General features: G+C 34.9%; 5 protein-coding genes across 8 annotated transcripts in view; 3 read left to right on the forward strand and 2 right to left on the reverse strand.

Moving 5' to 3' along the window:
- Positions 1-1,670: 1,670 nt before the first annotated feature.
- Positions 1,671-41,616, reverse strand: LOC140877239 (uncharacterized). The gene is made up of 5 exons (XM_073280768.1): positions 41,487-41,616; positions 3,982-4,303; positions 2,792-3,788; positions 1,943-2,714; positions 1,671-1,762 (listed from the first exon to the last, which is right to left on the reverse strand). Exons 1-5 carry the CDS (start codon positions 41,614-41,616, stop codon positions 1,671-1,673), a joined length of 2,313 nt encoding a protein of 770 aa, XP_073136869.1.
- Positions 41,617-44,522: 2,906 nt separating this feature from the next.
- On the forward strand, positions 44,523-52,981 carry LOC140881883 (F-box protein At3g54460). The gene is made up of 8 exons (XM_073287523.1): positions 44,523-45,023; positions 47,506-50,085; positions 50,169-50,382; positions 51,114-51,398; positions 51,480-51,539; positions 51,626-51,756; positions 51,842-51,956; positions 52,655-52,981. The coding sequence occupies exons 1-8, from the start codon at positions 44,551-44,553 to the stop codon at positions 52,802-52,804; spliced, it is 4,008 nt and encodes a 1,335-aa protein (XP_073143624.1). The 5' UTR covers positions 44,523-44,550; the 3' UTR covers positions 52,805-52,981.
- Positions 52,982-54,688: 1,707 nt separating this feature from the next.
- Positions 54,689-59,525, forward strand: LOC140882270 (uridine 5'-monophosphate synthase). Its single transcript, XM_073288180.1, has 7 exons — positions 54,689-55,203; positions 56,101-56,440; positions 57,123-57,206; positions 57,408-57,490; positions 57,577-57,664; positions 57,747-58,001; positions 58,647-59,525. Exons 1-7 carry the CDS (start codon positions 54,749-54,751, stop codon positions 58,773-58,775), a joined length of 1,434 nt encoding a protein of 477 aa, XP_073144281.1. The 5' UTR covers positions 54,689-54,748; the 3' UTR covers positions 58,776-59,525.
- A 1,692-nt stretch (positions 59,526-61,217) lies between these two features.
- On the forward strand, positions 61,218-62,678 carry LOC140883187 (aspartyl protease AED3). Its single transcript, XM_073289554.1, has one exon. The coding sequence runs from the start codon at positions 61,281-61,283 to the stop codon at positions 62,601-62,603; it is 1,323 nt and encodes a 440-aa protein (XP_073145655.1). The 5' UTR covers positions 61,218-61,280; the 3' UTR covers positions 62,604-62,678.
- Positions 62,679-63,833: 1,155 nt separating this feature from the next.
- LOC140880916 (protein LNK2) overlaps positions 63,834-72,089 on the reverse strand; it is an 11,767-nt gene continuing 3,511 nt past the window's right edge. Inside the window, exons 2-9 of one of the 4 annotated variants that reach the window (XM_073285783.1) lie at positions 71,717-72,065; positions 71,469-71,598; positions 66,650-66,827; positions 66,382-66,468; positions 65,403-66,086; positions 65,172-65,314; positions 64,382-64,739; positions 63,834-64,268 (exon numbers count right to left, since the gene is read on the reverse strand). In XM_073285783.1, the coding sequence (XP_073141884.1) occupies positions 64,394-64,739; positions 65,172-65,314; positions 65,403-66,086; positions 66,382-66,468; positions 66,650-66,827; positions 71,469-71,598; positions 71,717-72,065 (1,917 nt within the window). In that variant the 3' untranslated portion in view covers positions 63,834-64,268; positions 64,382-64,393. Of the gene's footprint in view, positions 64,269-64,381; positions 64,740-65,171; positions 65,315-65,402; positions 66,087-66,381; positions 66,478-66,649; positions 66,828-71,468; positions 71,599-71,716; positions 72,066-72,089 lie in introns of all 4 variants that reach the window. The other 3 variants (XM_073285782.1, XM_073285785.1, XM_073285784.1) reach the window with 3 other exon arrangements.

A 72,089-nucleotide genomic window follows, 5' to 3' on the forward strand; every position in this document is an offset into this window, starting at 1 on the left:
ATTAAACATGACAAAGGCAAACCTACTATGAATCAAGTATTTTATGTTTGTAATCGAAGTTTATTATATGTAAATCAATACTGATTTAAACGTAATGGAGTACCAACATCATATCAACCATAATGTCTTATTTAATTGAAAATTGAGTGTCTTCGTAATGTGAATGAAGATTTAACACAAAGAAGGTGAACTTTAGTTCAACTACTTCATTTTATGTTATTTGATGTTAAAGATAATGAAATTAAAAGTAAAATATCATATTAGAAATAAAACAAGGGACAAACGATGAGTAGAGAACATATGTTACAATCACAATTCTGTAATTCAATGAGGTTACAAAGAAATATGGAGTTTAAAGGTTTGTTACACCCATAATCTCAAATACGTGTGCTTGGAACTAGTCTATATCACACAAGAGACTTGAACACTTTTAAGACACAAATTGTATTTGAAGACGCGAAATAGATTGTCGTTGTTAATTTGCCTAAAATGAGTATTCATAGTGTGTAATTGAGTACTATGCCCGTTTTTATTTTCATTAAATTAAAATTATAATAAAAAGCGAGAAGGACCCACTCGCTTTAAATGGCTATTAAATACAGGGGAAACATCATCTTCATTTTCGTTTACATAAGGGAAAGCGTTCATCACTATCAATATTACCCATCTTCTTCCTTGTGACCACAAGGCCATAAAAGTAAGTGAATACCATGAAATTGGATAGATCTGTGATTTTTATTTATCACTTAGCTGTTTTTGTTTTCAGATCTGGAATATTTTTCTCTTCTACCCTATTTTTCTTTTTTCGTATTGTTGCAGATTTGCAATGGAGGTAAAGGAGCCACCGGAATGCCAATGCGGTGGAGGAAAGATGACTCATCGAAAAGCAGGTCTACGGTCAACAAGACCAGGAGCGGCATACTACATACCCAAATCGTTTTGTCTGGGGCGATGAATATGACGGAAATCCACACAAAACACAGTCACAATTCCACGGTGGTAGTCAAACCGATATTAATCGCGAGTCAATGATATATGAGCAATCCTCCGCTTCTTTTGCTCATCCCTGTGATGAACCGAAACATGAAAATCGACCTCACCAATCCGATGCTCAAAATAAATTATTATCAGACATATCAGTTGCTTGTTGCTGTTTTGGCTGTGGATGTTTTATCTTCGCAATTGTACTTCTCATTACGCTGTTGCTTGTATTAATTGCGCGTTGATGAAATCTGATGTGTATTTGTTATCAATTTGAATCCTTGAACTTTGGTTGAAATCTGGGTATGTATGTATGTGTTATCGGCACATGTGTACTTAGATTTGTATTATAATTGGCTTCAAATGAGATATGAGTTGAACTCAAAGGAAGCATACGAGTTGGATTCCAAATACGACAGTAAATAAGCATATGATAATAGTAAAAGATCCCACCAAAAATCACCAAGTCTAAATTGAAAAGGCCACAACAGACCCAAAATCCTTAAGCAACAATATCCAAACAACATATGTTCAAGATCACAATACAATGATCTAGCATCTTAACAAAGTTTACACATAAATAACCTGCTAAAACACCAACATAAATCCAACACCAAACAGTACGATACAAAGGACAAAACACATAATGAAATGAGTTGTTCGACAGCAAACAACTCAACATCACAACTTCAAAAAACTTCAATCGACACTGCGACCACGTTTATGCCTCTTGGTCGACAAATCCACTCTTGTGTGTCTTTCGGCATCTGTCGTTTCCTTACTGCAAAACACAACAGAATCAGTACATACTAAGTAAAAAAAATATTGCAACCATAAATTAATGAGTCTAATTACAAAGAAATAATGACACAACTGCTAAGTATTTTCTATGGTAAGATATTACACTAGTTAATTGATTCTTTGCATGTCCTTCTGTTGTGTCCTTGTCTATGGCACCGACCACAGTTCAATGTGCGTAATTCAGTTTGAGATGGAAATCTTTTTGTCCTTCTACGTCCGGGTTGACTTCGAGAATCTGGTGCATATATCACATTATCTTCATCCAGTTGAGATTCATACATGTCAAACGTGGGTATCGGATTTATGGTCGCTCTGTATGTCTCACGATACATTCTCGTAGTATAACACTTATCAAAAAAGTCATAAAAGGATAATGATTTAGACTCAATCGCTGCACAAGCATGCTTGCAAGGAAGTTTAAGTACTTGCCAAGCACGGCACGAGCACGTATGATGTCTCAAATCAACAGCATATGTCTTGTCACCCTCAACAACCTCAAAACTCGCATTGCTGGATCTATCAACTCTCAAGCTTCTAAAACTAATGCAGGTAGAAACTAATATTTTCTCCTTCTTTAGAGTAAGTTCTTTGTTCAATTCCGATGATGCCTCACGACGTTGATGCATCATTTTCATTATTTGTTTGCGAATATGATCAACCATAGGGACAATAGGGAGAAACCTTGCAGCCTTCACCCAGCTATTCCAGCATTCTGCTATATTATTGTTGATCACTCCCCATCGATTACCAGGAAATAAAGAATTGGCCCAACATTGTGGCTGTGAGTTAATAATGAAATCTCTTGCATTTGGCATTGATTCAATGATGTTATTAATGTGCTCACTGTAATCCTGTCTGGAATAGGCATACGCAGCTTTTTTGAAAACGGAACTCCAATGTTTTTTGTTGTGCATAGGATATCTACGCATAACCTGAAATCAAATATAAACAAAAATTACAACAAATAAAAATATTTTGGATTAAAAAAGGTCTGAGACAGTAGGCATACCTGTTTTACAAAATTATCAACCAAATGTCTGAGACAGTAGGCATGATGGCTATTGGGAAATACACTTTCAATTGCCTTAATTATCCCAGGATGCCGATCCGAGAAAAATATGTAATCATTGAAAATCATCACGTTATTGTACAAGAGTACTTGTCTCAACTTAAGACAAAACCACATCCAGTTCTTATCATTCTCTGCGTCAACAACAGCATAAGCCAGCGTGAATAAGTCATCATTGCCATCTTTTGTAACTGCTGCCAATATGCATCCTTGATGCTTGTTTTTTATGTGAGTTCCATCCACAAAAATTAATGGCCTGCACCCATTAACAAAACCAACAACACACGCATTCAAGCAAATAAACAGCCTTTGGAACTTCCGACTTTCTTCATCTATCTCATATTCTGCAAAGCTCCCCGGATTAGTATCTTTCACATCATTACAATACCAGTGTAATCTTCCATACACCCCTTTATCAGTGCCATGTATATCATGCATAGCTAATTCTTTCCCCATCCAAGCTCTATGATACTCTAATTCAACACCATAGTCTCGATGAATGTCCTTTATCATTTCACATGGACGGTACAACGGTTCAGCTCGTAACTTATCCTTTACCACATTTGCAACCCAAGATGAATCAGCCCTAGGATGCCCATGACTGTGCAGATGGTCCTCGCCACAGCTATGTTTAAGATTGCATTTACGGATGCCAAATATATTATCAGATTTATGTTTTGATGCATATATCCTCCAGTTACAATTACCATCACTACAAACTACAATCACCTTCACATTATCATTTTTCTTGTACAAAAAAGATCTTCTACTTGCGATAGCAAAAATCTTAAGATAAATCCTAAACTCTGCCGCATCTTTGAATGTCTGACCCTCACCACGTATGCAATGACTCCACGAATCCAAAGAATTTCTAAGAGTAAGCATTGTCATCTGTGGCTCACTCGTCGAACCGGTGTTCTCTTCAATAATGTCAATCCTTCTCAATTTAAAACAATCACATTACAACCATCTCTTCTCGGAGACTCATATAATATGTTGTACTAACTTATTACAATGTATTATCATATTCAAAAAATTTATTCCTAATTCAAATAAAATGTAGTACTATAAATAAATTTGTAGAACATTTACTTGAGATAAAAAGTACCATATTTTTAAGATCAATTTACCTTTGAAGATGTCTATCGCCCATAGATGGATCATTTCTTCTCACCGCCCTCATATCAATGATTGTTAGCTTCAAACATGTGTGGAGATTAAGCATAGTAAACACGTCATCGTCCTCTTTCAGTGTAACAAAAATTTTCTCATGAGGAGCTTGGTATTGCAGGGAAATTAGATCAGACCTCATATCCACACATTTTCTCGACAGAGTGAAGAAAAGCTCCATCAGATTAGTTGGATTGCTGATTGAAATCATATAGAGTTCACCATTGTAGTGACAACTACCAATAAAACCAGTATTTGAACTTCCAGCCCCTAAATTCATTGCTGTAATAAAAATAAATCAACAAAAATTACACTGATGTGAATAAGGTGTCTCAAGCTTATAATTTCATCGTTGTGAAGCCAAATAAATAACAAATTAATATACATTAGAATTTTTTTACGGGAAATTTTTTAACTAATAAGATATCATAAAAAACGAATGAATTTTTCTTCTTCAAAATTTTTATCATATATTAACGTAAATTTAGGAGCGAATTGAAGAACATGAGTTCATAAAAAAATTAAACCTGGATTATAATCTATAGCCACGATAAGAAAATAATTGCACCACAGTTCTAGGGCAAAAATTTACGAACACACTTACTGTTTTACGATTCAAACTTTCAAGAAATTGCTCCAAAAAACGTAGACAAAATCAAACGAACACACTTACTGTTTTACGATTCAAACTTTCAAAATGTGGATCACAGAATTTCGGCCCAAGAGTGGAAGCTACAATTATTCAAGCTTTCGAAAATTTTGGAATTCCCATCTTCAGTCACGGCTTACATGCCCTGTGTAGGGAAAAAGGAAATCTGAGAAAAAAATCAAGTCATCGATAAAAGAGAAAGTGAGCTACGTGTATTCAAACATAAGGACATTTAGGACTTTTCGTTATATTAATGAGCTAAGACTATTTTTATTTGCCAGTGGGGACCCCTTACTTTTAAACACTGACAAGGGGACTGGATCACAATTCAATACTATCCTTGGGGATTTATTGATGGATTCCCCTTAATTCATTTCTCCCATTTAATTTAAAGTATCCCTTCAAAAACAATGGTTCAGTTTGATACGGGTGATGAGATAAATAATATATAGATAAATAATATAATGTAATAAAAAATAAATAAGAAAGGATAGTAAATGTAACGCCCAGAAATTCGTCACATAAATCCGCATGCATAATTAGAGGATTTTAATAATTTTAAAATAAGTAAAAATGTGTTAAATTGTTTTATGAGTTATTATGTGAATTATGTGATTTATTGACATGTTTTAAATATTGTTTCGGCATTTAAATCGGTATGATGTGATTTATGAATTTATTTGAGAAAATTTATTTTATGATCGCGTAGGCGGGACCGTGGACGGACGAGATGTTTGTTTTCACCCAAAATATTTTATGAGATTTTTAGGAGCCTTAAAATATTATTTTAAGGTATAATTTGAAGAAAATTATAGTATTTAGATACATATTTATTTATGTGCTAGTTTTTACCAAAAATAAGTTATTTTAATAACTTTTATTAAGCTTTAAAAATCCCATTAATTATAATTTCGGGATTTAAGGTTAAATATCAGATTTATATTGTATTTAAGAGTTTTAAAATTCTATATGTTTAGAGTATATATTTATCCTAATTAATTATTAGTTATATTATGTTAAATTATCTCCTAAAACCCTACTCTATTCACGTTTCTTCCTACCTAGCCGCCTCCACCTTCTTCCTTCTCCTCTCCCACTTTTTTTACAGCAGAATCACTAGCCTCCATAGCCGATTCTTCAAGGTTTTTAAATTAGTTTGAAGATTCGTTCGTCCAGGAAAGCCGTACGCGCGATTTAGATGTCGTTTCTTGCAAAAATTCATCAAGGCACGTCTCGAATCCATTCTTGAACACCATTTAAATCATATTACACAGTTCTTTTTAAACATGAATGATCAGATTATGTATGCGTTTGTGGTTTTGAATGAAATTCTTCACATGATCATGCATGGTTCACGTTTTTAGGTGCATAACCCATGTTTCTTCATATATTCTGATCTAAGGCTGTTTGAGGTGCTGAACACATTGGTTGAGGGCTGAGGGTTGTGATTGTATGGTGGTTCATGTGGCTTAATCGCTGGTTTAGGCTGGGTGCACTATAGAAGACAGATTTGGCGCAGGTTGAGCAGTTTCAGAAAAATGGCTCGTTCTTGGTCCATAGGGTGAGTTAGGGTCTGGTTCTGGTGGGGTTAGAACCGCCAGACCTTGGGGAAGGTATTCCAGGTGGTGCTCCGGCAGGTGGTGGCCGGATCTGGGCGGCCAAACGGCCTGAAGTGTCGAGTCACGTTCTGCGCGTACAGCAGCAGAGGGGTTCTGTTGTTTTGGTTCGTTCTCCTTCTACAAAGCTCGGTTTTAAGTCAAATTTGTTGCGTTAGAACTGCCTGGATGTTAGATAAATATGGAAAGTGGTTTCACGGCCAAAGGTGGCCTGAGCAGGCGGCACGATCAGTTTTTCTGAAGCCGCTCAGGGCTGCCGTGAGTTGGGCTTTGGGAGAGGAAGGCTAGGGTTGCGTCTTGTGTTTTGGCAGGCCGGGCTTGGTTTTTCGGGTCCGGGTTGGGTCTAAAATATAATGGGTCAAGTTAGTTTGGTCCGGGTTTGGGTTATATTAGTTGGACTCGGGTATTTTTATTTTAAATTAAATAAGAGATTAAGTTAATAATAAATGAGTTTGGGCTCGAGTTAATTAATTAATTAGACTAGTTTAATTTTAATTATGGGCTTAATTAATTAATGAAGTGAGACCACTAACTTGTCATGGGTCGTGTGATCCATGAGAATTATTGGGTCAAGATGTGTCGGATTTAGTAATTTAATGGTCTAATTTATAGGTTAATGAACTAGTTAATAATTTATTTGATTAATTCTAAGTAATTTAATGGATTTAATTAATGTTTTAGTGAGCTTATTAGTTTTACATGGATCTAGGGGTCCATGACTTATTGTGTCAGTTTAGGAATTTATAGGTTTAAGTTAAGTGGTCAGCAGCTCAAACAAGCTCTTGGAAAATTAAAAGGTCCGTAAATATATATTTAATTCATGCATGCATTTTTATTAGATATATAAGTATGATTTTTAAGAAAATAAATAAAATATATATTTACGGGCGAATTTTCATGAAATAAAGAAATAAATGAGATTTTTTTTTTAGTTCATGCATAATGTAAGAATTTTTATGATAAGTTTAAATGTATGTTAAGAAAAATATATTTTTATGGAAGTTGAAGTGAAGGTGGAAAGCGATGTGGTTGGAGGCCGGGATACCTGGGCCCGGTGACCTTCCTAATGATGTATAAGTATGATGAGCTTATGGATCTAGCTGAGAGGGCTGGTGAAGTGGCAGCACAGAGGTGGAAACTCCACCGCCGCGTACGTTGGTTTATAGATTGATCAATCGCTTAGTATGATGTCACCGACATGGATATGACCTGTTGAGAACTAAGAAATCATGATAAGTTATTTTATGAGATTTATTAAGTATGATGATATATGTTTAGCATTATGATAAATCAGTATAATTACTTTATTTCATGTTTATATGCATATAATTTTAAGATCATGCACGTATATTTATATTTACGTATTTTATATGATGTGTGCTTGTGTGTGGTTTCATTTTGTTATGTAAGGATAGAACGTGCCGAGTCTCTAGGCTCAATAGATTTAAATGGTGCAGGTGAGCAAAATGTCAATATGGATAATGTGTTCCCGACTGGCGGCGAGGGCGTATGAGTATCCAGGCGGCTAGAACCCGTGACCATCGCTCAATTATGATACTTATGTTGAGATTTAAAATACTTATTTCCGCACACGTTTCATTATTTTTAGATTTTTGAGAGTATGCTTGGATTTTAGATTTAATTATTTATTTATTTTTAGTTTGCATGGATTTTTGTGTAGGAAGTATTAATTAGGAATTTTATTATGAAATTTTTATGAAATATTATTTAGTAATTAATTTTAAGTATTTAATTGAATGTGTGTACTTTTATTGTATTTACTGTGTTTATGTATTTTAAATTAAGTAAAGTTATTTTTAAGTATGATATATATATGTACGGGCATATATATATTTATATTCATTATTTTATTATCAGAGAGTTTAAAAAAAAAATTCAGTAGTAGTTTTAGGACGTTTCAGTAAATATTTTATTTGATTTGATTGATAGATTATAGTTTATTTAATTTGACTGATTAAATTTTAAATAAAAATAGTAAATTACCATATTATCCTTTTAATAATAAAAATATATAAATAATATTATTTATAATGGGTATTATAGTAATTTTAATTCAATGATTTGATTGATGTAAGATAAATAATTAATGATTTGATTGATGTAAAATTATAATTAATTGATGGATAAATAATATGATGAAAAGAACTTGTGATTAGACAAGATAATTTTATACATAGATTATTAATAACGGTACCAAACGGAGCCTTAATATATGTTATAAATAATGAGAGAAATAGTGATGTGATTAGTGAGAATTCATATGATATGAGAGATAATTATATATACTAGTATACCGCTGCACGCGTTGCGTACTCGTACATTTCGTTTTTTTTTTAAAAGACAATAAATAATAAATTTCAAAATTAAAAAATAATAAAATAATAAATAATAAATTGTAAAATTAAAAAATAATAAAAATATAACATTTTTCTAAACAAATGTTCACAAAAAATATATATATCTTATAAAGTGAGTGTCATATTTGTAAATAAAATATTATCAAAGGGCACAAAGTGAGCTTTTAATGGCTATAAAAGAGGAAACTGTATAAAATGACTATTTTGCCCAATAATTTTGGTTTTATTGAAATTGTTACGCCTTAAACGCATACAAATCTCGTGTTATGAGATTAATGTTTTTAATGCATTAACAAATCTCATATTATTATGTTTTGATGATTACAAAACTCGGTTAATTGTTACTAACCATTTAAAGTGAGACTTTGCAGATTAGATCATATTAACAATCAAATTCTTGGAAGTTACTTTGAAGTTGTAAAAGAAATGGACAAGGACAAGCCAATATTATAAAGCAGAAACTTGCAAAATTCACCGGGCACTTTCCGGTCATCCAAATCAGATCTCCAACAATGAAAATCAAGATCAGGATGTTCTCAAGCTTCTCTCCAAATTTCATAGCAATCCAACGGCTGGATATGGAGATATGAGTTTTTTTAACAAAGCTGCACAGTACTTACTTCTGCAAGGAATGAACTATGAAGACTCAACTTCAGAAAATAACTGGGAATGCTTCGGTTATTAAAATCCGATCTCCACCAATCACATGGATTTCTATGATGTTTTAAAGTTTGTATCCAAATTTCAAATCAATCCAACGGCTGGATATGGAGTTATGATTTTTTCAAATATGTTGAACAGTAGCTATTTCTGCAAGGAGCTAACTGCTGAAGTATCGGATTCAGAAGCCTACTGGAATCGATGGAGGCATCCAAATCCAATCTCCACCAATAACGATCAATATCAGGATGTTAAAAAGATTGTGTGTTAATTTCAGGCCAATCCAACGGATGGATTGTGAGATTCGAATTTTTGAAAAGTAATGCTCAGAACCAAAGCGAGAACGTGATTTTGCAACTTCCGAGATTTACTGGAAATGTTTGACTAGTTAGAATCAAATCTCCACCGTTCAGATTGAAGATCCAGATGTTTTAAAGCTTCAGTTTAAATTTCAGACCAATCCAACGGTTAGATTGGAAGATATGATTTTTCCACAAAAGATGCTCAGTGCTGGAAAAAGAAGGCAGCGGCGCCTACACTTTGTCTCTACTCCTTGGCTTCCCAATAAACGCTCCAAGCACACAAATTCAAATTCAAATCTTTGCCAACTATAAATAGAGGCTTGTCAAGACCATTTAGAGACATCCCAACTCATCTCTTCTCTCATTTGCAAGCAATTTCTCACTATCAAAGTGTTTGTGTGATATATTTGAGAGTGTTTGTAAAAATAGTTTGTGAGTTGGTTGTGCTATTGTTGTAAACACTTGAGTGTGAAGCCAAGTGTGTTGTGCTATCGTTGTAAGCACTTGAGTGTGAAGCCAAGTGTTGTGTTGAGGCTATCCTTGGAGCCCTTAAGGCCAAGAGTGTTGAGTTGTATCGGCGCGGTGATCGTGTCAAGTTGTAAGGCTATCCTTGGAGCCATCAAGGCCAAGACGTTCGAAGTGCTAGTGGATCCTTGGTTAATCGACTTAACCAAGAAGGGGAGACGTAGACGATTTATCGTCGAACTTCCATAAACATCTCTTATCCCTTTTACTGCTTTATTTACATTACGTATTTATTTACCGCACTTATTTATTTGATTGCTTAAGTCTTCCGCTTGCGTACTTGCATAATCATTTTAAATTGCTAAAGTTGCCAATAGAACCTAAATCCCCCCCCCCATTAGGTTCTAACAAGTGGTATCAAAGCCATTTGAAAATACTTTTCAAATCCTTTTTATGGCAAACCTAGCGAGTGATTATGCTCAAGGGCAATCTACTAATCGTCCTCCTCTTTTTAATGGCATAAACTACGGGTATTGGAAAAATCGTATGTCCCTATATATCCAATCCGTAGACTATGACCTATGAAAAGTGACGGTGAAAGGTCCCTATACACCTATGAAAATAGTTGATGGGGTTGAAATTCCTAAGGGAATGGATGACTTTTCAAAAGAGGACATGAAATTAATTTCGCAAAATGCTAAAGCTATGAATATCTTGCATTGTTCCTTAGATATGAACGAGTACAACCGGATATCGATGTGCTCATCTTCTAAAGAGATATGGGACAAGCTAGAAATATGTCACGAAGGCACCAACCAAGTGAAAGAAACAAAGATCGACTTACTCCAACTCAAATACGAAACATTTGAGATGGAATCCAACGAAGATGTTGACACCATGTTCCGAAGGCTTACTCAAATCATCAATGAGTTAGCACAATTGGGAGAACAATATCCTACCAAGCAAGTTTGGAGGAGAGCTCTTCGTGCCCTACCAAAAGAATGGGATGCAAAGAGAACCGCCATCATCGAATCCAACAAAGGGGACACTGCCGCCTATGATCTTGATCAACTACATGGGACCCTAAAAACCCATGAGTTAGAAGTGTCCACAAGAAAAGAATCAAAGAAAGAAGATGTCAAGCACAAAGGGATAGCCTTGACTACACAAGTCGAAGAAGATGACGATGATGACATGGCTCTCTTCGCAAGAAAATTCAAGAAATTCATGCGAGGAAACAAATTCAAAAAAGGAGAAGAAACCTGAGAAAGAAGTGACCTGCTACAACTGTCAACAACAAGGTCACTACGCCAATGAATGCCCACTCAAGAAGAAAGTGGACAAAGGAAAGAAGAAAGCCCTACTAGCTACCTGGAGTGATAGCGACGACGACGACGAGGAAGCAAACTTCTGCTTAATGGCTAAAAGTGATGACATCGTCTCTGACGACGATGACGAGGTACCTACTTACGATGAACTCTTACATGCTTATAAAGATATGTTTGATATGGTTAAGGTTCTTAGAAAAGAGAATAGAAATCTTAAAAAGGAATTAGAAACTAAGGAGCATGATAACCTTAGACTTAAGGATGACTTAGATCACTTAGAAAAATCTTTCGATAAATTCAATGTGAGTAGCAATAAATTGAACAACCTACTTAGCATGCAGAAATGTAGCTTTGATAAGGGAGGAATAGGCTATGGTAAAAAGTCTATAGACTTTGCTAGTCTAATAGCTAAAGCTAAAATGAGATCAACCCCTACTTGTTCTTATTGTTGCAAATCTGGTCATGTTAGACATAAATGCAGATCATTGAAATATCAATATGTTCAAAAGAGCTATATGAAATGGAGGCCTAAGAGTACTTAACAACTCATTAGTCGGCATTATGAGATCAAAATCTAAGGGAGTTCAATATAGACCGGCTTAAAAATGCCTTGACTTGCGGCTGGTCTCCCTGTTGAACGTTGCTCTGTCCAAGGAAATAGGTTTTTAAAGTGGCCATATGCCCTACCTACTACTGGGAGCACTCTTGGAAAGTGGCGATGATGTTGCTATGAGAGACTGAACTCTTAGAAGTCTATTTTGTATCTCTCTTTTCTAACATTGTGGACCCAAAAGAACTAAAGGGTACCAAAATCAATTATTTTCAGGGAAAAAAATGCTCTCCCTAGCATATGGTATCTAGACAGTGGATGTTCTAGACATATGACGGGAAACAAGGATCTTCTTCAATCAATCAAACCAAAGGAGAAGGGGACTGTCACCTTTGGAGACAACAGCAAATGAGTAATTGAAGGCATCGGCTCAATAGGTATATCTAATTCTTGTCTAATTGATGATGTACTCCTAGTGAAAGGACTTAAGCATAATCTACTAAGCATAAGTCAATTGTGCGATAGAGGTTATGAAGTCAAATTCACTCCCCAACACTGCACTGTATCATTTATTAGTGACAAATCCATAAATTTCAAAGGATATAGAAGTGAGAACGTTTACAAGGTCTCTTTAAATAATTTATCTTTATCAAATATAAAAAGCCTTGTATCCGTGAATGTTGATGACAACATTCTTTGGCATAGACGATTGGGTCATGTTGGTCCTAGTACCATCGAAAAACTTTTAAAACTTGACTTAGTCGTTGGTATGCCAAAACTTGATTTGAAACTTGATTCTATTTGTGATGCGTGTCAATTTGGCAAACATACAAGGGAATCTTTTAAAAGCAAAAATTTTGTATCCACTTCTATGCCCCTTGAACTTCTCCACCTAGATCTATGTGGTCCCTCGAGGAACGCTAGTTTAGGAGGAAAGCTTTATGCGTTTGTCATTGTAGATGATTTTTCACGTTACACGTGGACATTGTTTTTAGCTCACAAAAATGATGCCTTTGAGTATTTTAAAACTTTTGCTAAACGAGTTGAGAATGAGAAAAATCTTTCAATAAAACAGATCCGTAGTGACCACGGAACTGAATTTCAAAATGAGAATTTTTCAAACTTTTGTATAGAAAAAGGCATCGGTCACAATTTTTCTTGTCCTAGGACTCCTCAACAAAACGGGGTCGTTGAGAGGAAAAATAGGACACTAGTAGAGATTGCAAGGACCATGTTATGTGAGCATTCTCTACCAAAATATTTTTGGGCTGAAGCAATGAACACTGCCTGTTACATCATCAATCGCGTATCAATAAGGCCAATTCTCAAGAAAACTCCATACGAGTTATGGAGGGAGAGAAAGCCTAACATTTCATTCTTTCGGGCTTTTGGTTCTAAGTGCTTCATTCACAACAATGGTAAGGACAACCTTGGCAAATTTGATGCCAAATCCAATAAAGGTATTTTTCTTGGGTATTCTACTACAAGTAAGGCTTATAGAGTATTCAATAAGCGCACCTTACTTGTTGAAGAATCAATGCATGTTATATTTGATGAATCTTTGTTAAATATTTCTCGCACTAACAATGATGATATAGAAATACTTGAAGAAGAGATGGTTTCCTCAAGCTTAAATGATATAGATGCTACAGTTGAGGAAACACCACTTCCTAAGGAATGGACACATCACAAAGATCATCCTAAAGATCTGATAATTGGAAGTCCTTCAAAGGGAGTATCTACTCGCTCTTCTCTCAATAATATTTGTAATCATCTTGCTTTTGTTTCTCATGTTGAGCCAAAATGTGTTGATGATGCTTTACTTGATGATTCCTGGATTATTGCTATGCAAGATGAGTTAAATGAATTTAAACGCAATAATGTTTGGGATCTTGTTTCTAGGCCGCATGATAGACCTGTGATAGGTACTAAATGGGTGTTTAGAAATAAACTTGATGAGCATGGCACCATCACTAGAAACAAGGCTAGGCTCGTAGCTAAAGGATATAGTCAAGAAGAAGGCATTGATTATGATGAGACTTATGCTCCTGTTGCCCGTCTTGAATCCATTCGTATGTTACTTGCTTTTGCATGCTCTAGAAATTTTAAATTATTTCAGATGGATGTTAAAAGTGCTTTCTTGAATGGTGATTTGAAAGAAGAGGTCTATATTGAACAACCTGATGGCTTTGTTGATAATTTGTTATCTGATCACGTATATAGACTCAACAAAGCTTTGTATGGATTGAAACAAGCTCCTCGAGCTTGGTATGAAAAACTCTCTTCTTTCCTTATTACCAATGGCTTTACTAGAGGAATTGTTGATATTACTTTGTTTACCAAACATGACAAAGATGATTTATTAATTGTGCAAATTTATGTTGATGACATAATTTTTGGTTCTACTAATGAAACTCTTTGTCAAGAATTCTCTAAGTTGATGCAGGAACACTTCGAGATGAGTATGATGGGGGAACTTAACTATTTCCTCGGATTACAAATCAAACAGTGCAAGGATGGGTTCTTTGTGAACCAAAGCAAATACATCAAGGAGATTCTAAAGAAGTTTGGAATGGAGAACACAAAATCATCATCCACACCGATGAGCACAGCAATCAGACTCGACAAGGATGAAAATGGTAAAACTGTAGATCAATCTTCCTTTCGTAGTATGATTGGCTCCTTATTATATGCTACTGCTAGTAGACCGGACATTATGTTTAGTGTTTGCTTGTGTGCACGATTTCAATCATGTCCAAAGGAATCACATTTGTTCGCCTTAAAACGCATTTTCAAATATCTTTCAAATACTCCAAATCTCGGCTTGTGGTATTCGAAAAATTCTTTCTTTGATTTAAAATCTTATTGCGATGCCGACTTTGGTGGATATAAGGTGGACCGGAAAAGCACTAGTGGAACCTGTTTCTTTTTAGGAAACTGTTTGGTTTCTTGGTTTTTCAAAAAGCAAAACTGTGTTGCGTTATCAACGACCGAAGCCAAATATATGGCTGCCGGTAGTTGTTGTGCGCAAATTCTTTGGATGAAGCATCAATTGCTCGACTATGGCGTCTCTTTTTCAAAAATCCCTATTTTCTGTGACAACACTAGCGCCATATGTCTTACAAAGAATCCGATTCAACATTCGCGCACCAAACATATTGACATTCGTCATCATTTTATTCGTGACCACATCGAACGAAATGAAGTTGAACTTCAATATGTTGACACTAAAAATCAAATTGCCGATATTTTTACAAAACCACTAGATGAAAATACTTTTATTCGTTTGCGTGGTGAACTTGGCATGATTGAGTTGTAATCACTTGTGGACATAAATAAATTTAATGTCATATTAAGGGGGAGCTTAATATAAAATTTGAGCAACTTAATTTTGGATAATACAAATTAATTGTATTTATTCAAAGTTATAAAGCTCACATTTTATGTGAAATTTATGTGTTGCTTTTTAGAAATCATATTTAATTATCATGTTTTGTATTTATTTTTCCAGTCTTTTTGATTATCACAAAAAGGGGGAGAATTAGTTTGGTTAAATACTTTAACTAAGGGGGAGAGTTAGTTTGCTTAAATGCATAGAGAATAAAAAAATTGGTTATTTGATAAACAAACTCTTCTTAACTAATTGTTTAATTTAGGAGGAGTTTTATTCATGCAATTATATTGTGCAAATTTAAATTATTTATTTAATATTGTACATTTATTTCTCCTATTTAACCAAGTTTTGTGATCATCAAAAAGGGGGAGATTGTTACGCCTTAAACGCATACAAATCTCGTGTTATGAGATTAATGTTTTTAATGCATTAACAAATCTCATATTATTATGTTTTGATGATTACAAAACTCGGTTAATTGTTACTAACCATTTAAAGTGAGACTTTGCAGATTAGATCATATTAACAATCAAATTCTTGGAAGTTACTTTGAAGTTGTAAAAGAAATGGACAAGGACAAGCCAATATTATAAAGCAGAAACTTGCAAAATTCACCGGGCACTTTCCGGTCATCCAAATCAGATCTCCAACAATGAAAATCAAGATCAGGATGTTCTCAAGCTTCTCTCCAAATTTCATAGCAATCCAACGGCTGGATATGGAGATATGAGTTTTTTTAACAAAGCTGCACAGTACTTACTTCTGCAAGGAATGAACTATGAAGACTCAACTTCAGAAAATAACTGGGAATGCTTCGGTTATTAAAATCCGATCTCCACCAATCACATGGATTTCTATGATGTTTTAAAGTTTGTATCCAAATTTCAAATCAATCCAACGGCTGGATATGGAGTTATGATTTTTTCAAATATGTTGAACAGTAGCTATTTCTGCAAGGAGCTAACTGCTGAAGTATCGGATTCAGAAGCCTACTGGAATCGATGGAGGCATCCAAATCCAATCTCCACCAATCACGATCAATATCAGGATGTTACAAAGATTGTGTGTTAATTTCAGGCCAATCCAACGGATGGATTGTGAGATTCGAATTTTTGAAAAGTAATGCTCAGAACAAAAGTGAGAACGTGATTTTGCGACTTCCGAGATTTACTGGAAATGTTTGACTAGTTAGAATCAAATCTCCACCGTTCAGATTGAAGATCCAGATGTTTTAAAGCTTCAGTTTAAATTTCAGACCAATCCAACGGTTAGATTGGAATATATGATTTTTTCACAAAAGCTGCTCAGTGCTGGAAAAAGAAGGCAGCGGCGCCTACACTTTGTCTCTACTCCTTGGCTTCCCAATAAACGCTCCAAGCACACAAATTCAAATTCAAATCTTTGTCAACTATAAATAGAGGCTTGTCAAGACCATTTAGAGACATCCCAACTCATCTCTTCTCTCATTTGCAAGCAATTTCTCACTATCAAAGTGTTTGTGTGATATATTTGAGAGTGTTTGTAAAAATAGTTTGTGAGTTGGTTGTGCTATTGTTGTAAACACTTGAGTGTGAAGCCAAGTGTGTTGTGCTATCGTTGTAAACACTTGAGTGTGAAGCCAAGTGTTGTGTTGAGGCTATCCTTGGAGCCCTTAAGGCCAAGAGTGTTGAGTTGTATCGGCGCGGTGATCGTGTCAAGTTGTAAGGCTATCCTTGGAGCCATCGAGGCCAAGACGTTCGAAGTGCTAGTGGATCCTTGGTTAATCGACTTAACCAAGAAGGGGAGACGTAGACGATTTATCGTCGAACTTCCATAAACATCTCTTATCCCTTTTACTACTTTATTTACATTACGTATTTATTTACCGCACTTATTTATTTGATTGCTTAAGTCTTCCGCTTGCGTACTTGCATAATCATTTTAAATTGCTAAAGTTGCCAATAGAACCTAAATCCCCCCCCCCCCCCCATTAGGTTCTAACAGAAATTAAGTTAGGAGATAATGGTAATTTCAAATCAAGCTTCACCAATTAATTGAAAGTTTGTTAATTAGAGGGTCTCTACACTAATAATATAGTAAGATGAGTCAATATTCATGTGAAATTTTTATTGAACTCAATTGTTGGGTTTTTGGAACACAAGCAATCTTGATTTTGATGATAACAAAACTTGTTATTGTGTTTCTAACATATTTTTACTCTAGTGTGAAGTTGTCAACTCAAGATGGAAGCCAAAACTCGAAATTAGCTAAACTGAATTTCTGGCGAGCTCCAGTATTTCAATGATATCTTACATCTCAGTGATTCAAATGATTATCCTCCAAAACAAATGCAAAGAAAACTCAATTTGGAACATATTGTATTTCACGTCAGTTGAGCAAAAACGGATGTTATACCAAAGTGAACTGCATCAGTTTAGCAGCAAATACACCATCAATTTACCTCAAACAGTTCTGGTATATTGGTCATATCTTGCATCTCAATTATCCGAATGGAACTATTCACCATGCGTTGGAAAGATAAGAGAATGATCTACAAATTATTTTCACAAGTTGAAGACTGAATCGGATCCTAAGTAGATTCTAAATGGAGTTGAAGTTACTCGTGCGGAAGTGAAATTCTGCAGAGCATAATTTCTGCAACAGTCTGCTTATTAAGCATAACTTTCGCATATGAACACCGAATGGAGGGATTTATGATTCCATGGAAAGCTAAGTAAAAGAGCTACAACTTTCATGTTGATCACTTAACCAAAAAATCAACCAATCAAGAGATATAACACTAAACTGATCGTATGCACTCAACTGATTTTGTGCTAAACCGATTTTGAGCAGCTCTGGTATTTCAAGCATTTGCATATGAACTCCGAATTGATTGATTCTGGTGGTGTTGGAAAGCTAAGATCAAGGGATACAACTTTTGTATTCATCACTTTGCCCAGAAATCAACGAATCAAGATATACAGAGCTAGACTGATCACATGTCTCGGAAGTTGCTAAATAACTACCTAAACTGAAGTTGACCAAGAGTAGTTTGCCCACCCAAACTGAAGATCGCTCAACTGCTACAGTGCCGAAACTGCTACAGTACCAGTTTCGCACCAAATTCAGTTTACCAAGATCAGTTTAGTGAAATTCAGTTTAGCTCTAGAAAAGGTACAGAAACAGTACAAAAGTATTTTAACGGCTCTATTTTGGTGTCTAACGGCTATATCACTCTTGGAGCCTATAAATACAACATCTTGGAGTTCAAACACAAGCTTTGCAAGGAGATTCAAAGCATGGGCAGCCTACTTGAAGAAATCAACTAGTTGAGAGCAAAGCCCAAGGTGTGAAGAACACATCAAAATTCTTGAGCGTGAAATGCCAAGTTCTTCACACCCAACTCACTCACATATTCGAGAGATGTACTTTGATGATTAGTTGAGTGAGAGTCTTTACACAAAGACGTTAAAGATTGTGTTTGTAGTCTTGGCATAAAGACGTATAATATTATGCGGATTGTGAGGTTGCGGCCTACAATCAAGTGGTGGCTAGGAGTTCTTGTTTAGGCAATGGGTAAGCCCTAAACCGGATTGGCTTTGTACAAATTGCTTGTATAAATCAAAGTCTTCTAGTGATATCCTTCCGAGATGGAAGAAGGGGTGACGTAGGAGTTGTTGAAATCTCCGAACATCCATAAACAAATCTTTGCCTCTTTATTTCTTGCATTTCTTCATTGGTACTGTTTTGGAGTGCATTGTTGAAGCATTTTATGTGTTTGATAAAATACCTAAATGTTGCATTCAAAGTATTTGATAAAATGCTTCAACTAAACTGTTTTCATCTATCAACTTGCATCCTTTTAAAATGATTTACAAAATGTTAAATTAGTTTCTACGAATGATTATTTCGAGTGTATTCCGCTTGGTTTGAAAACCAAACTCGATTTAATTCATCGGTGCTCAATATTTCAAGAACCGAGCTACTGTAGCTCAAAATGTTTTAAAAGTATGTATTCACCCCTCTCTACACACCATATTCGATCCTATCAATTGGTATCAGAGAGGTTGTTCTTGAAATAGCATTTGAAACTGATTTTGATCTTAAAAATTCGTTTTTCATGATTTTTCTAACATATATATGCATAGTTTAGTTTTCTGGCAGCTTGCAGCGACTTTGCGAAAAATGGCATAACTCTCTGCTCAAGTGTCCAAACGACAAATCGCTTTTTGCATTGCAAACTAGACACATAGAGGATCGCAGCGGTATAAAATTTTCAGCCTGGTGATGCCCGAGCAAAAGCAGTTTATTCTATAAAATTGAACCAGTGTGCTGCCGCAGAAAACAGAGCATAGGACATGAGTTGGTGTTTTTGTCCAGAAGCTCAAGGATGTTGCACCCATCAATTTAAGGGACTTATTACCTTGAATCACAGCCATAAATCGTCAAGAAAACTCGGTACATTCATTTTTTAAATTAGATTTGAGAAGAGCACTTGAGTTCACTGTCAATATGATGTTCTATTTGTGCTAGCATGTTGTTGATATCAAGCATGTCTAGTCAATTTCCATACATCAATAGTTGTGCTTAAATATATAAAAGGAACGCTTAAATGATTTATGAATATTTCAGTTGGTATGTCAATCTTGACTTTGTGTTGCTTGGCGGTTCGAGTTAATTTTGTCAATTTTTTATGAAGCTTGCTAATTGCTCAACTTGATTATTTGTGTTAGATATTTTTGTGCATTTAATATTTTTGTAATTTTAAAATTTATGAAATGTCATATGCTACAACACTTTTTGTTTGCTCTTTAAATTTCTTTTATGATCATATTATAAAGATAGGGAGAGTAATGATTTTTGACTTGCAATTGTATCTTCCATGTACTTGCGCTTTATAATTTCAAATATCAAATCCGTTTTTTTGTTTAAAAAAAATGATTTGAGTTCCAATGTATTTTCTCTACTTGCATAAGTAATCACTTGTGTTTGTGGAAAACGGGAGAAGTAATATCATTGTTAGATCATTATTTTTCTATGTGAATACCCTCTACGCGCTTAAATATTTTTAGAATCATTCATTGAAGGGACACATCATAAGCTTACTTGTTTTGGGATCACAATGATATTTTACAACTTCTTGATCTATTTATACTTGTTGATTATATATGGTGACAAAAGTAGAGGAATATGGAAGATGATTTGGTCAAGTCAATCTTTAGTTATCTCTTGATCTTTGTGAGTGACTAAAATTCATAGCATGTGATATTTTCAAACACTTCCCTCGCTTATTTTTGTTTCGGCATTGTTGTACGGAAATGCGATCTCTTTTACCAAAATAGTCAAGTGAGGATGAAAATTTATTTTTTGCATGCATATTTAATTGAAGTTGTTTTCATGAGTTAGTCACCCCTTTACCTTTATAAAATATAGGGGGAGAGCTAATTATAATTTTAAGGGGGATAATTTTTTTTAATCTTTTTGATTCACACAAAAAAGGGGAGAAATATGTTAGATAAAAATATGATTTTTGCATTACTTGAGTTTAAATGTTCATATTTTTATCCAAGTTTTGTGATCATCAAAAAGGGGGAGATTGTTGGGTTTTTGGAACACAAAAAATCTTGATTTTGATGATAACAAAACTTGTTATTGTGTTTCTAACATATTTACTCTAGTGTGAAGTTGTCAACTCAAGATGGAAGCCAAAACTCAAAATTAGCTAAACTGAATTTCTGGCGAGCTCCAGTATTTCAATGATATCTTACATCTCAGTGATTCAAATGATTATCCGCCAAAACAATTGCAAATAAAACTCAATTTGGAACATATTGTATTTCACGTTAGTTGAGCAACAACGGATGTTATCTTGGCCAAACTGACGTCGCAATACCAAAGTGAACTGCATCAGTTTAGCAAAAAATACACCATCAGTTTACCTCAAGCAGTTCTGGTATATTGGTCATATCTTGCTGCTCAATTATCCGAATGGAACAATTCACCATGAGTTGGAAATTTAAAAGAATTATCTACAAATCATGTTCACAAGTTGAAGACTGAATCGGATCCTAAGTAGATGCTAAACAGAGTTGAATTTACTGGTGTGGAAGTGAAATTCGGCAGAGCAGAATTTCTGCAACAGTCTGGTTTATTAAGCATAACTTTCGCATATGAACACCGAATGGAGTGATTTTTGATTCCATGGAAATTTAAGAGAAATAACTACAACTTTCATGTTTATCACTTTACCCAAAAATCAACAAATCAAGAGATATAGCACTAAACTTATCGTATGCACTCAACTTATTTTGTGTTAAACCGATTTTGAGCAGCTCTGGTATTTCGAGCATAACTTTTGCATATGAACTCAGAATTGATTGATTCTGGCGGTGTTGGAAAGCTAAGATCAAGGGCTACAATTTTGTATTCATCACTTTTCCCGAAAATCAACGAATCAAGAGATACAGAGCTAGACTGATCACATGTCTTGGAAGTTGCTAAATAACTACCTAAACTGAAGTTGACCAAGAGTAGTTTGCCCACCCAAACTGAAGATCGCTCAACTGCTACAGTGCCGAAACTGCTACAGTACCAGTTTTGCACCAAATTCAGTTTACCAAGATCAGTTTAGTGAAATTCAGTTTAGCTCCAGAAAAGGTACAAAAATAGTACAAAAGTATTTTAACGGCTTTATTTTTGTGTCTAACGGCTATATATATCACTCTTGGAGCCTATAAATACAACATCTTGGAGTTCAAACACAAGCTTTGCAAGGAGATTCAAAGCATGGGCAGCCTACTTGAAGAAATCAACTAGTTGAGAGCAAAGCCCAAGGTGTGAAGAACACATCAAAATTCTTGAGCGTAAAATGTCAAGTTCTTTACACCCAACTCACTCACATATTCGAGAGATGTACTTTGATGATTAGTTGAGTGAGAGTCTTTACACAAAGACGTTAAAGATTGTGTTTGTAGTATTGACATAAAGACGTAAAACATTATGTGGATTGTGAGGTTGCGGCCTACAATCGAGTGGTGGCTAGGAGTTCTTGTTTATGCAATGGGTAAGCCCTAAACCGGATTGGATTTGTACAAATTGCTTGTATAAATCAAAGTTTTCTAGTGACATCCTTTTGAGATGAAAGAATGGGTAACGTAGGAGTTGTTGAAATCTCCGAACATCCATAAACAAATCCTTGCCTCTTTATTTCTTGCATTTATTCATTGCTACTTTTTTGGATTGCATTGTTGAAGCATTTTATGTGTTTGATAAAATACCTAAATATTGCATTCAAAGTATTTGATAAAATGTTTCAACTAAACTGTTTTCATCTATCAACTTGCATCCTTTTAAAATGATTTACAAAATGTTAAATTAGTTTCTACGAAGGATTATTTCGAGTGTATTCCACTTGGTTTGAAAACCAAACTCGATTTAATTCATCGGTGCTCAATAAATCAAGAACCGAGCTATTGTAGCTCAAAATATTTTAAAAGTGTGTATTCACCCCTCTCTACACACCATATTCGATCCTATCAATCAATCATTCGAGAAAATAATAGAATACAAATCTTTACAGATATTATCTTGACATATTTATCTTGATCACAAATTTTTCAAATCTAATTATAAGATAATCATCTACAATAATAATTTATTTATAACACCTCAGATGATTATTTGCACAAGCAACCAATTCTTCAAAATCTTCATTTGGCGATATGAAATTTGGGAACATCATCGGGACTCAAGTGCTACCTTGTTAAAACTTTGACAGTAAAATCTCGTGGGAAAAATCTGAACGAAAGAAAAAGAGTACAACAACATATACTTTCTTTGGTGTCTTCCCGATGATAGATGCGCCTCGTTAAAACCTTATCAGAAAAAACCCAGTGGAACAAAATCCTAATGATGGAAAAAGAGTACGACATCTCTTGATACTTGTTAATTGCCTCGTTAAAAATATTGTTATGAAAAACCACAATGAAAAATTATAGACAAGGAAAAAAAGTCCAACTTTGATTGTTCCCCCTCTTGCAAGCATCACTTGCAATTAAGATTTCAATCTTATGAACTGATTTTCCAAAAATTGATTCAGATGTTGATTTTGCCATAGAAATGGTATTTCAAAACCAAATATATTTTCTTCTTCTTCAAGTTGGCAAAAACTAAATTTTGAGCATCAAATCCTTCGAGAATGTTTCTATATTTATCACCGTCAAATCAGTACATCCATTATAAGTGCAAATATTATCTCATAATCTGCTTGAAATATTTTAAGAAACTTTGCTAGAATGTTATCACATGTCATTTGTCAATCATTTTTTATTGACAATCTCTACAAATTGTAGTTCATGATAATCATCATTTTGCATAACAACAAAAATACATTAATGATTATATCATTTCGATCCCAAATAATTTATGAAATCTCCTCTTTTATATCTTGTTATTCTTCCGGAATAACATAATTCAAATTGGATTCATTGAAATAATTGGTCGTTCACGCTTCTAGCGTTTTTTCATTTACTTGCAAGTAATATAAGATATGGTCATGCAGGACATCGATTTCTTTCATAACGACGAGTTTTCATTATTTTTTTTACATTGAGACATTCATTCATTTTCTTTAAATGGATTCTTCTTCACTAAAGACAATTTATATACATTGTTCAACTTGAACATAAATGAAGCTAAATAGTATAAATGATCTTATACACAAGATCAATTAATATATTTTGAGATTTAAACTTTGAACATCATGTTCACTTTATATTTAATTGAGATCGATCTCAAAAATATTCTTGTAGCTTCTAATTCCTCCCCCTCAATGTTGGAAACATTGTTTTACAAGAATAAAAAATGAGAAATTCGCGTCATAAAGTCTCATTGCTCAAGATACTTGATCATATAATATTTTCAACATATTTACAATCTCTTCCAGAGATTTATTATAGTGCATTTGCCTCACATAACACATAATTAGTTGGCATAATATTTACATATTATGTTGTATATATCCCCAAAATATGACGTAGTTATTCTTAAAATCAATTGTCTTAATAGTTGATTGGAGGCAAATAAATCAACTAAGACAATATATTTATAACTGATATGCATATCATCTCTTTTGATCGAGCTTGTCTTGATTATATATTTTCGAAGTTTTTCTCAATACGAATTTTCGCAAAACATCATGTTGCGCTTCGTGGGTCCACATTATTTATTCATTCCAATCTTCGAGATAATATGAGGATTTCTACCAATTTGAGCCTTATGACAGTGATATCAATTTCGATAAGCCAATAAGAATTCATAAAATCTTCTAGATCTTTGATTCAAAAACATCCATATTTATCGATCCAAGAACTTTTGGCTTATTCATTAACATCTTTGTGCACTATTAATAGTTTTTCAACTATTCATATAATTTGAATGTTCAATTCAATCCATTATGTCAAACTCTGAAAGTATTTGTATCAATGATACTTTTGGAGTTTTTAGCTCTTCTAGAAATATTGATTTGTAATATACTATTTAAACCAAATCAATCTACTAGATTCAAAAATCCATATATGTAAATGTTTATCACTATTTTATAATATCAAATACGTCATCTTTTTCATCATCACTCAAACGATCTTCTAGGTTTTTCAGACATTGATGAAACTTAAAATTTGTAATTATTTATATGTTAAAAAGTGTGTTTTAAAATTAAAGTTTCATTAAAATTATGAAGTTGTATTATTTTAGTGTTATGTGTTTATATTTAAATATTTTACTAAAAATGTTGTATTTTATGTTTTGCGCAGGTTTGGTAAAAATAAAATTACTCAAGCTACAAAGGTCATATTGGAGTAATCTTAAATCCTGTAGAATCACAAAAGAGGCATCTTAAACTTTGTAGAAGACAAGAAATTCCAAAAAAACCTTAGATGATCAAAAAAATCAAACATCAAAATGGAGACAGATTTACTTTTACTATGACCAGCTTGGAGTAAAAATATCATAAGTATTTCATCTTTTATCCAAAAGGGGTTAATGATTTGTCAAAACACATCTACAGACAAAGGACTACGTGTTATATGTTTTGTGCAGAAGTCAAATAGGAAGTCTAAGGCATCAAACATGCAAATTAAAGTTGGATCAAGGTATTGACATTCAAGGAGACAAGCACCCACTAACTTTACTATTACACATTTAATGAGTCTTGGACTCTTTCTCTCATTTGGCCTATAAATAGATGTGTTGTATAAGCTTTGTAGTATGCAAAAGTGTAGAGAAATTCCTCACTTGTAAAATAAATATTGTGTGTGTAAGAATAAGAGTTTGAGTGTGCATATTTCTCCAAGTTTAAGTATGAAATTTCTTTTATCTTTACTCTTGAGTCTTATGTTCATGGCAAGCTAAATCCTTTTATGTCAAGGTGAAAAAGTTTCATTGTTGGTCAAGTAAGATTGTTTATATTTTGTATATTCTTTCCTTTTCCATTTTTATTTTTACTAATTGATCTTTATTTGTAGGTATAATTTGGATGATTTATTGTTATCTATTTACATCAAATACTTGGTACCCTGAATGTGGTTACCTTGATTTGTTGTCTAATATGATACAATAAATACTACAATAATTATATACTATAAATATATTTATCAATTTATAATAAAGTCATATATATTATTTAGACAATAGCGTGGCTCTGTCGGTTGTTCTAAATAATATATTGTGATTTGATCTAACATTTACTTTTTCGCAACTAACATTTACTTTCTCGCAACTAACATTTACTTTCTCGCAACTAACATTTACTTTTCCGCAACTAACATTTACTTCCTCGCATCTAACATTTACTTTCTCGCAACTAACATTTACTTTCTCGCATCTAACATAAAAAAGTCATATATTTTATTTAGACAATAGCGTGGCTCTGCCGGTTGTTCTAAATAAAATATTGTGATTTGATATAACATTTACTTTTATGTCAATTTATATTTATGCATATATATATATATATATATATATATATATATATATATATATATATATATATATATATATATATATATATTATAGGTACCATGTATTAAATATCGGTTAATCTGATATTAATATAGTGGGAACTATATTATATGATATATTTGTTTAAATATTTAATTGTTCTTTTATGTTTATATTTATGCATCTATATATATATATTATGGGTAACATGTATTAAATATCGGTTAATCCGATATTAATATAGTGGGAACTATATTATATGATATATTTATTTAAATATTTCATTGTTCTTTTATGTTTATTCTTATTTTAGTTTTTTTTATTTATTTTTGTTAAGCAATCTTAAATAAACCAACAATGAACCTTTGAAGCCTTGACAATTTTATAATTTGTGTATTTGAAGTTTTATAATAATATTTCCATCTATAATATATCATTGCTAAAATTAAACTTACAGCATCCTCTCCGTGGATCGAGCTCGTACTCACGAGTATATTACTTGCAGACAACCTACAATTGGGTGAATTACAATTTAAGTTGTAGCAGACATTCAATCAACAACAGCGATCGTGGCACACGTGTTGCGTGTGTGAAAATTTAAATTAATCAACTAATGACTACATGGTTTGGCGGTTATTTAAATTTTAAATTTTTAATCAATCCACTAATCACTACAATTGGATGATTATTTAAATTTGAGATTTTAAAGTAATCCACTAATCACTACATAATTGGGCGGTTATTTAAAGTTTACATTTTAAATCAACCCACTAATCACTACACAGTTGAGTGCTTTTGCATTTTTAGATACAAATTAAGTAACCAAATTAAAGTTAATTTATCACTACCCACAAACTTATTTTTTCGTAATAGAAGGTTTAGGGTGAAATTGGAAAAACATATTTTGGCATGTGATTAACACACCAAAATTAGTTTCTATCATGACCTCAACTTTTATAAAATAGTAACGATACGATGAAATATATGATTTGGGTAGACATCAACGGTCTCCACAAACTTTTATATATTTCTTGACAGATATCAATAAATCTTTTACGTACTTCAGGTATAATAGTGATACGAGATACCGATGTACGTTTAGTATAATACTTGATTATGACGTATATCTCAATAATTTGTGTCATTCATAATTAATATCTCTTTTCATATGAGATAACATATTATTCTTTGAATAAATAATCAACAACAGTGTATCAATTGTGTCCATTGTCACTATCACATTCACTTAAAAGAATGGACCACATTAATTAAACAACTTTAATAATTGTCTTTCCTTGAACAAAATACTATAAATAAGATATTATATTAAAAGAATTGAAATTGAGAAATAGGGTGTGGGGATCTCGGGTGTTAATCTCATCTTAAGAGGCAAATTAACATTTAATCATAAAGGAATTACACTTGAACGAATAAAATTAAAGACTGACAAAAATTTTTATTTTTTTTTTAAATTCAGCTCACACACGGACCTTGGTCCGGACCCTTGCACGGACCAGGGCACGGGGTCCGTGCCTGTTCTGGATATGGGTCCGTGCTCATGCAGAAATTGAAATCAAAGGAGTTTCGGAACAGAGGACACACGGACCCTTACACGGAGGCTTACACGGGGTCCGTGCCTTCTTTTCTCAAAATAGTTTTGGGACAGTGTCCATCCGGACCTAGGCACATGGCATGCACGGGGTCCGTGCCCTGCGTATAAAAATCAGTCTTCTTAAGTTATCAAGTCTGAAAAATGATATAATCTATCATATAAGCTATTCAATATGATTCTACATAATTGACATGCATTTAAACATCAATCTACATATCTGTAGTACATGAAATCTCAAGTATAAATCAATACTCAACAACAACATATACAAAAGTGTTTGTTGTTCTAACATGATTACCAAATTTATAAACTACATGTCATCTGCTTAAAAACCCGAGTCTCCACTTCTAATCTTTCAATCTCGTGATATCCAAGCCAAATATGACTTGCTTATGCCCCAACCTGATGCAATACACACATACAAACAAAGCAACAGCCGGATAACTCCGGTGAGAATAAATCTCAGTATGAACAACATGCATATACATCATTAAAGCATATTGAATCTATATGCCATAATAATCTTTAATCATAAAACATGTAATAACATGTAAATCATAGAATCGTAGTCGACCCTTAAATTCTTAAAGCATAACTATTAATCTAAGGTAATCTCATACCAAGCATATAAACACAGTCACATCTTGAATGAAATATAATAACATGCTAGCATTTATAAACGCATATTCTAAAACATAGAAATCTCTAGGTTAATGCATAAATGCAATGCATGTGTCAAGGAATAGGATATCAAATCTGATATCAATAAATCGTAGTTCTCGGATCCCGGGGAAATAAAATCTTTAACCGACCACCGACTCTCCCAATCGAGGTGGTGTTAAATATCTCAATTCCCCTGACTTTGGTGCAACTATAGTGAGTCATCTAGATCTGGAAATAAATCTATATTTTGTGTCATGAGTCATCTGACTCTGGAAGTAAATCTACATTCCATGCCACTCAACTACAGTTCTCCAAACATCATCTGCACTCTAGGCCTTTCAACCCTCTGTGCTTTTCAGGCTGGAGTTCAAGATGAATGCAACATAATCTGGATGCATCAAATCATACATAAGCTAAAACAACATCTTGAACACATCAATCATATAATCATATGATCATATAATCACTCAAGGATACCGAAAAATCTGTAAGCATCACATGGAATACGTAAAACATGTTCAATACAGAAAATAATATAAATCAAAGAAGACAAGTAAACATTTACATAAATATTTTGGGAATTCAAGAAGATATCTATCTTGAATAATCTATCCCATTTATGTAAACGTAAACAATAACATATATTAAACATGCATGTATGTGATTTTAGTCAACTCGATAATCAAAAACAATCTCGAGTTATTCTGCTCATCTTATTAATGTCTATTCATACCTTTCGATCTCGAGTTTAGATGATCCAAGTCTGGACAACTGGCATCAAAGAACTTCTATCAAAATCTGCTCAAATCATTACAATCATTCAAGGCAAACTAGCTTCAAACCTTCTTCCATCTTTCTTGGTTCAAAGGCTAGCTTCTCGAGCTCGTCGACTCGAACTCGATCTCTTGCAATTCAAATCTGAAATGCATTGATATATACTTCAAGATGAGCTTTCAATATCATTTCATTCTTATTTAGGATCAAACAATCTAATAACTTGATCCCGTGACTGGAATTCAAACCGACGGCGTAACGGATCAAAACCGGAAATTCTAAACACATGAACATCATCAATACTATGATCTCAACATGATAGCATCACCAAATTAGCAGCACAATCTCGAAATCATCAGCCCTAAAAATTCAGAATTTCAAAAATTCTTTCAAAAATCGAAATCATGTTCAAACGACGATCTTTTCTCGATCCGTCTTAGATATGCTATCGTCGTATATGCTAGAACATGTGTATACAATCAAAGCTTAATTCGAACAACATCATAAAATTCAAACATGGTAGAACTTCATAAAACTTACGTCAAAACGTAGCACTCGAAGCCGTGATCGCAAATATATGATCAATCGGAAATTCTACCGGGCGGATCAATTTTTATCGGAGTTGAAAGAATCGAAAATGGCTTTGGAATTTTTTCAGAACTCTCGGCCACTTTCTGAAGAGGTTTGGGCTGAAACAATCTGATTCCCACGTGTAAAAGGAGATATATATAGATTTATTTGCATTTTAGTCCCTTAACTTTGGCATATTCGCAAATTAGTCCTCGAACAAGCGATTTAATTCAATTTCAATCCTAAATAATTTAAAAATATTAGAATTTAATTCTAAACTCTAAATATTCTCAGATTAAAATTAAATACTTTCGGACCTTATCGCATTTTAGTCCTTGAATTTCTCAATATTTGCAAATTGGCCCTTGCTCGGATTTCATCCTCAAATTAAATCCTTGATATTTATAATCTTGAAATGTACATCTTAAATTCCATAAATATCAATTCAAATATTTTTAATCTTTTAATTTAAGTATTCTGGATATTAAAATCTTAAAATCCAAAAATCGTCAAATTAAATATTTTTTACCCGAAATTAAAATCTCTAATTTCCATAAATTCTTAAATTCATCTTTTCACTCTTATTCTGAATTTAACTCTTAAATCCCGTCATTAAAAACTTAATATTTTCGGGCCTTACAATTCCTCCCATCTAAGGAATGATTTCGTCCCCGAAATCGCATTCGATCTTACTGCTGATTCTCGTCAGCGATATAGCTGATTGAAGCAATACTTACTTCAATTCTGTGAGCTTTAGATATTTATTCTGATATCTTCTCTTCAACCGTATATTTTTTTTTGTCTGATCGCTTCTGCAATCATATCTATTCTCCTGAACATTTAATCACTTAGTCAACTTAGATCTAAGTTGCTCTTTCTCGTGATCTAACTCTGCATAAGTTAGTCGGCTTCTCTTAAAATCTTAGCTGCTTCTGTTTTATCTGAATTGAATGCACATACATATTCTAGCTGATATTCTTCAGCCAATGCATATGGATAACAAGTCATCTGTCTGACAATTCGAGATTGAGTATTAATCAATAAGTTAGATCAAATACTCATAGCTTCTGAAATCTCTTTCTGAACCTAATGATGCTTGGAAAAGAACTTCTTTGCTGATCATTCTTTTCAGGCTTCAAATCTATATCTATTACTCATTTGCTAGCTCTGTCAATGCTGCTCTATTCTCATTCTGTTCAAATCAATCTTCACATTCTCTATCTTTTTTTAACTCATATATGGTCTGATAGCTGATACTTCTGACATATCATGTCAATCTAAAGATAATTCTGCTTTTCTTATCATCTAAACGCAAAATACTGTCTCTATATCTATTAGATAGCTGTCACAGGAATTATAGTAATCAAGTGGCAAATAATCAATCAATTAGTACCGAATCTAGTACTATAATTCTGAGCATATCCTCGGAAATCTGGATACACATCTGATAGTCCATTAATCGGAGGATGGTATAATGAAATCTCATACAACCAAACACTCAGAATATCTGACAATCAGTGCCACAATCTAGAAAACAAATCTAAAGTCTCTATCTCGACAATAGATTTCAATAATTTCTGTAATCTGATCATCTTGCTAACTTTGTAACAGGTATCTATGTATGTTTATATCATGCCTAATGCAACATATTCTTGAATCTGTTGCAATCTACTACAATCTAAATCGCAAAATCATGACGATTTGAGTAGATTCGAACTAAAGTCTTTCACAAAGTTGATCTTCTTTCAAATCTTATGTAACTAATATGTTACAGAAACCACTTGGGTTCCTCTTTTCTGCTTTTTTTACTGGAATTTTAGTATTGGTAATGTCAATTATGTCGTATCTGCTTTCATTTCTTTCACCAATACTGATTTCCATGTAATGACTACAGGTAAGTCATACATGTGTAAACAATTGAATGAATATTCAATCTGTTGTCATATGCCTCTTTCAGAATCTGATATTCCATATCTAGAATATTTGGCATACTCAAACGATTATTCCCCGCAACATTTACCTGTTCTGATCTGCTGTCTTATCTCATATCTTAATCTAGCATTCTCAATCGAATTTTCATTGCTTGATCTAATATCCATGTTGTTTTTATCTTTCCAAACCAATCGAGTTTAGCTTGGATTGCAACAATTCTGATTGTTTGAGCATCTATCTAGAAACTCAAGCACAAACATACAACAAGTACAGATCTGTACTCAATCAATCAAGCCATTATCTAAAACCCATAATTCTTGCTGATGGTCTCTTAATTTCTATCAATTACAAGCCAAATACTTCAAGATACACTGAATAGACACATCAAATAATCAATAATTCTCAAATTTCAAATCAAAGAAACTCGCTCAAGTCAAGGTCACCCAAAATCAAATATTCTGAATGACAAAATTTGAACAGTGAAAACAACTCACTTGCATATCAAAACTTAAAGCGAGTAAATCAAATTAGACTCTAGCAAAGGAATAAGAGTCAATCAAAATCGATCGAGGTCGAATACAAAAACCTCATAATCGATAGCAATAAATTCAAGAATCATGATTTCTATGATGTAATAGCTTCAGCAAAATTGAAGAGAAAGCTCAACTGTAATTGATTTTTCTTATTCTCTATTGACATGAGTTCATTTATTAATTCTCAGCTGACAATAGTCGAATATAATCTTTTTGACTTAACTTATTGTCATAGAATTAATCATCATTTCGGTACGAACTAACTCTTTTCTACTCAATCTTCTAGCTGTTTCTGGAGTTTTTCCGTTCAAGTAATGCTCTTCGATACGAGTTGTCATCAAACTTTCATACTAGACATCACTTTCTATAGAACTCCTTTCATTTCGTAGAAAAGTCGGAATATGTCTTCTGAATACTTCTGTATATTCTAACCACTGACATATCTGTCAATTCTAGGTTAGTTCTATACTAATTCAGTACATCGACTAAAATTCTTCCGACATTTTCCTCTTGGTATAACCAGTACCGAAATAATATAAAGTTTATTTTCTAAAACTCATATCAAATAGATCAATACTCATTTCTATTGCTGATCGAACTGAATCACTGCACAGGATCAATCAATTCTTATCTGATACTCAATTATTGCATTCATATCGATAATGCATTCTAGCTTAATATCTCACGCCTGATATCAGCACATTCAATCTTATTTCCTCAATTCTGTATTTCATCTTCTATGACTAATCTTGCAAATGTGTTCCATCTACTCAAAGGCAAAATCTCAGCAAATACGATGAATAAAGGCTCATCAGATACGGATTGTAGCATAACAAATCACTGATCTATAAATGTATGTTATGCAATCAATATATAAGCGGTTAACTAGAATTAACTCACTTACCTATAATATTCTTATCTGATACAACTTGAGCCTTATTTTCTGTATTGGCTTATTGCCTATGAAATTATCTGTCATTCAAATGTTCTCTTGATCTATTTCAGCTATGGAGGCTATGCTTATATTTCTTCATCTGCTGGAGTTTAGGTTAAATTGATCTTTGCTGCAGTTGTCACTATCTCTTGCTTCATAGCTATACTGCTATGAAAGTTATAGTAGAGGTGATGATCATAGTTTTTCACAATTACAGAGGCGTGAATAAAAATTCAACTCTGCCTTGTACTACCGGTTCGTGATTTCGTTATTCTATTACTGGCTTGAAATCAACTCATTAAAGTTGTTATGCTTCTATTCTGCAAAGTTTGCTTTTCTATCTTCTTTATCATATACTGAAAGAAACAATTCTATTTACTTACCTACCAAACATTTCAATACTTCTTCTGGCAACTTCACCAATTTCTTGCTAAGTCCTGGAGTTGATATAAATCAAGCTGATTCTATGTTCATCTGAATATTCTTCTCTTGAACAACTGATCCAGCTCTTCAAATCAACCCCTTTCTAGACATAGCATATTCTATATCTTTCTGAGTTGGTGATTAATAGCTTTGGAGTTGTACAACTAACATACTCCTCAGTGCAATCATCATATCGATCGGCTCAAAAACTTACCTCAACACTGTTCTGTTCTGTCTGAGGTTCTGTTCTGTCTGATGTTCTCATGCTATCTGCACAATCTGTCTTATTCGATAACAGAAGCAATATATATGGTAGAGATTATACAATACAATTTCAGTATAACATACATATAATCTCATGCTTCTGAATAAAACACATGCTTGCAAATTCTCATGCTTTCAAATAATACATGCTTGCAACAAATTCACTTATTCTGATGAATTCAATAAATCATGCATACATATCAGCATATAAGCATGTAATTTGCATATCGGTGAAGCAAGCAGTGTTCAATCAATATATCATATTCGCATACAATTTCTCAAGTCAAGTAAAGCATAATCATGCAATACCATAAATGTATGCGACTCAATCTACCCCGCTCAACTTCTATCTTAGTCCAAGACTTTATGCTCTGATACCACCTGTTGTGGGGACCTCGGGTGCTAATCTCATCTTAAGAGGTAAATTAACATTTAATCATAAAGGAATCACACTTGAATGAATAAAATTAAAGACTGACAATTTTTTTTTAAAAAAAAAAAAAATCAGCTCACACACGGACCTTGGTCCGGACCCTTGCACGGACCAGGGCACGGGGTCCGTGCCTGTTCTGGATATGGGTCCGTGCTCATGCAGAAATTGAAATCAAAGGAGTTTCGGAACAGAGGACACACGGACCCTTACACGGAGGCTTACACGGGGTCCGTGCCTTCTTTTCTCAAAATAGTTTTGGGACAGTGTCCATCCGGACCTAGGCCATGGCATGCACGGGGTCCGTGCCCTGCGTATAAAAATCAGTCTTCTTAAGCTATCAAGTCTGAAAGATGATATAATCTATCATATAAGCTATTCAACATGATTCTACATAATTGACATGCATTTAAACATCAATCTACATATTTGTAGTACATGAAATCTCAAGTATAAATCAATACTCAACAACAACATATACAAAAGTGCTTGTTGTTCTAACATGATTACCAAATTTATAAACTACATGTCATCTGCTTAAAAACCCGAGTCTCCACTTCTAATCTTTCAATCTCGTGCTATCCAAGCCAAATCTGACTTGCTTATGCCCCAACCTGATGCAATGCACACATACAAACAAAGCAACAGCCGAATAACTCCGGTGAGAATAAATCTTAGTATGAACGACATGCATATACATCATTAAAGCATATTGAATCTATATGTCATAATAATCTTTAATCATAAAACATGTAATACCATGTAAATCATATAATCATAGTCGACCCTTAAATTCTTAAAGCATAACTATTAATCTAAGGTAATCTCATACCAAGAATATAAACACAGTCACATCTTGAATGAAATATAATGACATGCTAGCATTTATAAACGCATATTCTAAACCATAGAAATCTCTAGGTTAATGCATAAATGCAATGCATGTGTCAAGGAATAGGCTATCAAATCTGATATCAATAAATCGTAGTTCTGGGATCCCGGGGAAATAAAATCTTTAACCGACCACCGACTCTCCCAGTCGAGGTAGTGTTAAATATCTCAATTTCCCTGACTTTGGTGCAACTATAGTGAGTCATCTAGCTCTGGAAATAAATCTATATTCCGTGCCATGAGTCATCTGACTCTGGAAGTAAATCTACATTTCATGCCACTCAACTACAGTTCTCCAAACGTCATCTGCATTCTAGGCCTTTCAACCCTCTGTGCTTTTCAGGCTGGAGTTCAAGATGAATGCAACATAATCTGGATGCATCAAATCATATATAAGCTAAAACAACATCTTGAACACATCAATCATATAATCATATGATCATATAATCACTCAAGGATACCGAAAAATCCGTAAGCATCACATGGAATACGTAAAACATGTTCAATACAAAAAATAATATAAATCAAAGAAGACAAGTAAACATTTACATAAATATTCTGGGAATTCAAGAAGATATCTATCTTGAATAATCTATCTCATTTATGTAAACGTAAACAATAACATATATTAAATATGCATGTATGTGATTTTAGGCAACTCGATAATTAGAAACAATCTCGAGTTATTCTGCCCATCTTATTAATGTCTATTCATACCTTTCGATCTCGAGTTTAGATGATCCAAGTCTGGACAACTGACATCAAAAAACTTCTATCAAAATCTGCTCAAATCATTACAATCATTCAAGGCAAACTAGCTTCAAACCTTCTTCCATCTTTCTTGGTTCAAAGGCTAACTTCTCGAGCTCGCCGACTCGAACTCGATCTCTTGCAATTCAAATCTGAAATGCATTGATATATACTTCAAGATGAGCTTTCAATATCATTTCATTCTTATTTAGGATCAAACAATCTAATAACTTGATCCCGTGACTGGAATTCAAACCGACGGCGTAACGGATCAAAACCAAAAATTCTAAACACATGAACATCAACAATACTATGATCTCAACATGATAGCATCACCAAATTAGCAGCACAATCTCGAAATCATCAGCCCTAAAAATTCAGAATTTCGAAAATTCTTTCAAAAATCGAAATCATGTTCAAACGACGATTTTTCTCGATCCGTCTTAGATATGCTATCGTCGTATATGCTAGAACATGTGTATACAATCAAAGCTTAATTCGAACAACATCATAAAATTCAAACATGGTAGAACTTCATAAAACTTACGTCAAAACGTAGCACTCGAAGCCGTGATCGCAAATATATGATCAATCGGAAATTCTACCGGGCGGATCAATTTTTATCGGAGTTAAAAGAATCGAAAATGGCTTTGGAATTTTTTCAGAACTCTCGGCCATTTTCTGAAGAGGTTTGGGCTGAAACAATCTGATTCCCACGTGTAAAAGGAGATATATATAGATTTATTTGCATTTTAGTCCCTGAACTTTGGCATATTCGCAAATTAGTCCTCGGACAAGCGATTTAATTCAATTTTAATTCTAAATAATTTAAGAATATTAGAATTTAATTCTAAACTCTAAATATTCTCAAATTAAATATTCTCAGATTAAAATTAAATACTTTCGGACTTTATCGCATTTTAGTCCTTGAATTTCTCAATATTTGCAAATTGGCCCTTGCTCGGATTTCATCCACAAATTAAATCCTTGATATTTATAATCTTGGAATTTACATCTTAAATTCCATAAATATCAATTCAAATATTTTAAATCTTTTAATTTAAGTATTTCGGATATTAAAATCTTAAAATCCGAAAATCCTCAAATTAAATATTTTTTACCTGAAATTAAAATCTCTAATTTTCATAAATTCTTAAATTCATCTTTTCACTCTTATTCGGAATTTAACTCTTAAATCCCTTTATTAAGAACTTAATATTTTTGGGCCTTACATAGGGCGTACCTTTTCAAATTCTTGTATGCACCAAATAGATCTTTTACTTCAACAATGCCATTCAATCTACCACAAATGTCTTCCCATCACATTATATTTATTTTCCTACATGTAAGATAATAACATGCGATAAAAATATTTTATCATTCATTTAAAAAGTGATAGCTTAATCAAATGATTTTGAAAAAAAATTCAAAATTTATATCCACAATCAAAATTGAGAAATTTAAAATCCATAATCAGATTTTATGGAATAAAAATTTAACAACCCAATATATCCTTAAAATATAAAAAAATTCTCAAATCAGAAAAATTATCACCAAATTGCATAATCAATATCTCATGCAATATATTGACCAATAGAATAAATTCACAAAATTTGTGGATCTTATTTTATATAATTAAAATAATTTATGTGAATCAAAACACATATATTCTAGAGTTTTCCAAAATTTAGTTTAAACAAAAATAAAAACTTAATTTATCAAAAATAAATTAGTTCAATAAAAAAATAAAATAACTTGAAGTTAGTCATAGATCAACTCATTGACATCATGATGCATAGACTATCATCAATCCATCATCGTTGTTGCCCAATATAGATGATGGTCCAATTTATTGGGTTTAACATTTATTTTTCTTTTTCCGTTGATAGTGTTGTGAACTTACTACCACACATTCATAATTTTCAATCAATAGCCTATGCAATTCATCATTGAAAATCAAGTCGCTATTCATAAAAACAGTGACAAATACTAGATCATGCTTATTTCAGAGCATTAAGAACAAATGCATGTTTTGAATCGATATCAAGTCAATATCTTTTGATATATATCTCAAATATATCTTTAATAACGTTTTCTTAGAAATATTGACAATTTTAGATCATATATCGATATTTTTTGAGAAATTGTACTAAATTTTTGAATTCATAAGATCCTCAACAACCAAAAGGACATTAAATTATATTATTCGAGAATATTGCCAAATATTGGATCCAATATAAATATTATTTTTGAATATAAAAAAATCTTAAATCTTTTATCAACATTTCTTTATAAATATTGATATATTTTGACATAGATCTACATCTTTAAATAATATTTATAGATATTGGATATCATATCAGATATATATTATGATTTTTTTAATTTTTCAATATACGAAATCATATATCATATATTTATAATGAATCTATTCAGATTCTCAATATATTACATCATAATCATGAATCTCTTTCGATATATCAAAATCCTAATCATGAATCTCTCAAAATTCTAAATATGTTATACCATGATAATGAATTTTTTCAAATTTCGAATGTAAAATCATGTTGTGCTATTTTATAGTCATCAACATATTCATGATATTTCACGGGCACCAATATATCAATTATTTTCATTGTGCTACTTTTAGAGCACCAATTAATATCTCTCATAAAATTGATTATTGACAACACGTTGTGTTATTCCAATAGCATCAAAAAACGAAAATTATTTTCATTCTCAATTGGTTACAGCATCGTGCTGATAACGTGTTATAAATCATGAGAGAAATAGTAAGATGATTAGAGAGAATTCATATGAGTAGAGAGAAAATAATATATATGAGTCAATACTTAGGTGCAGTTTTTATTGAACTCAATCACTCGTATTTATAGGATAAAATAATAGAATACAAATCTTTACAGATATTATCTTGACATATTTATCTTGATCACAAATCTTTCAAATCTAATTAAATAAGATAATCATCTACAATAATAATTTATTTATAACAATATATATAATTTCGATATAACAAAAATTTTATGTATAATAAATTTATACATAGAATTTAATAATGATGGAATAATTTTTTCCAATTTAATTTCGTGTTTTAGTTTATATAAAGATAAGGAATAACCGCAATTTTGGTCCTTTATGTTTGTCACTTTGTGATTTCGGTCCTCTATGTTTTCATATTTCAGTTTTAGTCTCGCATGTTTTGATTTTTGGTAATTTCAGTCCTTTTTATTTGAAAATGCTTATGTGGCACTATACACGTTAGCTTCACATCAGCACCGAATTGGTGGCACATCAGCGCCACATCAGAAAAAGGACTAAAATTGCCAAAAAAAAATATAGCGGACTAAAACTGAAATCTAAAAATATAGAGGACCAAAATCGCAAAGTGACAAACTTGCAGGACTAGAAAAACAATTAATACGAGTTTTAGTCTATATAAGGATAATTTTTGTGTCTTTTTCCACAAAAATGCGAGTAGCGTGAAGAATATTACTAGCTAGAGTACTCATTATTCATTTCATGCTACTCTTATTTTTAAAAAAAGTAAAAAAAATAGAAAATTATTAAAATACAAAATTATGAGGGAATAGTTTGCTCGTATAAAAAATTATTAAGAAAGTTAGATTTTTTTATTTTTATTATACGTGATGAATAACAATGATAACTTACTTCGTTTTACGAACTCGGTGTCAACTTTAAGCTTTACTTAACCACTTGAACATAATCGAATTGTTTCTTTTGAAAAACTGAGAGGAAAAAAAAATCATCCCGTCGAAATGGAAACTGTGTTTTCCTAAAAATTTGAAATCATGATGAATTTGAATACACAAATTGTATTTTTAAAAAAAAAACACTTAAAATTAGTTCAACTTAAAGTTTTGTTATTGAAAACGCGGAAACCGTTTTAACATTTGGATAAATATTAAAAAATAATTGTGATTTATTTTAAAATAGAAATAAAAGCAAGAAATCGTGGCTTATTAAAAAAATAAATTTGGAGCCGAAAGGCGAAAGTGAAATACCACTACTTAGGAGCAAAAAAAAATAAATTTTAAAGTGTTTTTTAAAATAAATTTTATTACCAAATTAATATATTTTTGAAGAAAAATTTTTTTAAAAAAAAAAATTATTTGTACTCCATTGATTTCTCCAATCAAATAGACTACGTAAATTTGAAACTGCGGGGGTGGTGTGAAATTGATGGGTATTGTTGGAAATAGCGCTGTCAAACGAGTTAATCTATGGTGGAACGGATCGGTCAGGCAAAAACCCATCGTTTGGCGGATCGAGAGTGGGTCGGCCCACCATCCCGGCGAGCTGGAAATCCTCAACCAAATCTAATCTAAGGTGGGTTACGTGTTAGGCGGGCCGATCCACGAGTTGGCTCACTACAAATAAAAATAAATAAATAAAATCCTTATAATTAATTATAAATTTCATAAATATTAATAGAAATATACTGATAAAATTTATAGTTATTGATTTCACAAGTATAAATTTTATATAAAGTAATTAATATAAAAAATGCACAAATTTCATTAAAAAATACATATATCTCCATAAAATAAAATTTAACCCGTCGCGGATTGGCTCGCCTAGGCCTGCGACCCGCGCGAGTTGACCCGCCTAGGTCCACCTTTAGTGGGTTGAAACTTTAGTGAGTTGAAAAAATTTCAACCCAACCCACTTGAATTGTGTGGCAGGATAGGCAGACCTGACAGACCTAACCCAAATTGACGGTTCTTGTTGGGAATTGTCGGATGATGGTCTTAGGGAGTGCTTGCAAAATATTATGTTTTCGTAGAAGTGATTAAATTTATAGATTATAAAAAAAGTTAAGAAAAATCAAAAGTTGGTAGTGTTTGAAAACAAATGTGAAAATCTAAAAATTAAAGTTGGGTAGTGTTTGATAAATAAGTGATTAGAGTACTTTTAACATTGACATTTTTATTAGAATCACTTTTGGAGAATCATAATCACCATATAACTAGATTTTGGATTTCAGTTAAGCTAAGCATAAGCTAACACATAATTTAGGTTTAAGAAACACATAAAAGTGATTTTTTTTTATTTTAAAATCTAACAATTACTTTTTTTAGTGATTGCAAACACTCTCTTAGAAATTGTTCTTTTCTGAAATCTTTTAAGAAATTGTCCAAAAGGTATTGCACTAGTTGAGCTTAAAAATATCAATTTTTTTTCTCTTTAGAAGATGTTAAAATCTACATAAAAGGGTACAAATAAATAATATATTCTCATATTATTTAGTAATAGATGAAAATATATTACATTAAGTAGAAGGAACAAAAAAGTATAATTTACGGTTATTTGAAATGATATAGAACAAACCCCTTCCCCTCCTTCCTAGCCCCGGCCTCCGCCCTCCTCTCTTGTCCGACGGTGGCCATGCTGCCTGCGGAGTCCCATCCGCGGATCCGCCACCTAAAACCCACCCCTCCTCCAAATCGTCTACCTCCATCTTCAAGCCCCTTCAATCTTTTTAACCGCGCGACCGCTCCTCTCCGGCGACCATCCCCATCCGTTCTCCTTCTTTTCATAATTGCACGCTGGTGGTTTCTTTCTCCCAAGAAGAGATTTCCACCCTTGCTCAACCTCTAGAATTCTCTCTGGTCGGGAAATTCTTCAACTGTCGGCCACCTCTTGATGAAGTTAGGAAAGGCTATCAAATTTAAGGGGCATGCATTGCTTGGCTCCCTTAAAGGTGGTTTCGTTCTTATCCGCTTTTTTCTAGAAGATGACTTCAATTATGTTTGGTCCAATAGGATCTGGAAAGTTGCTGGATCTCCGATGAAGGTTTTCAGATGGGCACCAGATTTCAACTTTAAGGAAGAGCCATCTTTGGTTCCAGTTTGGGTTAATCTTCTTGGACTCCCCCTCTACCTTTCCTTGTTCTCTTGGCAATTGATCGGAAAACCAATCTGCCTGGACAATGCTACTATTCGAAGAACCAAGCCTAGCGTGGCTAGGTTGTGCATTGAATTTGACTTTGCCAAAGAGCGTCCTTCGTCCATTCAGATTCATCAAGGCGCGTATGTGCTCAATCAAGAAGTTGAGTATGATAATTTGCCTAAGTACTGTGCTTTTTGTCACACTTTTGGTCATGATCTCAATGTTTGCAAAAAATCCAAGAAGGTGGAGTCTAGTGTGAATCATGATTTGGTGGCGGCCTTGAAATTCGCGCCAGAGAATGATTTAGGAGCGGCGACTGCGACGACCAATGACCCGTCGACCGACGATAGTGGTGGCGGTCTGATGGCTGCAGGCGGCGGCGGTGGTGTTGAGGTTGTTAGGGTGCCACGTTTGGTTGGTGAGATAGTTAAGAAAGTTTTCCCCCAAAATTCTCCAACTTCCTTAATTCCGGATCTTCCCAAATCAACTCTCAACTCCCCCTAAAAATTTGCATATTCAAAATTAAAATTTTGAAATTTTAAATTTAAGATCTTTGCCTTCTTCTAACCCCCTTTGTTTTGGTAATCCATTTCCCCCAGGATCCAGCAATTCTAAATTAACTAATTTCCTATTTCCTAAACCAATTCTTAAGGAAATTACCTCAACTTTTTCTTGTTTTGATGATTCTACCCCCCTCCCCCTCCTCACTCCCACCCTCCCTCTCCTCTTCTTTTTTAATTAATTTCAAATTAAGAAGATGCAAATCTCTTAATAATTTGCATCCTCCCCCCTTGGGTATTCACCTCCTTGCAATTTGTCCTTTTTCGTCACCTAACCCCTCTACCGCGCCTATTTCTTCTCCTTACCTTATCCCTTCCCATGCTTCGCCGCTGCCCGCTAGATGCCTCAGGCAGCTCTGGCAACACCTCAGGCAGGCCTTTGGGCAGCTCGAGCAGCTTGCCCGTGGCTTCCTCGGACCCTTTTCCTTCTGAATTTTTGCTCGATTAATAAAGCAAATGACTATTTTCTTGATAAATCTTCAAGAATCTTAGCTCCAAATCTTCTCACTCTTTCACTAAGGCCCCTATCCTTAAAATTGGATTTTTGAACAATAAGAAAAAAAGTATTTTCAAATCTGAGAAAACCGTGGTCCCAAACCCTAGGTGGGCTGACTTGGAGGCGGATGATTATGGATCTGACGACTATCTTGAGTACATGCAGTTTCTTACAAATTTTTATGCATCTAGTCATGCCAATGACCTTTCCTTTGAGCACCATCTGGACTCTGAGGAGGAAGAAGAGATTCAGCAGTCGCTCAAAAGCACCACAGCGTCGAGATTCGATTTGAGGCCTCGCAAATACTAAATGGGTGTATTCAATCTGGAAAATTAATGACTTTTATGGATTTTAAAAGTATAGTGGTATTCAATCATGAATTTTATATACTCTATAAAAGTCTAGTGGTATTCAAAATAGATTTTTTTATGATATAATTGATAAATTAATTTATAAGTTATCATATGTTTTTTTAAAAAAAATAACTTTACACAATCGCAAAGTTTTTAGTTTATAATTTTGTTACATTAATTAATATATATATATATATATATATATTTAATATAAATGAAATCCATTTCATCAATAAATTAAAAAAAATATTTCAAATAAATTTATTATTTATGTCAAATAATTATTATTTCAAAGAAAAAAAATAAAAATAATAAGATATATTAAAGATACAAAATCATGTAATTGTATGAAAAGTTTACAAATCTCTATAAAAGTCCTGCAAAAGCCTACAAAGAATCCACGAAAATCTGTTTGTAAATCCGTGAGATTCTATAAAAGTCAATAAAAATCCATCAACTCCAAAAAAGTCTATCATTTTAAAAAATCACTGAAAGTCATTAAAACTCTGGATTGAATACGCACCCCTAAGTTTTTGGATTCAATTATACTCTATTTTGATTGGTTTTTAGTTTGTTTTGCTATGTTTAGTCTTAGGTGTTAGACACTTTAGTGTTCTTCTCTTGTTTTTTCTCTTGTTTTCATTATTGGGAGCAAATCTCCTCCTTGTGGCAGGCAGATTATTATAATAACTAGTTTTGATGTTTAAAATAAATCGAAAAGTTTTCGAGATATCTTTTACGATCTATAAACTTAGTTTTATAAAAAAATAAATAAAATTGAAATTTAAATAATGATGTTTGATTAAAAATAATTCAATATAATATTGTTTATAAAATAAAAAAATAATTAAATTTAAGCTTATTTATGATTAGAGGGTAGCCCAATTCAATCCAGCCCAGGCCCGCCCACACATAACGGGTCGAATTTGGGCTGGGTCCAGACTCCCTACTGAGCTTGCCCGAAAGGGACCCATTCTTTCTGGACCAACTCACGGGCCGGGTCGTTAGGCAGGTATATATATATATATTCCAGAATCCAAATCCCGTTTCAGAATCATGGGAAGAACCGAAGAAGGGAGAATTCAAAAATCGTAATGTCAATGGAGAACGAAATGGAGCCACCCGCAGACCACAAGCTCACCGGTTTCCTCCGCCTGGTTCTCGCAATTCCCGACGCCACTGTTCCGATACCTCTCCACTCCCTCTGCCATATTGCCGGCGAACGCCAAGATATACGCTTCGTATCCCAGAACAATGTCGTCTTGTCCCCAATTGCGAAGCCGGGATCCTCTACGGCGCCTGCATCGAAGAAGAGACGGAGCGTAATGGGGATGGTACACGGGTCAATTAGCGTGCTGCACCAATTGCATACCCTCGTTACGCACAAGTGCTTGAGAATTGTGGCGCGAGTTGTCGAGACCAGGGATCGGGAGAGTGGAATTGAAGGCGGGGGAAGGGAAATCAGAGCTGTGGTTTTAGTGGATGTGTACTTTCCGGCAGTTTTGTGGTGTGGATGGCAGTTCCCGCGCTTTGGCTCCACTGCCGCCTCAGTTTGCAAACACCTGAGGTGCGTTTTTTAATCTTAGATTGATTCCTCTCCTGATAAGCTAGGGTTTTTGTTGTTGTCTATATATATATATATATATATCGTTGGTTGGATTTTATTATTTATAATCAGCTGCATTTGCTGAGGTAGTGCTTTAATGTTGTGAATTAGTGAAAGGTTGTGTGGTGCTACAGTGAAGGGTTTTGTGCTCTTATCTTGCACGATCTAGAAAGCATTTAGTACATGATTAGACGGATTTAACCTGAAAAGAGAATTTGACTTTTGTATTTCGAGATTGGCTATCCGGGGTATTTGAAATATATTTCAATTGCTCATGGGAAGTTTATGTATGAAGGCAATTATTTTGAAATCTTTTTATACCAAAAGCATGTGAAGTCTAAACAATTAGAATCGACAAAATGACTCGATCCTGATGCAGTTTTAGATTTTTGTCTTTCTTAGCTTCAAAACGTTTATTTCTATGGTGTAGATGTAGGCATTTAACATCTATTTGGTTGTCGAGGGGTGTGATGAAACACAAGTAAGTTGGTTTCAGCTTTTGTCTCATGTATCATTTATTTCTATGGCATAAATGTAGGCATCTCATGTATCATGTATTTCAAAAGTAACCCAGTGGAAGACTCACACGTATATCATGAACGTAGCGTGAAATAGGGCTGAAAGATGATTCATGATTAACATTTACTCAAAGAAATGTATTCAGTTTGGACACATGCACACACCCACACCCACACCCACCCACGCAAACGCACACATTGACTTAGCTTGCAACAATTGGTAGAAAAAATTCTAAAATTCCTGAATCATAAGTGGATCATATATATTCAATAATTTCTTAGAAATTATTCATTTGGTGTTGATTTTAAATTTATCTAAGTAAATTCTGACCTCTCGCTTCTAGAACACTCTAATGCATGAACAAATTATTTACCACATAGGCCAAACGGCCCAAACCCCTCGACCTCCAACGATATGTTATGATATAACCACACACCCGACCTCCTATAGCCAGGAGCATAAACATGACACATAGGGATGTGGGTACGGGTAAAACTGGCACCCTACCCTAACTCGACCTATTTGAGACACGTATGAGCCTAGCTGAATGAGTAAGAGCGATTGCCGGTGGAGACAACGTCAACAATAAGGAAGGAGAAGACTGATCTTTGATGGAGACATCATCAATAACAAGGAAGCATAAGACTGATCTCTAGGTTATATTAGACCGTACCATTAGTAAGCAAGCCCTCTCCAGACTCATGAGCTTAACAGTTCGACCCATTGGCACCCAGGTAGGTGCATTTCCTCAAGTCTCCCACCTAGGTCCTAGGATATGTTTTCCGGTCTCCTCGGAAACATATTTGGGCAATAGTGAGTATGGCCATCTCAAGATGTTACAAAACTTGCAGGCTCGTGTTCCTCATCACAACACTGGTTCATGGTTGGAACTAGGAATAGCATGCAAGGATTCTTGACGACACATCCGTGTTCACTAAATATTTTCTCATAATCTACCATACAAACCAGGATTGTGTTTAATATGTTTATTGCCGGTCCATAGCCTCAACATAAGATCTCAAAGATGTTTTCGCACATAACAAGTCAGCTTTTCTTATTGATGGTTTCTCAAGGAATTCTACGAGGCTCAAAGATGTAATTACACATAATTCTGGAAACAGAATTGCACAATATCAGTACTTACAATAGAAAATAAATAGCAAATGGAGCAAATCACTTCCCTTTCCTACAGAATTCAATTACACACGTGCCTAACACATATTCCCAATTCAATCAGCCGCTACAGCCATAGACCTCTGAATTTGGGAGCTTATACCAGTTTTCTGCCAAAAAAAAAAAAAAAACACACACACACACGATTTAATGTTTCTGTAAATCTCAATTTCTCAATTTTTATCTCTTATTTATAGGCATGCCCATGAGGTAGAAAATTATCACCTTGAGGTGTTATCCTACTCGCACAACAATTTGTTGAAAATTTGAAATACCTAAGCCCCAAGCCTCTTGTTTCTCAACCGTTCATTTCTGACTATATGATTGCTTCTCTTGTTCGAATTGCCATGTGGAAATTGTTGAGTCTCCAGTGTCTTTTTTCCCGATGTATCACAATGGGTCATCTTTTGATTGGTCATGGATAGTTGAGCTTCCGATTCCTCGCGTATTTTTGAGCTCCCCACTTCTCGTCGTTTGTCGTAATATTATGAAATTACTTTTTGTTTGGTAGATCTATTTCAAATAAGTAATTATGTCAAAACACATGTACATATATATTTAGATTATATACACACTTATTGGCCAAATTTAAGTGAAATCGTAAGATGAATAAATGAAAAGGTGCAGACCAGCTTGAGATCCGTGACTGGGTAAACTAGCTGCAATAGTTTCTTAGCTCAGTACAAATTGATAAATATGTTTAGGTTTTGTCGACTGCAATGTTAATGTTTTTTATGATTTTATTGTATAGTTGTGATTGGGATGCTAGAAGTTTGATGCTCAGAACTGTCAAAGTGGACCATGACAACTATTATGGTATTTGGAGTGTTACAGACTGTCACGTCCTTCACTGCAAATGGCGTTGTATTGCACCTGACAATTCCAAGAAAAAGCTTTTTGAACTCCAAGAAATTTTTAAGAGCTTACCCTCTGTTTCAGAGAAGGTGGACCTTGATACTTCAAGAGTGCAGCCAGCTCATTTATCATCTGACTCCGGTATCTGGGCGTTATCAGATGATATTTTGATTAATATCTTATCTGCACTATGCCCAAAAGACCTGCTTAGGATTTCTTTGGTGTGTCATCATTTAAGGTGTTTAGCAGCATCAATCATGCCATGCATGAAACTTAAGCTTTATCCTCATCAGCAGGCTGCGGTTAATTGGATGTTACTGCGTGAACGGGAACCTAAAGTTCTGCAACATCCCTTATTCATGGATTTCAAAACCGAAGATGGATTCGATTTCTATATAAATAGGGTTTCTGGTGAAATTGTCTCTGGTGTAGTTCCCACAATTAAGGATTTCCATGGTGGGATGTTTTGTGATGAGCCTGGACTGGGTAAAACTATAACATCCCTTTCACTAATCCTGAAAACTCAAGGAACTTGGGCTGAACCTCCAAATGGTGTACAAGTGATCTGGAGCATGCATGATGGGAATCGGAAGTGTGGCTACTATGAAGTTAGTGGAGACAATGAAATTCATGGTAGATCGCAGGACACTAACAAAAAAGTGGGTCAGAAATCTCGAAGAGGACAATTATCGCTTAAGGAACTCACACCGAGGAATAATTCTAGCTTACATGCACCCAATTCTCCTTTTTCTGTTGATTTTTATGAGCAAAATTTAGACTCAAATGATTCCTCGGTTAGTAAACAAGTTAAATTGTCTCTGTCTGCCCGCTCAACTCCTTCAACCTTTTTGGTGCGTAGCGCTGGGAGCAGTGGTACCGTGAAAAGACAGCTTCTATATGCATACGATTCGCCTGTTACTTCTGAGAGAAAGAAGGCTAAGACATGCTCAAAAAACAGAAAATATGAGTTCAATCAAGTAGGTTTCTCCTGCAGGAGGGACAAGGAGACAGTCACAGAAAGTAATGAATGCAAAGAAACCTGGATCCAATGTGATTCTTGTAGCAAATGGCGAAAGCTTGAGAAGGGAATCCTTGCAAATGCTTCCAGGGCATGGTTTTGTAGCATGAACAATGACCCCTTTCACCAGGATTGTAATGTTCCAGAAGAATCTTGGGATTATGGGGAGCCCATCACGCACCTGCTGGGCTTTCATACCAAGGGAACAAGCGGTGGCCAGGAGGAAAATATTGCATTTTTCATCAGTGTGCTGAAGGAACATTATACACTGATAAAGACGGAGACAAAAAAAGCCCTGACATGGCTGGCTAAACTTTCGCCCGACAAGTTAGCAGAAATGGAAACGATTGGGTTGGTGAGCCCTGTAGTAGGAAACTCACTGTTTGATACTAGAGCTACTCGTGATTATCACAAAATATTTCAAGCTTTTGGCCTTATCAAGAAAGTAGTAAAGAACGTCCTAAGGTGGTTCTATCCAAGGACGCTTGCAAACCTGTCCTTTGATTTGGATTCCCTCAGGATAGCTCTCTGTGAGCCATTACATTCATTAAGGTTATATTTGTCAAGTGCAACTTTGATTGTTGTACCGTCAAATCTTGTCGATCACTGGAAAACTCAAATTGAAAGACACGTCCAACCAGGACAATTGCGAGTTTATGTATGGGGTGATCAGAAGAAAAAGCCTCCTGCACACTATTTGGCTTGGGATTATGATGTTGTGATATCTACCTTTAATCATTTGAGTTCTGAGTGGAGTCCTCGTAAAAGAAGTGTACTGATGCAAGTTCATTGGCTTCGAGTCATGTTGGATGAGGGTCATACTCTTGGAGCAAGTCTCAGTATGACAAACAAATTACAAATGGCAGTGTCCCTAACTGCCACAAACCGGTGGTTGTTGACAGGTACTCCAACTCCCAACACTCCTAGCAGCCAGCTCTCTTATCTTCAACCAATGCTTAAATTCCTCCAAGAAGAGGCTTATGGGCAGCATCACAAATCATGGGAAGCGGGTATTGTCAGGCCCTTTGAGGCTGAAATGGAAGAGGGGAGGTCATGTTTGTTGCGGTTGCTTCGCAGATGCATGATCAGTGCAAGAAAAGTAGACTTGCGAGAAATTCCACCTTGCATTAGGAAAGTTACATTTTTGGATTTTTCAGAAGAACATGCAAAAAGTTATAATGAGTTGGTGGAAACAGTACGCCGAAATATATTAATGGCGGACTGGAATGACCCTTCTCATGTTGAGAGTTTGCTGAACCGGAAACAATGGAAATTCCGTGCTGCTACAATACGAAATGTTAGATTATCTTGCTGTGTGGCTGGACATGTTAGAGTGACAGATGCTGGTGAAGATATCCAAGAGACTATGGATATACTAGTTGAGAACGGTTTGGACACAATGTCGCAGGAATATGGGTTAATAAAGTACAGTCTTTTGCATGGTGGAAATTGCATGAGGTGAGGTTATCTGTTTTTCTTTATGTATTACAGATCTAGTTTGGCCTTGTATAATAATGTATCCTCTTTTTTCTTATTGTTAGGTGCCAAGAATGGTGTCGTTTACCTGTCATTACACCTTGTCGGCATTTTTTATGCCTTGATTGTGTTGCTTTAGATTGTGAAAGGTGTACATTTCCTGGGTGTGGTAATTCGTATGAGATGCAGAGTCCAGAAGCCTTGGCTCGTCCAGAGAATCCAAATCCTAAGTGGCCCGTCCCAAAGGATCTCATTGAGTTACAGCCTTCATACAAACAGGTGTGCCTAACTAAATACATTAAATTTGGTATAATATGATATGGTCCATTGTGATTCTCTTTTTACATGTATTTGTTGTCAGATGCCCATGTTTTCAGTTCAAATATAAGGCCTATGATTTACCCACCATTTCTTACCAAGGAAATGAAAAGGCTAATCTAGATGGCATGGTAATTTTATCATTTGTCACCGTATATCAGCAGATGTGCAGTAAATTGCACCATTTTTGTTTCCCTAAAAACAATATGTTCTTTCTATCGACCAGATTGAGTGTTGAGTTTTATTCTTTAACAACTTAGTAAGAAATATGACCTTATTTTGGATTAATTGGTTCAATGTTCCATTGTTCATTGATTCAAGGTACTAGTACTACTAATGTTCAATTAATGCCGTTCGTTATGTAATGGCTTAGCTTAGTAAGGGCTTGTGCTGCGTTAAATATTGACATCATATGATTTCCCCCTTTCTCTTTTTTTCTTTTTTCCAGTTCGAGTAGATAATGTCCACCACAAAAAAAGGTTAAATGGTGACTGGTAAATGAAGAGAAGATTGAATACGTGGTTATGCCCTTTGATTTAAAGCATTAAAGCCAATATCGTTTTGTGTATTTATATATAAGTATTATCACTTTGATTGTGTTTGTCTATTTAAAAATCAATGGAGATTTTATGCATTTTGCCTCCTTTTGTCTTGAGTCTTTTGCTGTCCTAAAATATCACTGTATGATGCAGGATGACTGGAACCCTGATTGGCAGTCAACAACAAGCAGTAAAGTTACATATCTTGTTCAGAAGCTACAGAAACTGCAGGAAGCTAATAGGACTATAGGGTACCGTAATGAAAGGAGAGAGATTATCTCTGATAACCTTAATTTCTCCTCTAGGAGTAGCTTTTTAAACCCATCACTAGATCAGGAGACTTACTGTAATTCTAGAAATGAGTGTAACAAGATATCTCTTGAGAAAGTTCTCATCTTTTCTCAGTTTCTTGAACACATACATATCATTGAACAGCAGGTAAATATTGATTGCTGCAGGCTTGATTTCTATGATATTTGTTTGAGTTACGTTTTTAATATTTTGAAACTGTTGGTCCAGTTAAATATTGCTGGGATTCAATTTGTTGGGATGTATAGCCCTATGCATTCTAGTAACAAGGTAAGCTTTGTTTTTACTTTTTATACTTACAAGTACTGTAATCATTTCTTTGATGCAGTTTAGTAAGTTTTTCTTGCGGTGTTCAGATGAAATCTCTGGCGACTTTCCAGCATGATGCCAACTGTATGGCTCTTTTGATGGATGGAAGTGCTGCCTTAGGTCTTGATTTAAGCTTTGTAACCCATGTTTATTTGATGGAACCTATATGGGATAGAAGGTAATTGCTACGATAGCTTTTAGGCAAATTCTCCAACATCTTGATTATCCAGTTGATATGTTTTAATTTTATGAAACATGAATAGCATGGAGGAGCAGGTTATCAGTAGGGCTCATCGAATGGGTGCCGTGCGTCCTATTCATGTCGAGACTTTAGCGATGAATGGCACAATTGAAGAACAAATGTTGAAATTCCTACAGGTAGTACTCGTCTTGCCCTTTTTCTATTTCTTGTTCATGTGATTGTTTCGGCTTTTACTAGAATAGTCCTTCTAGTCATCCACACCTTTTTTTCTGTTCTTGGAATCATACATTTGGCAAAAGTTGTATTTGTTTCCCAAGTGCTTGTCCCCACCACCCATTCGAAGAAATGAACGGCTGCCAAAACGTTTCTTTTGAAAAATGTTTGTTTATATATTTGTTTCGTCTAGCGGAATATCAAAGTGAAACTAAGCTTGTGGTGACAAGTGTTCTGGTAGTCTCTAGAAAAATGTAACACACAGGTTGTTAGCACGTGTACCGTCTCGTTACTTAAAAACCGATGAGTAAACACTGATACTTAACTGTCAGTATAGTTTGGGGACAAAATTCATTCACAGAAGTTACCAGCAACACCTGTTGCCCGATGGACAAGGAGCTTGGTTTTGCTTAAGCAAGTTCTCGGGTTTAAGGTTTTGGATAGAGTCTGAATTAAATGTAGTTGTATGAATCCTCGACCACATCCGTTGTCAAACTTTTTCTACGTACCAAATATAAATATTCATATTTAATGTAATGTTTATGATTGCTTCAATGATCCCTGATTAAACTAGAAAATGCAACCTCAAAACACCGATGAAGTTTCGGTGTAATATAATCTATATCTGGAACGGCTAACTGCACACAGTCTTGGTTTATAGGATGCTGATGGATGTAGAAGAGTGTTAAAGGAGGAGTTCGGGAAGGATGATGAAGTTGACAAGACGCGGTCATATCGTACTATGCATGATTTTGCCGAAAGCAACTACTTGGCGCATCTTAGCTTTGTGCGAACATTTTCTTGTACATAAGCTTGGCAGGCATCCCTTGGCTTCTTAGTTATGGCGTACGAACGATATTTTGAGGTCGACCTTATTTATCACTTCATAGGGGTGTAAATGAATCGGGTTTCAAAACCATCACCAGTTTGTCCGATTTAACATTGGATCGTTGATATGGGAAAAAAAATCATCCTCGATTATAATTCATTTCGATCATGTTAGTTTATGGTTCAATTATTTTTTTTTTTTATTTTTATATTTAGATGGCTGAGTTTATAATCTCTTATAAATTGTTTTGCTACAATTTGGTCAAGCAACTTATAAGCGGCAAAATAAGCTAAGCGGTAAAATAAGCTGTTTTGGCCGTTTATAAAAAAGTTGTGGTGATCTCTGTTTTTTAAAAAAAATCTTATTGTAAAATTTTATTTTTCCAAATAGTCCTTTATAAATTTTCGCCATGTTTTTCAACCATTAAATATTTTTAAAAAATAAAATTCCAAAGAATATCAATTTTTTTAGATTAAAATATGAATTAGTTTTTTTTTTTGTAAAATAGGTTTAAAATTATGATAAAATTTTTAAATTATTTTTAAATAACATTCATAGTATTGTGATTTTTTTTTTCCCACAATTTTGATAATAAAAAAATCTTATAATGTCAAAATACATCAATATCTGTAATTTTTTAAAAAAATAAATTTATCCAAATATTTTAATAATATATTTTTAATATAAGTACCGGTTAAATCAGCTTATAAGTTTCTATAAAAAAAAATTTTGAGAGGAATAAGTTTCTATAATTAATAAGCAAACATTCTTTTAGTTTCAATTATTCATAAACATAAATTTTTTAAAAAAAATGCAAACTGAAATTTTGTAAAAATAATTTCCTTCTCGAATTATATATGTACAAAAATCTATAAAGACAATATCTATGCTATTATCTAATACTATATACTGAAATAGAAATTGCGTGTATATTTATATATATGATACACGAAGAACTTATCATAGTATAATTTTTAATAAACCAAAAGTACTCTCATGAGATTATAAAAATATTTCATCTTAATTTGATAAAAAAATATGCAAATTTTTATTTTTTTTTCAATGACTATCATTGATGTCAACGTCAAATTACATATCTTGCCTAACAAAATACTCATTCATTTTTATTGTTAAAATGCAATGAAGTTGAAATCAAAATTATACTCTCAAATCTCAATTGTACGATAGCTATTAGAGTTTTTTCATGGTTTTTTTTTTTTAAAAATCGTCATTGGATTCTTTTTAAAAGGAAAAAAGGAAAAAAAGAAAAAAGGGGCTTCTTTAGAGCAGGGTCATGAATAAATTTAATATTGATGATTGAAGAACATATACTAGTTCGAAAAGCTTTTAATACATGGTGAATGCATTTTTCTTTCTTTTTAATTTTTAAAACTATAGTGCGAATGCTTTTTGCAGTATTTTGATTACCTTTTTAAAGAAAATAAACTTCAACAATTATTCATAATTTTTCGTATGCAAAAAATCTCCGTTTGGATAAATAATTATATATATTTATCTAAAATAAATATTTTTTGTACAAAAATTTTATAAAAGGTTTTAAGCGATGTTTTATGATCAATATTCAAATTATATATATATTTATCTAAAATAAATATATTCAAATTCATAACCGATTTTCCCACCCCTAGTCGAAACATTATATAATTGTTTTGAAGATTAATAATAAAATTATTGTAATTTTAATTTTTAGAGATTTTGTTATAACATGTTCGACGCTCGTTTCAAATTCTCGTTATCAACTCATAAAAATAAAAAATAATAATAATCCTTTCAAAATAAAATAATAAATAAATAAATAAAAATTATCGTTATCGTTTTTAGAAGTATGGGAAATATTATTTTAGCTTTTAAAGTATTTTCTGAGCAAAGTGTAAAATACAAACGTTTTTGTGGAAGCGAGCTTTAATGGCAGCGCCAACAATGGAGTCCCTAATCCTGCAGCTCCACGACATCGCCGCCGTCAAATTCGGCAGCTTCAAGCTCAAATCCGGCATCTCCTCCCCAATCTACATCGACCTCCGCCTCATCGTTTCCTATCCGTCGCTGCTCCGCCAAATCTCCCAAGCTCTGATCAAAACCCTCCCTCCATCCTCAGTGTATCAACTTGTGTGCGGCGTTCCCTACACCGCCCTCCCCATAGCCACCTGTATTTCCATATCCTCCGAGATTCCGATGCTCATGCGTCGCAAGGAGGTCAAAGACTACGGCACAGCAAAAGCCATTGAAGGAGCATTTGAGCCCAATCAGGTTTGCCTTATTGTTGAGGATCTCGTAACTAGCGGCGCCTCGGTGCTCGAGACTGCCGCTCCGCTCCGCGCTGCTGGCCTGAAAATTACTGATGCTGTCGTCATGATTGATAGGTGAAGAATGTAGTTCAAACAGTGTATTGTTTTTGTATATATCTTGTCAGCTAATACTATTTTAGCCACGAACGGAAAATGTATCCGGGTTTCTGACTTTGCGCTACATTCAGTTCACAGAGGGGAAGAAATTGAAAAAATCTCGTTTTTGTTGGACCACTTATCATTAAGTATTGATAAGGTGACAAAGGTTGTTTATTTTATAGTATGTAGACTCCATAGAACTAGTACAACAAATGTACATGATGCATAAAACAGGTGGCAGCATTTTTTTGCGGCAGTAATTTGACCCTGCTTTCTACTTGGATTTTTCTTTTCTTTTCTTTTCTTTTCCATTTTTTTTTTTAAAAAAAAAAGTTCTGCTTGGACTTTTCTTGATTGCGCGCTTGCGTGATTTTTGGTGGTTCAAGAATAAAGCTCGAATTTTTTGCATTAGGTGCAACGATAGTACATCTGTATAATGCCATTTACTCTTCACTGGTTGCATAAGATTCTCTGTCGCGGCTACTTCATTCATTATAAAGAGATATGAACTACCGCTTAGTAGAAAGTACTACTGTTCTATGATCTGTTATTTACCCGCACCACCAAGTATCTGCTGGTAGCGGACTTGTGTACAAGTAGACACCTGCGGATGCGGTTAACAAATGTATACAACTTTATGTAAAGAGACATGTAAGCACGGACATCCATAAGAATGATTAGTAAAACTCGAAGTTTTTATTCTGTCACAACATGCAAATGATAGAGCAAATTGAGTGTTGAATAGTTAATTATGTTTATCGTCACATCATATATGATCTGCAGTAGCTGTTAGAAATTTTCTTTCGCTTATTCCTAAATTTGTTGATTATGTCTTATGAATCCTGGTTTTATTATGAATATCTTGGGACACAGGGAACAAGGTGGGAGGGAAAATTTGGCAGAAAATGGCATCACACTGCATGCAATGGTAAAGCTGAGTGAAATGGTTTCGATATTGAAGGAGAAGGGAAGAATTTCAGAGGAAACCCAGAAAATGGTCATGAAGTTCCTAGAGGAGAATCGGAAAGTGTCAGTACCAGTGTTGCCAGCAGCTGAGAAGGTTAAAGTAAGAATTACCTATGAGGAGAGGGCAAAGATGGCAAAGAATCCTACAGGAAAGAGGTTGTTTGAGATAATGGTGCAGAAGGAGACTAATTTGTGTGTGGCTGCTGATGTTGCCACTGCTGCTGAGTTGCTTGAAATTGCAGACAAGGTGAGGTGACGAAATGGCTGTTGATGGTCATCTTGCTAATTTTTGTGAGTTGTCATAGCCAGTTTCTGATATGATTTTGGAATCGTTTTCTTGGTTTGATATTGAAATCTGTATTATCCTTGGTGAGTAGTGGAACCATTTGCATATCACAAATAAGATAAGAAGTTGGGTCAGACAGACTTGGAAGTTCGGAAGGTTGATTCAATCTTTTGATGTCATCTACTAGAGATTGATCCATTGAAGAAATTGACATTAGATTATTGTCATTCCCTTTTATATTTCTTTTATTTCAAGTCCAGTTGTAGCTGGAAATTTCCTGAAATTTCCCTTGATCAGATGATATGTGTGCAACTTAAAGTATATATGTATCTATGGGTGCATTATGTTGAGAAACTTTTCATATTTTGTGCACAATGAAATAAGAGGCCAAGGAATCTAGTAGCCAACTAGCAGTGCAGCTTCTTTGTTCTCTTTCTATTAAAGATCTGGAGGCTTTAAGTAAACAGTTGTGTCAATTGTAAGTCATGATCAGTCTAGTCTTTAGCTCATTCATGTTACTATGTATCATGCGTGTCAACTGTCAATTGAGATAACCTCGTGCAATGTTTTAGATGGCATAGTTGTTATAAATGCATGCAAATTTGCTTTCGAATAATTTCTTACCATCTTCTTTCGTCTGCAGGTTGGACCTGAGATCTGCATGTTAAAAACCCACGTGGATATATTTCCTGATTTCACCGATGATTTTGGATCTAAGCTTCGTACGGTACGTTAGAACCATAATATCTTTTGGCCCAACGGCTTCTTAATTCTGATAATTAAGATGACTTTATCCCCTCAGACGTGCTGATCAAAAGCCCTTTCTTTTTTGCTCTGAAACGTGAGACGTGCTACTTGTATTAGATCCTCATTCATTACCTGAATGTTGACTCTTTGGCTGAGACTAATTATGGTCGATCTTTCGAAGATTGCAGAGAAACACAATTTCCTAATCTTTGAAGATAGGAAGTTTGCTGACATTGGTAACACGGTGGCCATGCAATATGAAGGGTGAGTTGAATTTGGTCACTTTTTCATTTATGTTCTGATTTGTGTGCTTCTTTTAGTGATGATTCTTATTTATTTGTTTAATGCAGAGGTGTCTTCCATATATTGGAGTGGGCAGACATAGTAAATGCCCATATAATTTCGGGTCCAGGAGTTGTGGATGGATTGAAATTGAAGGTTAGGATGTTATGCTCAGTTTTGAACACGAGAGATTAGAATTCTCTTTCATTTCTCTGATTTAAATTCTTTCTTGTGACAGGGTTTGCCTCGTGGCAGAGGACTGTTATTACTTGCTGAGATGAGTTCATCTGGCAACCTGGCCAAGGGTGATTACACGGCTGCAGCTGTAAAAATAGCAGAAGATCATGCAGACTTTGTAATTGGCTTCATCTCTGTCAATCCTGCATCTTGGCCTGGTAAACCTGGAAATCCATCACTTATTCACGCAACCCCTGGTGTCCAATTGGTCAAAGGTGGAGATTCTTTGGGACAACAATATAACACTCCAATTTCTGTAAGTACAATTCATATAAATATGGTACACCTTTACATTGTCTTAACAGAATGTGCAAAGGTAATTTGTGGTTTTCTAATGCAAATTCTAATACCTAGAGTATGTTGATAATATTGATGAAATTTTTAAAGGAGAGGGGACTAAGCTTTATTTATATCTCATAATCAAGAAAAACGAAAATTTCATTGCCTGTGGAATGGAATTTTCACGAGGAGGCAATTTAAATTCCAGTGTCTCAGGAATTTGCAAGTTGTAAGAAAAACAAGTATTGATTGGTTACAAGCATAAAAGTTCATCTGTATTCTATGGATTATGGAATTAAGAACTAGTCTTCTTTGGTTAAATAATGATGTTTGCTGAGGAATTGAGATATCTTATCTTTTTAATGTTGTTACTAAGGATGGAAAAGCCCACGGAACTGGCTCAAGACTTCCTGAACTAATTTTATGGCATGTTAAAGGTTATTTGATGACATGCTTGAGAAATGTTTGGCATTTCTTTTCTCACGAACTTCTCCATCTAACACCAATGTTTATATGTCACATGTTTTTTTAATCTTTGAAGATAACCGGAAAAGCGTAAAACTTGATCCAATAATTGCACTACCAAATATTTGCATAATTTTTACTAATCTCGTGGCTTCAGGTCATTTCTGAGAGAGGCAGCGACATTATCATCGTTGGCCGCGGTATTATAAAGGCAGCCAACCCTGCTGAGGCAGCACGTGAGTACCGACTTCAAGGATGGGATGCATATTTGATGGATGGCAAGTAACAAGCTTTGATTTGCTCCTTCCGCTTGCTGTTCTGAGGCATCTCGTCCTGGTAAAATTTTGAGAATTCATGGTTGCACGACATATCACCCGGGTTAAAGCCCTTGGACACGTGGCTTGACTTGGTTGTTTTCTAACATTAAACATAAAATGCTGCCTATTTATCGAATCACGTCCATAAACTTTTATGATCATTATGTGTTTCATAAGCATCTAATTCTTTTGTCGGCCTTCGTTAGATAAAATCATCTCACACAAAATTATTTATCTATATCGTCTTATAGAACTAAATAGATCCTCAGCAAGTAATTAATTTCTCACCCCATTTACTTTTATAAAGGTCTAGTATCCTAAATTAGGGTCAGTAATTTTCGTATAGTAAGGATGAATAAAGAAAAGTCGTTAGCGTAGCCAATATGCAGAACTGTAATTTTGCTGATCTCGGCCTAAAATAGTGTCTGAGATTGCTTCAAAAAAGTGTTTTTTTTTTCAAACGCTGAACCGAAGGAGTCACCAGTGTTATCTGATAAATGTATCAGACCACGAGAACATTGATTTTTAAAAGTGTGGTGATTATAATTCATACCCTTATCTCACATCCGTAGTAAAATGTGTCTGATTTGGTAAACGTATATATTACTTTAATGAACTCCGAGAAAAATTTGCAGTGACGATCGCACTTGTGCGAAATTGGGCCTGATCATGTCAGTCATCCACTTCACTCAATTTTTATTTATTTTTTTTGAGACAGATGTCTATCCGATTCGACTAATTAAAAATATTATTTTTTGTGTTTAAAATATTACTTTCTGATGCAGATATAGATCGGATTAACCTGTTTCATGGTTCATTGTGAAACTATTCGGAAGAATTTTTTATTTATTTATTATTATAATTATATGTATATATTTAAACCCTATATTTAATGGGTTTATTAAATATATATGGGGGTGGGGGCAAAGTTGGTGATTGAAAAATGACAAAATGTGAAGAAGATGATATCACGTGAATTGATTCAGAAAGTCTTGGTGTAAGCCCGTGATCGACCGCATCATCTACTATATTTTCCCAAACGACAAAGCCCCTTTCCCTTGCTAAACTATCCACCAAGAATTCATGATAGCCTTAATTATTTGCATATATTTGTTTTTTTTTGTTTTTTTTTATTATGTTCCAACTTAGCTTTTAAATCAGAATATTCTCACTTTTCACACAATAATTAATGTCTTTAATTTCTTGGAATGTTATGTCTCAATGCAACTCCATTAATGTCTACTTAATATGGGAGAAAGGTAGCTCCGGGGGGCCTCTCACGCTTTATATGTGTTGAATTTAAGAAGGGGAAATCGCATCATGTTTTCATTTTTTGGCATGTTATATGTCGTTAATTTATAGTCTTACAATTTTTTTCAATTTTAATCAATGTTCACATGATTGTTAACGTTGCATTGGATACATCAATAATTTCTAGTATTATGTAAGCACTTTGATTGAAAAGGACTAAAATCAGAAAAAAAAAATGTAAATTAGTGGACTAAAATTGTAAATTGATTGACAATTAGACAAAAAAAAAAAGAAAAGAAAACAGATATGACAAAATGAAAATTTGCCCAATATTATAAGAACGAATTTGCTTTCATATATACTCATGACATTATTTTGGGATTAAATAATTGTCACAAGGGGAACCAATAAAAATATATACTTTGATGGGATATTTCGAATATATTTTAAAAAAATTAACTATTTGTCAGTCTATGTTTTCGCCAAGCACAGTCCCTTTTCACGAGAAGGACTAATGGGACGTCCTTCACATGATGCATTGCAAATATTTGCTTACATGGTAACAATTATTGTATACCTTCACGAGCTGATTTTCTTGGTAGCTAGCCCGTCGGTTTGGCTTCAAGTTTGCTTCATTTAAAAAATTGAGTATATAGTTAATTTAGAGTGCATTTATATTATTCTAACCAATATTTCAAATTGAATTTTACTTGCTAAATAAAAGGTAAACTCAATTAAGCATGAGTGCTTGTAGTTTCGTAAGTTGTGTGTAGAAAAATGCGCAAATTTGGTCCCTAAGTTAGCCTAATTAAATTGGATTTTGATACTTATTTACTTTGAATCATTTTTCGCTTTATTGTTGATATGACACGGATAATTTTTGACAAAAAATTAGACATTGTTGAAGTGGCCGGCGTCGAAAATTGCTTACATGATTTCAAACAATTTAGCATAAACGATTAAGATAATGTTTTGTAGAGCTTCTACGAAATACTATTGTTGTCTTGACATAAAAATTACCTTGACAAGCCTAGACAATTTTACATACACGAGACACTAAATTAGCACATTCGGGAAGTGACGTCCCTAAATAATTAAACTAGAAAAACAAATCCATGATAAAAATATCTACAAGGGATACAAAAAAAATCCAAGCACTCGCGTATCTATAAATTCAAAACCACCACAATTCTTATTCAAAAAAACTAGCAAGAAGCTCACTAATGGAGTATTCATCTATCGTCTTCTTCTTTCTCCTCCTCCTCTCGACGTCATGTCGTGCTGCATTTGATCCTTCTTGTTCTTCTTCTTCATCATCAGATTCAGAACTGTCAATATTCCACATCTATGGCAAATGCTCCCCTTTCACACCTCCCAACGTCGAAGCTTCCTCATGGCTGAGTACAGTCATGAAAATGGCCTCAAACGACCCCAAGAGGCTCTCCTACTTGTCGTCCCTAGCCGCGCAAAAGCCCACCATCGCCCCCATCGCCCCCGGCCAAGTCATAAACGTCGGAAACTACGTCGTCCGGGCCAAGATCGGGACTCCCGGCCAGCTCATGTTCATGGTCTTGGACACCAGCAACGACGCTGCATGGATCCCATGCAGCGGCTGCGTCGGCTGCTCCTCCACCGTCTTCGACACCAACACCTCCTCCACCTTCGCCTCCTTGGACTGCTCCGCCTCCGAGTGCACCCAACTCAGCGGAGCCTCGTGCCCCACCGTCGGCTCCGGCTCTTGCAGCTTCAACCGCTCCTACGGCTACGCATCCTCCTTCTCCGCCACCCTGTCCCACGACACCCTCGGACTCGGCAACGACGCCGTCCCCAACTACGCCTTCGGATGCATCAACGCCGTGTCGGGTGGCTCCGTTCCGCCGCAGGGGTTGTTGGGCCTTGGCCGAGGCTCCCTCTCATTGCTCTCCCAATCCGGCTCCCTCTACTCCGGCGTATTCTCCTACTGCCTCCCGAGTTTCAAGAACTACTACTTCTCCGGGTCGCTGAAACTCGGTCCATTGGGTCAGCCCAAGTCCATCAAAACCACCCCTCTACTCACCAACCCGCACCGGCCATCGCTATACTACGTGAACCTCACGGGTATCAGCGTGGGTAGAGTTAGCATCCCCATACCTTCGGAACTGCTCGCGTTCGACCCCAACACGGGCGCTGGGACCATAATAGACTCCGGCACGGTCATAACCCGGTTCGTCCAACCCGTGTACACCGCCATCAGAGACGAATTCATGAAGCAACTGAAAGGGCCTTTTAGCTCGTTGGGGGCTTTCGACACATGCTTTGCAGCGACCAACGAAGAAGTAGCACCGACCATTGCATTGCATTTCACGGGGCTGGACTTAAAGTTGCCGGCAGAGAATAGTTTGATACACAGTAGCTCGGGTTCTCTGGCTTGCTTGGCTATGGCGGCGGCACCGAATAATGTGAACTCGGTGTTGAATGTGATAGCCAACTTGCAGCAACAGAATCTGAGGATTTTGTTCGACACCGCAAACTCTCGTTTGGGCATTGCTCGTGAGCTTTGTAATTGATTTATGTTTGGTCATTAATTGTCAATGTTTGTTTGTTCAAACAAATAATGATATGTCTTTTGATTACTTCTTTAATGATATTTTGGAAAGCATATTGTGTCTGTTTCCATCTCCATACACGCCATATGATGTATATGACGGATTTTAGTAGTAAAAAAAATGTCAAAAGTACGATTTATTCAAAGAGAGAATTTTTAAGCTGAATTTATTGCAACTTGGTAGGATTTAAAATACATATGGTAAAAGATTTTTGGAACGAGATGGTGATAGGAATACCACAGGCCGATTGGATAAGGCTACCAATTTTGTGGATAATAGTACCAAAATCATGGGTCAAATTATTCATATCTCAACAAGTATAATCAATGTTATAATATTAACGTGACAAATCATGAATCGTTGTGATTAAATTAATACTCTCGGCTCAGGTTGAATGAAGCTAAGGTGGTCTGATCACGGTTCCAAAAACAGACGGTTCTGATTTTGGAACTATGTGCATATGTTACATAATGCGGCAGATTCTTTTCCCTCGACAGCTAATACCATGTGATGGGATGAACTTGTACAAAATATGAGAGCCCATCATATTTTTTTATAATGTGGCCGTTGATTGTCTATCCTACGGAAAAGTCGATGCCACCTTGAGGGTAGTACCCTCAAGGTGGTGTGTCAGTTTGTGATTGACTATTCATGTGGCTTCCATGATGGGACCGAAGTGTCGAGCAAGAACCGTGCTTCTTGCCAGTGAATAAAAAATGGACAACTGAATGTATATGTGGCACGTACCAAGCTCTTGTAACTCACAGTTGCTATGGTTTGCAGTAGAAATCAAGACTATCAAACAAGGTTTTAAGATTTTTGAGAGAAGAAGGGTCTGCGGCCTGCTATGTTCATAAAACTCGAATCTGAGCTCAGAAACTTTTGTTAGATACTCGTGACACAAACTTTGAATGCATTATATTCCGAAAAACAAAGTTCTCCACCACAACATTTATAATTTAACTGGAACATGATTTGACTAACAACAATAGTCAATATACCTAAAACCACCCTTTGTAACTCGATAATACTTTGAATGTTGGATATTTCACATATATTCTTGAAAGTGAAAAACAACAGTAGTTTTCAAAATAAGATCAATTAAATGTAACGATATTTTCATTTTATTGGGAAAAAAATTCGCTGGAAAAAGTAAAGCTTCTCACGAGAGCAATATAAGCAAGAACCACGTACAAAGGCAACTGGTATTTATTAAATACAAATCAAATATAGCCACAGTTAAAGAAACTTACATAAAATCAGTGCATTCCAAAATTCTTCTAACTGATGGTCCTAACAAGCACGATAGTTTATTTCACTAGTTTCATAAACCATGAGAAACATCGTTAGACTCGACTATGTTCCAAACTACAGATACAGAAGAACATGAATGAATGTTTTTGCTTATTACAAAGAGGTGTAAGACATGTCAACACTGCAGTATAGTTACAAAAACTTCACGTATCTAGAAGTTTACCAACATGAAGAAAGACGTTCTTTGATAGGTTTACAGAGCACATCGAACTTGCCGATGAATCATGAAAAGATGAACCAAATACTTCAAAATATGACTCCCATAAACATTTTTTCTGGTAATATAGGGTACTAGTACAGGTATCCTGCCACCTATCAGAAAGGAAAAAGTTTGCTGATTATAGAATGTAAACTTGGTAGCAAAGGATTGATAAGGTTCATACATTAAGACATGTAAATAAATTGATGCAAGAGGAGGAAATTACTTTCACAACGATTCAGAGGCATTTCAGTCCACTCCCCACAGCTTCACTGTTTGATATATTTTGGAGAGTGTCTTGGCAAGGGCTGTTTTTGGACTGATCTTTATCAAAATATACACGTAAAGGTTTTGATCTTTGTGGAGATGTGACATGATCTTTCTCAAAAGAGTCTGGAAAATGTCCCTTCCTTGAGCTTTTTAAAGTTCTTGGTTTCCTTTCATGTGAGTGGTAAGCAGATACAGGTGAATCATGTTTCTTGGAAAGTTGTCCTGATAACTCTAGAGGCTTATGGAAAAGTAAATGTGCCACAGTACGATCTATTGGATTGGTGTGGGTCTCTTCATCAGGGGTGGTACTAATTCTGTTTGGGAAAATAAACAGATGATCAGACATAGCTGATAGACCGAAATAACTCACTTACTCTGTTATCAACACTTCAGGACTCGAGACGAAAATGCTTGGAGAGCACATGATCACATTAACTCAAAAGGCTATAAAGGATATGGAGCATAAAGAATTGAGCAAGCGGTGAATGCACACTAGAAAAGAGTTTTGACTGATATTTTAAAGGGAAGTTTGAGAACTTATTTAAAGGTGCATGCATTTGAAATTTTTGTCATTACAATTAAATGTTGGCCAACAAGTTGAACCTCTGCAATCATGATCTTGACACATGATAAGTCCAAATTCCAAAACTTGAGAAGATTTAAAAATAAAAAACCAAGGTCTTCCCACAGTGCAACAAACGACATGCATTGTTGACGTGAGTGTTCCTCGCAAATTGTTAACTAACCTCTCATGAGTATCAATATCTTTGTTGAGCACTTCATCTCTGCTGTTGATACTGACTGTATCACTAGGGCATTGCCTTTGAAAAGCACTTTGAGCAAGTCGAGACAAGCTATCCCGGATGCTAAGTCTTATTGGCATGTCTAACTGCAAAATTGTCAGTTTGTGGCTGAGTTACTCCAACTTATCAGAAAATGACCGGAAAACATTCTACCAGCAGTGACATATTACTAACTTTAGAAATTGTTTCTTGAAGTTGAAAAAGCACTGATTCCTCCACTGAGCGATTGTCAGAAGGTATGCTAACTGCACTGGAATCATTGACTTCTGTGGACGTGCTGTGATCAAGGGAAGGCGAGATGCTAAGATTTTCATCAATTTCTATGTTCTCTCCTTCCATCGTTGAATGTTCAACTGATATATGATTACCGAATTGCTGCTGCTGTTTCTGAATTGCAAGAATTGCTCTCAGTTGTTGACGCCTCCGTAACTTTTCGATTTTTTCCTTGGGTGTCATTGTTGGAGGCGTCTCTGCACCATCCACTGACTTATTTGGGGAATTTGCATTGCCAATTTCATGGTTTCCTTCCACGGGATGAAACTGTGGTAAGATAGACATTGCGGGGTAGTGAAACACATTCCCATATAAAGTAGATGACAAAAATGGACCAGTAAATTGCTTTTGTTGGAAAGGTTCAGCCCTCTGAGACTGCCAGTGAGGGCTGAGAACCAAGGGTGGATATTGGTTGACCATTGATGGTGCATAGTGAATGCTAAATTGCTGTGACGGGCTTGCTCGTGAAGAGCATGAATAACCTAAATCATGCAGCCGTCTGATTTCATTGTTTTCTTCTGATTTCTGGCACTTGTGGCCCTTCGGCAATCTCTTTTTATTATCTCCCTGAACACATGAAAAAAACTAGAGAAACAATATGAAATTCAAAGAAAAAAAGACAATCACAGAAAGACCGACAAAAACAGTGTGCTCTTGTTTTGGTGCCCAGGAGGAAAACACAGGTTAATTAAGGTTTGGAAAGTTATCTGACAACTAAACAAGTTTTTATGTCTAGCATAAAATTTTCAATGACAAAGAATGATTTCTCATCTGTCAAATTTGTTTTTTTATCCTAGAGGGACAAGTAGCAGCTTCTTCCAACAGTTTTTTTCTTTTTTACAAGAGTTTCATTGTCCACAAGTAAAGGAGAGAACATTACCTTCTCTGGTAGTTCATTCATTGTTGCAGCTTTTCCTCCATCGGGCTTCTTTTGGCATGCTTCACTCTTTTCACCAATCTCAAAAGTCTGAGAAAACTAGCAAAAATAATGAAAGTGATTCCCATTTTTGCCTTCTATTACTCACACAAGCAGAAGATGATTAAGCCAAGCTCGAAAAAAGAACAACTGAACGATAAAACAAACTTAGTTTTTTGCATCTTCTCTTTCACTAGTAGCTCGCTATATATTCAACAGTAATTGTGCTTGCCTGTTTATCTTGCCCAGCACGAGACTTAATCTCACTGAATGTTTCATTCACGGAAACAAAAGAATGGCTGGAATCTAGCATAAATTCAGTTCCAATCTCAGAGCTGGAGTTCAGTGCACCAAGTGGCATATCAGAAGTATCACCACCGTTCACGACTCCACATATAGGGTCATTGTTCCTGCAAAATATCACTTGTGAGGATAACAAGTCAGATGGACATGGTAAGGAAATACAGTAAACTGTGATGCTAAAGTTACTAGATCTCCAAGCCATGTACGTAGTGAATGAAATGAACTCTGTTTAGTTTAAAATTGCCAAAAACAAAAAAGGAGGAGATCTTTTACTATTAGTAAAATTTCAGATTTTAAGAAATTAAAATAAATTAGTAGATGCAATAGAATAAATTAGGAGATACATAATTATTTGTTTCCTTCTTTTCCTATATATGTACCAAGGTATTTCCCATGTATTAATAAGAATAAATGTTATTTTCCACTCAAACATTTTGATATGGCATCAGAGCCACGTCGGTGCCTTCGATCACGAAAGAAACTAGGGTCTAAAAAGTAGCAAAGTACCCGCAGAACCCTCACTCGACCTTATGTTGATGAGCTCCTTCTGGGTATCACAATGCCAATAACCGCAGAAACCTACCTCAGTATGGTGTTCTCATGCTGCTGATCCTCTTGCAGAAGTGACAACGGTGTTAGCGTGAACCTCTTGCAGCAGTGAAGCAACCCTTTGTCTAAGTCCAAACATCCAATAAGCTCAAGAAGTCAGTATTTCAGAAGCCCAAAGCCTCAAGTGTAGCCCAAACAAAATCGTTACGCGATGGCAAAAAACTTGCCACAGCATGGAAAGCAGCTCTAATGGGAGTCTCGAATTCCAGCAATGGCAGCAATGGAGGAAGAACCAGCAACAACAAATCCATGTCAGGAGAGACTCACTTAGATCCTCTGATATGTGTTGGATGTTCTGTCAGCACCGATTCCTTTATAGGTACAATTCATTGCCTAAATGGAGAAAATTAAATAATGGGCTCCACTTGTTCGATTGATTCTGAATGCAGAGGGAGGTTTGATTACTTGATTAGTTGAAATCTAGCAACATGTGACCGGTGATCCAACACAGAAAACTGGTGAGCCGATTACTCAATGGTTGCTTGGTTAGTCAGCGCAATGGAAACATAATTTGTCACGCCTCAAGCCCAGGCCCGCGCAAGCGCGACTATACAATGAGCCCCTATAGCATCTATTTTGTATCTGTTCTTGCTTTACGAAAATGATTATATCAAGTTGCTATAGAAATCCATTATAGCTCATTATAAATCATTCTTAACTATCATTGTTAACCAATGTGAGATGGGGCATCACAATCACCCACCCTCAGAACGTGACGTCCTCGTCGCGACTTAACCCCTCGATCCACCAATGCCGGGAATCTAAAGGTGACTCCCATGATGTAGCACTTTGCCCAATAGAGGCAAGAGGTGGCTCTCACCCGCATAGCACTTTGCCCTACATGACACTTATTTCTTGGTGTTCCGGATAGTGACAGTATCTGAAACCATTCTGCAACGGCCCGGGCCTAGGCCGCGCAAACGTGACTGCACAATCTTCTATAGCAACTACCTCGTATCCGTCCTAAATTTACGAAAATGATTAACTCAAGTTGCTACAGAAGTTCATCGTAGCCCATTACAAATTATTCGTAACTTTAATTTTTAACCAATGTGAGATAGGGGGCATCACATGATTGGATAACCATAATGTCTTTACAACAGCTTAGGAAATTCAGGAAGCCGTCCATGACCATGACGTGTATACCAACTTATAGAATTCCTCTCAGATATATAGATTAAAATCCAAATTGTGCAGACAAGGTAAAGACACCGAGATGTCATAACATTCTACAATAAGATGATGTTACAATGACATGAACTAGATCTCTACCATGACGACATGTCGTAAAGCCCAAATGATAGTGTTTTGAAACTAAAAGAGACGAGAATGACTGAGTTTTTACGTTTCTGGCTAGTCTACACAAAGAACTGAATGAAGTTAAGGTCTGAAACCTGAGAAATAAGGCATTCCATCCTTGCGTGATCAGAAATTAAAAAGGAGAAAGGTCGGATAAGGTTTATGCATGGTAATACTTTTATGACCGAACATAAAAGTTCTGCTACTGAGACAAAAAAAATACCAAGACATATAGAGAAATGAACCTCAAGCCTTGGTGTGATCTTTGTACGTCGACTCACACTCAAATCTCGAGAAACATTTGGGAAAATTCATTGTAAGCTATCTAACTGTTAGAAGGTTGGGAATGAAAGCGTGCCATATTTAGGTCGGTGGTTCATATCACGAAAAACAATCTCCTTTAAATTTTTTTCTTTCCACTGAGGGACGTGTAAACCAATTGTACAAACCTTTCAAATTTCAAACAAGTCTTCTTGCCTATGTAGTTAAAGATGGAAAAATATAGGCGGAGAAGAATTGATTTATTAGAGTTGAAAATAAAGGGTACAAAGACTTATTTATGGAATTCTATATCCTTAGTTCAACAGAACAAGGACTCCTAGTTTACTTGTACAAGGACTCTTATCCTATCAGAGGCAAATCAAAAGGTCATAGATGTTGATCATGCTTAGCTTGGAACTTAAGTTTTCAAAGCTCGGTATGTGAAATGCCTTGGTCAATATATTTGTATTTTGCATGTGAGTGGGGATGTAGCTGAGATCAATGACTTTACTCTCAATCTTCTCACTTATAAAATGTTGATCCACTTCCACGTGTTTTGTCTGATCATTGTGAACAGGATTCTTGGCTATACTTATAGCTGCTTGATTGTCACACTTTTCAGCCACATACATACCTTCACATATCCAGTGAGCTAGAGCTCAATATTCAGCTTCTGCGCTGCTGCATGCATGCCACCACAGGTTGGTTGCTTCTTACTCCTCCAGGTCACCAAATTCCCCCACAAAAAAAATACATACCCTGATGTAGAACGCCTATCAACTTGGGATCCAGCCTAGTCAGCATCACTATACACTTTGATGTCTCGTAATCACGACTCAAACAGCGAATCCAATGTCAAGGCAAGTGTGCAGAAATAGATTATTTTCTACTAACCTTTGATATCTCTCTTTCTCAAACATAGGGAGGCCATTGTCTTCTCCAAGCTTAACATTTGCATTCATTGGCGTTTCCACTGGTTTGCTCCCCAACATTCCGATTTCCTTAAAAAGGTCTAACGCATATTTCCTTTGAGAGATTGGAATCCCAAGAGATGAACTCACCACTTCCATTCCCATAAAGTATTTGAGAAAATGATTTCTTCAACCTGCATATTATATTGGTTGTGGACGTAGTCTCAATACCAGGTGGGATATCCATGTAAAATCTCTTCCTCCAAATCCGCATTGAGGAAGGCGTTTTTAACATCAAGTTAATATAATGGCCAATCTAAGTTTGCAGCAATCAATAGAAGAACTCGAATGGTATTAAGTCTGGCCACGGGAGGATGCCTCCTTATAAGCTGCTTGGTACCCGTCTTTTGTGTTTGAGGACAAACACGCGTCTCAAGGGGAGGTGATGTGATGAAGCTTCCAAATGATCCAGAGGGGCCCAACGGCCCAAAGATCTACATGTGATTCACGCATGGCAAGTTCAGGCAGATGTTTCAAGATTAGTCTTTTTACGCGTTTCGGTTTTGCTACCTTTTAATTGTTTTGATAGGATTTGGTTCTTTTGGTTTGAACTAGGATAGAATTTGAATTTATCATTTTTGTTTTAATTATTCTCATGTTTGCATTGATCTTTTAGAATTTGAATTAGGGTGAAGTTTTGTATATTTATTCGGTTGAATGGAATAAACAGGACCAATCTGAAATTCTATCAAAACTTTCGCAAGATCTGAGGTTCTCTTGTTAACGAGCCACAAAACTGAACACAACAATGTAGGGCGCCAAGGTCGAAAACACAACAAGAATGAAATCCTATCCAACTTGCAGGGTTTTCTACCGCAAAGTTCCATAACGAGATCCCTAACGCAAAGACATAACAGCATACCACAATTCTTTTGATGTGGGAAAACATATAGGTTTTCCCAATCGAAGTTCCCATCAAATTGATTAACCTGTCACAACGGAATATTAAGCTTTCCATGTTCAACATGTCGACTTAGTGGTTGGCTGGTTGCAGCCTCTTTTAGTTCGCTGGAGACATGAGCAAATTTACCTTTTGTCATCCATCACAAGTTCGATTGACTACACACAATCTAAATATTTTTTTCCGATCAATTTGTGAAAAGCTTAAATGAATTGGGGAATTGTCCATTCCACTCATATTTACCGACCCTGACTGTATATGCTAACCATTCACGATGAATTCAAGGAATTTCCTGGGTAGATTTGAATAAAAATGTAGCACCACACATTGCATATAGCTAGTCTTAAATAGACTATAAATCCTACAATCTCTCCACAATCTTAGGGGTTATTACAATATTTAGTGTATCTAAAATCTAAATCTCAACAAATATAAAACTTGTAATATCTAAATTACTAAATAAATTTGTCTATTATCCTATATTTCTGTTTTCCCAACGGATTACAGTGCACTAAATAAACAACAGAACTGAAACTAAATTCTAGAGCTAAAACAAATATGGAATGTCATAAAGATGATATATTTTTGTTTAAAGGCATTCCTTCAAAAAAAAAAATATTTTCATCATGAAAATCCGAAGGAATGAAAAACTGCAAGGAAATTGAATTCTAATAAAATAAAGGTGAAAAATATTAATTTTAAAGTACCTGAATATCCTATCCAAATCATCAAAACTTCCGATATTTGCCCAGCCATAGTCGACAAAATCACCTTGTTCTCTATCCTCTTGTGGATTTTGAAGAAAATCAGAAACTTTATCTATTTGCCCAGTTGCATCTATGTATTTAGAAGATTAAAAAAAATTTAGATCATTAGATTATGAAACCTTGTCATTAATATTTTAAATAATAGTTCGAGTAAAATAAATTTGATGCACCGGCTTTCAAGAAACCACCTTCTGTAGTCATCGTATTGTTGGATGCAGCTGTGCCCATCGAATCCTGATCAACTTTGTCAAGATTTGTGGTAGCTCGGTCTGAACCATCAGGCCATGAATTAGAAAATACATTTGAGGGGGGGTCATAAATGCCATACTTGCAGCTGCTGACCACTTCAACCCCATGTTCAGTATTTGTACAAAGTTTCTTTTGTTCGATAGCTCTAACATAAGCAGTTCCATGATTCATATCCTTTTTCATCTGATTTCCAGATAAAACTTTGTGGTTCTCCTCATTTTGATCAGGATAAGGAACAACACGATCGTCGTCACTTTCCCTAGCCTCACCCCATATGATATTTGTTAACTGAACCAGAAAGAGGTAGATAGT

Source organism: Henckelia pumila, chromosome 2 (genome assembly GCF_033568475.1).
Source record: "Henckelia pumila isolate YLH828 chromosome 2, ASM3356847v2, whole genome shotgun sequence".
NCBI classification, from domain to species: domain Eukaryota; kingdom Viridiplantae; phylum Streptophyta; class Magnoliopsida; order Lamiales; family Gesneriaceae; genus Henckelia; species Henckelia pumila.

Excerpts from the sequence above, each read along its gene's own strand:
- LOC140883187 (XM_073289554.1), top strand. The coding sequence starts at position 61,281 with ATGGAGTATTCATCTATCGTCTTCTTCTTTCTCCTCCTCCTCTCGACG.
- LOC140882270 (XM_073288180.1), top strand. The coding sequence starts at position 54,749 with ATGGCAGCGCCAACAATGGAGTCCCTAATCCTGCAGCTCCACGACATC. Across the intron at positions 55,204-56,100 it reads GCTGTCGTCATGATTGATAG|GGAACAAGGTGGGAGGGAAA; the intron begins GTGAAGAATGTA and ends CTTGGGACACAG. Across the intron at positions 58,002-58,646 it reads AATATAACACTCCAATTTCT|GTCATTTCTGAGAGAGGCAG; the intron begins GTAAGTACAATT and ends TCGTGGCTTCAG.
- LOC140877239 (XM_073280768.1), bottom strand. The coding sequence starts at position 41,616 with ATGGAGGTAGACGATTTGGAGGAGGGGTGGGTTTTAGGTGGCGGATCC. Across the intron at positions 2,715-2,791 it reads TTGATAATTTTGTAAAACAG|GTTATGCGTAGATATCCTAT; the intron begins GTATGCCTACTG and ends ATTTGATTTCAG. Across the intron at positions 1,763-1,942 it reads ATTACGCACATTGAACTGTG|TAAGGAAACGACAGATGCCG; the intron begins GTCGGTGCCATA and ends TGTGTTTTGCAG.
- LOC140881883 (XM_073287523.1), top strand. The coding sequence starts at position 44,551 with ATGTCAATGGAGAACGAAATGGAGCCACCCGCAGACCACAAGCTCACC. Across the intron at positions 51,757-51,841 it reads GAACCTATATGGGATAGAAG|CATGGAGGAGCAGGTTATCA; the intron begins GTAATTGCTACG and ends AAACATGAATAG. Across the intron at positions 51,957-52,654 it reads AAATGTTGAAATTCCTACAG|GATGCTGATGGATGTAGAAG; the intron begins GTAGTACTCGTC and ends CTTGGTTTATAG.